The 72089-nt window shown below is 44.3% G+C and overlaps 2 protein-coding genes across 8 annotated transcripts in view; both read right to left on the bottom strand.

The window, feature by feature from the left end:
- The window catches only part of adamts5 (ADAM metallopeptidase with thrombospondin type 1 motif, 5 (aggrecanase-2)), a 37854-nt gene extending 37612 nt beyond the window's left edge, over positions 1-242 (bottom strand). For all 7 annotated transcript variants that reach the window (XM_083632667.1, XM_083632668.1, XM_083632665.1 and 4 more), the window contains exon 1: positions 1-242. This exon is cut by the window's left edge. In XM_083632667.1, the coding sequence (XP_083488793.1) occupies positions 1-4 (4 nt within the window). In that variant the 5' untranslated portion in view covers positions 5-242.
- Positions 243-14578: 14336 nt separating this feature from the next.
- On the bottom strand, positions 14579-49889 carry LOC310773700 (sodium- and chloride-dependent GABA transporter 2-like). The gene is made up of 14 exons (XM_083633631.1): positions 49725-49889; positions 42371-42505; positions 36448-36678; positions 34466-34556; positions 34151-34283; positions 31923-32057; positions 29318-29421; positions 25331-25455; positions 24369-24481; positions 23417-23554; positions 22653-22755; positions 19227-19327; positions 18075-18245; positions 14579-15152 (listed from the first exon to the last, which is right to left on the bottom strand). The coding sequence occupies exons 1-14, from the start codon at positions 49849-49851 to the stop codon at positions 15003-15005; spliced, it is 1857 nt and encodes a 618-aa protein (XP_083489757.1). The 5' UTR covers positions 49852-49889; the 3' UTR covers positions 14579-15002.
- Positions 49890-72089: the final 22200 nt, after the last annotated feature.

Here is a 72089-nt window from a genome sequence, read left to right on the forward strand (position 1 = left end):
CCATTGTTCATTCCAGCACGGGGAACATCCAGAGCTCCACGGCACTTAAAACAACCGCGGAGCAGTCGGAGAAGAGACAACTTGTTCGCCTGTACGCTCCGCCGAAAAGAAGAAGCGCATCCTCCCGGTGCCCAAACCTCCCATGAAAAGTAACGCACCAAACAAGCGAGTAAACAAAAGCATTGGAGGACAGGAAAAGAGCAGCGGAGAGACACACACAGAGAGAGAGAGAGAGAGAGAGAGAGAGAGATAGAGACAGACACACATACACACACAGAGAGAGAGAGAGAGAGAGAGAGAGAGAGGGAGAGAGAGAGAGAGGACAGAACAGAACAGAACAGAACAGAACAGAGGTGCAGGCTGGAGAGCAGAACAGTGGTGCAGGCTGGAGAGCAGTGAGCTGAACTTGGAGAACAAAAACACAAAGTTTGCTCTTAATAGGACCCGGAGAGAGAAAAAAGTCCTGCCCCCTTTGCGCTCAATCACCACTCCTCCACCCCCTCCCCTCTCTCTCTCTCTCTCTCTCCCTCCCTCTCTGTCTATGTCTCTCTCCCTCCCTCCCTCTCTCCCTCTCTCTCTCTCAAATCAGAGTAAAGTCAAGTGCTGCTGGAGGAGAGAAGAGAAGAGAAACCTGAATGCCTCAGCAAAGGAGAGGGAGCCCCCTATGCTGTGTGTGTGTGCGTGTGTGTGTGTGTGTGCGTGTGTGCGCGCACGCGCGCGCGCGCGTGTGTGTGTGTGTGTGTGTGTGTCTGTGTGCCACTATCCAAAAAGCATTAAAATAATCTGGACAGAGGAAAAAGTGAAGACCCCCTGTAAAAAATGCCCCCCTCTCCCCCATTGAAGTGTCTAGCCATTTTTAAACAGTAAGACACTAGACCGTATCCTCACACATAAGAGAACCACCTAACCAGAACCACCGCCTTGACAAAATAAAAAAAAAGACTTGCAACTCGACTTGGACTTTAACACCAATGACTCACTAAGTAATGTTACTGTCTACTGAGCGCCAGTTGGGAAAAAAATAAACCAAAGATAATTTTGTTTGCGTAGCCTAAAAAACTGCACAGTGGTCAACAACAACCAAAACGAATCGCAGTATGCAAAATGTGCAGGTCGAAAATTGACTTGTTTGGACTCCAAACTCAACGTTTAGGACTTGGGACTTGACTTAGGACTTGAGTGCAAAGACTTGAGACTTACGGTACTTGTGACTTGCAAAACAATGACTTGGTCTCACATCTGCTTGTAGGCTATAACCAAAAAAAGTTGTAGGGCGTCAGGGTAGTGTAGCAGTAGATTCCCTGCCTATCAACACGAGGGTCGCAGGTTCGCACCCCCGTGTTACCTTGGTCGAGCGTCCATACAGGCACGATTGGCTGGTGTCCACGGGTGGGAAGCCGGAATGAGGGTATGTGTCCTGGTCGCTGCACTAGCGCCTCCTCTGGTCGGTTGGGGCGCCTGTTCGGGGCGGAAGGTGAACTGGTGGGAATAGCGTGATCCCCCCCATGTGCTACATCCTGCCGGTGAAGCTCCCCGCCGTTAGGTGAAAAGAAACGGCTGGCAACTGCACATGTATCAGAGGAGGCATGGTGCTAGTCTACGGCTCTCCCCAGATCGGCAGAGGGGGTGAAGCAGCGACCGGGGAGCAGCAGCGGGAATTGGCCAAGTACAATTGGGGCGGAAATGGGGGGGGGTGGGGGGTCAGAAAAAATACAAATAAAAAATAAATAAAAAACCAAAAAAAGTTGTAGTCATCAACAACAAAACACGAGATGTTCCTAAACAGCCACTCCTGTCGCTCCCGGCGCCATCTATCTCAGCAGGGGAACCGTCTTTATTTAAACCATCTATCTCAGCAGGGGAAGTGTCTTTATTTAAACCGCGGTCCGTTATTTTTATACTTTGCCACTTTGCCTCCTTTAATAATGTAAAGCACAGGGGAAGTCCAACAGGGCCTGACTGGGGGGGACCGTCCCGTACAGAGAGGAATAGATAATTAATGGCCACTCCAGAATAAGAACACAGGGAGTTCACCATTCCTGCCTGAGACATTTTATGGTGTGTGTGTGTGTGTGTGTGTGTGTGTGTGTGTGTGTGTGTGTGTGTGTGTGTGTGATTGAGAGAGTGTACTTGTACATCTATCTTAGTGAGGACCAATTTGAGTTTTATACCTGGAAGTGAGGACATTTGAGGAAAGTGAGGACACTTTGGTCCGTCCTCTTTCTCACACACCTTCAAAGGGCTGTTTGAAGGTTAAGACTTAAGGGTTAGCTTAGAATTGGGTTGAGGTTAGGGTAAGGGTTAGGCATTTAGGTTAGGTTATTATGAATGTCCTCACTGAGATACGTAGCTTTACTGTATGTGTGTGTGTGTGTGTGTGTGTGTGTGTGTGTGTGTGTGTGTGTGTGTGTGTGCATGTGTGTGTGTGTGCGCGTGCGCATGCTCTGCAGGTGTGCAAGTATCTGGAGCTGTCTCGGGAACTGTCTTGATTATTTATTGTAGCTTGAGGGAAGTGTGTGTGGCGGTGCCAATGGGATGTCGTACTTGTGTGTGCTTGGAGCGATTTAGCCATGCATACCTCACTCTCTCTCACACACACACACACACACACACACACACACACACACACACTCTCTCTCTCTCTCTCTCCCTGGCAGGGCAGCCAACTAGACGATGGCTTTAGTGACTCTTAAGCCTTCCAGGATCCTGTTCATTCGCTCCTGCTGAGTCACCTAATAGCAATTTTTTCATGAAGTTTTTTTCCTCGGGTCCCCCCCCCCGTTTTCTACCTAGTTGTACTTGGCCAATTCCCCCTGCTGTCCCGGTTGTTGCTCCACCCCCTCTGCCGATCTGGGGGAGAGTTGTAGACTAGCACAATCATGCCTACATGTGCAGTCGCCAGCCACTTCTTTTCACCTGACAACGAGGAGTTCCACCGGCAGGACGTAGCACGTGGGAGGATCACGTTATTTCACCCAGTTCCCGTAGCCGGCGGTAAGACGGGGGCTCGAACCTGCGGCCCTCGTGTTGTTGGTAGGCAGGGACTCTAGCGCTGCACTAAGCGGATGCTAGCTACTACATAGGACTCCATAGCTAGTTGAAGAGAAGGGGTTTCACTGTGTGTTTGCCACTCCCCAATGGGTCCTTGAAAGCCATTGAAAACTTTTGAAAATAGACACAGGTCATTAAAAGTGCTTGAATTTCCATATATTTTGTGCAAGAATATAGAAATTTAAGTTCTTTTGATATATTCTTTTTTACTTAATGTGTAACACAGCTGAAAAGTGTTGACACATTCAAGCCTCTTTCTCTCTTTTGAATTGTCCGTAAGTTACAAACTTATAAAACCTGCTCGTGTAGTTCTCATTATAAAAATTCTCAGTGTTGTAACAGTCCTTTAATTTGATGCTTAAGAAGGTGTGGGAACCCTAGTTTCTGTGTGAAGAAGGAGGTCTCACCTTGTCGACACCCCCCCCCCCCCCACCCCACCCCACACACACACGCACGCACGCACATACACACACACACACACACACACACACACACACACACACAGACACACACACACACACACACACACACACACACACACACACACACATACACACATACACACATACACACATACACACACACACACACACACACACACACACACACACACACACACACTCCACCCCCCAAAAGGCAGAACTTGAGAGCTCAGAGCAGATATTCCATTTCGGCCCGTGGTGCGTCAAGCGGGTCAGAGCCTGTGTCGGCTCTCCAAAAGCACTATAACCCAAAGCTCCTGTACGTGGCCTGGCTGTCGCTGGACTGCAGCCGTGTGTGTGTGCGTGTGTGTGTATGAGTGTGTGTGAGTGTGTGTGTGTGTGTCTAAGTGTGTGTGGGCGGGAGCGTGGCCAAAACGGAACGCCATGTGCTGCCACCATAAGCCTCGGCATCCCCCCCCTCTCCAATCCCTCGCCACCGCCAACAGGAAGGAGATCCAATACCCATAATGCAAAGCACCAAGCCTCCAACCCCCCCTTCTCCTCTGTGGAATATGAACAAAGACATGTTACACGTGCGTGTTAGTAATACAGTGGTTCTCAATGTGGGGGGTCTCTTCACCATGATTTAATTTACAAGAAGATGACACAGTTAGAGAAGAGTTGACTGTTCTGATCGTAGTCTCTCCGTTGTCTCTGTACCTACAACACAGATCAGTCGTGGAATTCAAAATCACACCGATCTGACAAGAAACAATATTCCCAGATTTGGATTATGAGAGACAAAGTCTCATTAAACGGGGGTCTATGTAGACTAAATTGGAGGACATAATGAGGACACAATTTGAGAATCACTGTAGTAACACTATCTTTGCACTCACAGTGATATGAGAGTGTCCTCGTCTCCTGCAGTCTGCTGACGTGTCAGCGTCGATACAAACTCGCTCGCGCTCGCGCACACACGCGCGTGCACACACACACACACACACACACACACACACACACACACACACACACACGCACACACGCACGCCTATAGAAACGTCGAGGTGGTGACCAATGCGGAGTGGATCAGTGTCGAGGTGAACTGACAGTATGTCCGAAACACTCCGCTGTTACGCAACGGAGGTAAAGAGACCGTCCCCCTCCTCCCCCCACCCCCCTCCCGCCTCTCTGTCTTCTCTCCCCCGGGATGCTCTCCTTTTCACCCAACTGTCAAGTGTATGACCCGCCATAAAAGGCGCCCTAAAGACAGACCCGAACCACAGCTTATAGAGTGTGAGAGAGAGGATGTTTGCTCAGGACAGTGGGACGTCAGGCAGGACTTGCTGGGCTTACGTATGGGTGTGTGTGAGGTGGAATGGGGGACAGGATTTGGGGAGGAGAGACTGGTATTGGGTGCATGAAGTCTGTATAGGCCAGTAAATATGTGGGGGGGGACACATATAACATAACATATAACCAAGAACCTAACCAAGAACCTGCACCTAACCAAGAACAAATTGATACAGAAGGTTTTTCAATGGATTATTTTACCATTGGGCATGTTAGGCATACTAAAAGAAGAAAAAAAATCAGGTTTTGGTGTCTAAACCCTAGGTTTTAGGGCTCAAGGGATACAACTGAATGAGTGAAATTACCAGCCGTTAATTATTTATTGAAAAATCCAAGATGGCGTCCCAAAGAGGCGTCCCCAAATTCCGGTGAATGAGGTAAAAACCTTTAATAGATATCATCATGAAACGTCCCCAGTTGATTACTTACATTAAGACAATATTTTTTTTGTATTACAAGTTTTCTGAAAAGTGATGTTTAAATATGCAAATTTGCATAAAACTAACCCATTAGGCCAGTCAAAATATGAAAAGAGGGGTCATATTCAAGATGGTTGAATAGTAAAATGAGATAAAGCCGTTTTAAGCTACCGGCAGCCGCCATCTTTAAAACTATTTAGTATGTTATTTAACATGCCCAGTAGTACCAGAATCCATTGAAAAAAACGTATCAATTTGTTCTCAGTTAGGTGTTTTCCCCCCACAGATTTACTAGCCTAGTATGCAAAGATGACCCTAAATCCGTAGAAAGGTAACAGTGTGTGTGTGTGTGTGTGTGTGTGTGTGTGTGTGTGTGTGTGTGTGTGTGTGTGTGTGTGTGTGTGTGAGGAGACAGTAGTGTTTGAATGATGATTTGAACATTGAATAACCAGGGTGGGAATCCCGGCCTAGAGGGGTTTAAGGGGTTGGGTTTGTAGCGGTTTCAGTGGATCATATGACGGGAATGTGAATCCAGAGGGTTTTCCGAAAAGAATCCGCACACGTGTGACATAACTATTTCAGATTGTCGTCATAGGCATTGTGTGCATCTTTCAGTCCTTTTTTGTCACGAGTAAGTGCACGTTCACACCATACGCCAATCGCACGCTGAAGCCACGCTGAAGCCACGCCAAAGCCACGCTGAACTGATAGTTTCAGCTTCTGTTCTATTTTCCACGCGTGCAGCGCGCAGCAGCCGGCGTGCCAGGCATGAAGTGAATGCGGGTTGTGAGGGGAAGTTGTGAGGGCGGGGGGGGGGGGGGGGGGGGGGGCAGAGGAACAGCTTCGAGCCAGGCGCTGAGGAAAAGAGAGTGTTTCTGGTGTGAAGGGTTTAGCGTGGCACTCAGCATCACTTAGCAAGGATTTTTCTAAACATCTATGGGGAAAATGAATGGGGAATTCTCTGATGGACCCTGTCCCCTCCCTCCCATTGCTCCACCTCTGCTGATCTGGGGACAGTTGTAGAGTAGCACACGCTTCCTCGGATACATGTGCAGCCGCTTCTTTTCATCTGACAGCGAGGACTTTCACCGGCAGGATGTGGCGGCGCGTGGGATGATCAGGCGCCCCGACCGACCAGAGGAGGCGCGAGTGCAGTGACCAGGACACATACCCCCTAACCCGCCTTTCCACCTGCAGACATGGCCAATTGCGCCCGTATGGACACATGACCACCAAGCTGGGGGCTCAAACCTGCGACCCTCGTGTTGGTAGACAGGGAATCTACCGTTACACTACCCGGACGCCCTAGCGCTTCAACATTTTTGTCGCAATGCTTTACACATACAACAACAAAAACACACACACACACACACACACGCACGCCTTGGCTCACATCACTCTCTCTTTGAATCTCACACACTCAACCCATTGGATGGGTTTTAATCCCCTATCAACTGAAACAGTATGCCAAGGGAACCATATGGACATAAACCCCCCCCCCCCCCCCCCCCCCGTTATCCACCCCCTACACACTGGATAACACGTGTGAAGGCAGGGCTCATATTGCGCATCGGCAAAACAACGTGTGTGTGTGTGTGTGTGTGTGATTGCCCGCGTGACGAGACACGTGTGGCCCGGGAGAGAATCCAATACGGCTAATTGACACCCAAGCCTTTTACATAACCGCCAGCCTCTAAGTGGTGGTGTCAGAACTGCCCCAAGCCATGCATCTCTTTCTCTCTCTCTCTCTCTCTCCACATCCCTCCTTCTCTCTCCCTCCATCCACTACTCACTCACTCTCCCTCCTCCCTTCATTTCTTCTCTTTCCCTCTGCAGAATGCAGGTGTGTTTCCAGCATCCATCTGTTGCCATGGCGCTGTTGGAGAGAGCAGTGTCTCCTGGGTGACAGGCCTCGGCCACAGGTATTCTCTAAGGTGGAACGAGCACGCGCACGCCACACACACACACACACACACACACACACACACACACACACACACACACACACACACACACACACACACACACACACACACACACACACACACAACTTCTCACTCAATTTGTCCCTTTTGCCAGAAATGTCTTTCTCTCATGGAAGAAATCAACATCAACACAAGATATATGTATATGTAAAAAATAAAAAAATAAATATATATACTGTATATATATATATACTGTATATATATATATACTGTAAATACATATACTGTATATAAATACTGAAAAAAAAATATATATATATATATATATAATTTGCTAAATAAAGTCTCTTGTTAAACCTTACCGACTGGTCTCTCATGATTGAATATATATATATATAATATATATATATATATATATATATATATATATATATATATATATATATATATATATATATATATATATATCCCCCCCCCCATTTCGATAAAAAAAACATACAAAACAAGCCCATTTAAAAATAAAGAGCCATATCAAAATATAACAAAGGTACACAAAGGTGACAGCACTCTTGGACCCACTTACAGGGTTGCCACTCTTTTGTAATGATGGATTTCAAGCACTTTAAAGACAAATTATTGATTATATTATAGATTATAGATGATTATAGATGTTCACATATACCAGTCTCGTAAGTCCTCTAATGCAAATTTGTTTCCAGTCATGCTTACAAATCGGAATGAAACATTAACACTTAGCATAAACTCAAAGCAATCTTGAAATCCTCCACATTTCTGCTTCTAGCCTATATGTGGAGTGATACTGTAGACAGCAAGAAAGTGCATCAAGGTTGGCTCACGGAGCGCACAAGTTTCAAACTCAGGATTCCGGTAGGCGAAATTCAAGCACTTTTAAGGACCTCTTTACAAATCCAAGTACTTGCTAGTACTTTTGCCAACTACTTGCTAGATTTTTCTTTTTAAATTCAAGCACTTTGCAGAGCCGTGGCAACCTTGAGCTTAAAATAAATGAACGCCTGCCGATAAGTCGGTGCGTTTGTTTCAGCGTGCCTCACACACACCAGATGGGCGGGTTCTGCACTTCTGGAGTGACTGAATTAGACTAAATTAATCTCAGATGAGCGGTCGAAAGGATTTCAATTCTATTTTTGACTCAGATCTGCATGACAGTGCACAGAAAACAGCACCATCAACTTACCATAGAGAGCATATTAAACACATAACACTTACTCAGTATTCATCACCCTGGAGTCGTTGTAGTTTAAAAACTAAAACTAAACACAATTCACCCGCTAACAGCACATTCTATCCTGTAGAGTACAGTTTGGAATGGCCAGTTCAAAATCCCATTGAGATGCATTGAATGGACATCATGTTGTGTAAGCAAGGAGGACAGAGGTAGGTGTATTCAACCCCCCCCCCCCTTACAAACTCAAGAAAAAGTCTGAGCAATATATGATATGGAATGTTATGAATTTATTTTTGCCCTTTGAACAAACGGATTGGGGTGTTTTTCCTAAACTATGCTTTCTTTAATTTATAATTTCACAATTTTTTTGTATTCTCTTTCACTTCGCTAAAATATAATACTATGGATCTTACAAAAAAACACAACTATTAAATGTATTTTTGAAACATTTGCATCAAGACAATGTGCAAAAGGGAGGAACACTTTTTTTGTATCAAATGAAGGTTATGATATCTCTTAAATTACTTATTCCTAACGTATCACCCCAGAACTAAATCAACAACCTCTTATAATACAAACAGCATATTTTTAAGCAGTTGATGTGTTGCTATTACAGTGCTTTCAAACCACAATTTCTTATTCGAAAAATCTAAATCTCTTTACATTGCATAAAAAATGTCATTTCTTGACTTTCCATCTCTGATTTGCAGCCAGAAAACACATCTGAGGAGACATTATACCTAATGTGAACATTCATAGTTCTACTATACAAGTTACCATTCAACCATCTGACCCTGTGCTGCAAAGACCTGCAGTCAAAATTGGAGTGGCATTGGCATATTTTTTTGCAGTTCACTTTTCAAATGATTTTCACATTGAAAACCACATACTTTTGAGATTTGACCATGCATGCTGTCTCGTAGTCCAGAATGAAACTTCAATCATCAAAATTGGAGTTTTTCCCACTCATCAGCGGTAATACCGGTACTGTACGATTTAGTGGGAGCTGATAGACTTGCAAAAACGGTGAACAACAAAAACATGTAAAAAAAATAACTTTGTATTGATACTGCATAAAATAATTCACCATACTCTTGATTGCATGGATCCTAGCTTGATAGCTGTATTCCAGTACAGTGTATAGACACTTGCTTTCACTTTTGCAGTAAGTGCACTTGACAGCAACTAGAGAAGCACTAACACGGTTACAATGTGTCAGAAATGAAAGCAAAGCAAACTGATTTTCTGCCCTTTTCATTTATAGAAGCTTCTATCCAATAGAGAGCCGCAGGAATCAGTCCGGGTTTGTGAGAGGAAAAGTCTATGGGATTTAAAGGAGTATTTCGTTTTTTTTTAACCTGGAGCCCTCTCCTCACATTAATTATTATCTGACGACTCACCCAGTGTTCTCCGCAGTGTTTTTGTGCCTCCTACGCGTTGTTTGGAGATGGAGATCAATAGTGTCCATGCCAGTCCTAGAATTGAGCTCCGTCGGGGCCACATGGCAGCGTGCTGTTCCTCCATTTAAATAGACAGTTTTATTCCCGTTTTCGACCCATATCGTCATTATATATATATAAAGAAACATCAGACTGCCAATCTCCCCCGGGCTATTTCCAGCGGCATTTACAGGGATCCCATTTCCTCCTGTCGGGTCAGTGTCACCAACTCTCGTCAAGTCAGTCCACAGGCCAGGGTAGGAAAGTCTCGCGGGACTTGATGAGAGAGAATCTTAACAAACATGAATAACTTTTATGACTTTTGGAACATAAATGCGTTTTTTTTCAATGCGATTTTTTAAAATAGCTTCAAAAAGGCATACAAGTTTTTTTGTGATGAAATATTTTTCTTTTATTCGCTCTTGTCTTAGAACATGTAACAATATAATAAATAAAAACTAGAACGACCGCAACGTGGACTTATGCCTCCGCCATTAGTTCATTCTTGAGTCCAAATCGCCATTTGAGGCCAATTGGAAGAAATTCTGTCAAGGCGCTCCTATGATGTTGCGTTACAGAGCTTGGATATTGGGTGTGTGAGGTCACAGTGACCTTGAACTTTGACCACCAAAATGTAATTAGTTCATCCTTGGGTCCAAGTGGACGCTTGAGGCAAATTCGAAGAAATTCCATCAAGACATTCCTGAGATATCGCGTTAACAAGCTTGAAAATGGCATTCGAGAGGTCACAGTGACCTTGACCTTTGATAATCAAAATGGAATCAGTTCATCCTTGCGTCCAAGTCGATGTTTGAGCCAAATCAGAAGAAATTCTATCAAGCCGTTCTTGAGATATTGCGTTAACCAACTTGGGAATGGCGTTCGTGAGGTCACAGTGACCTTGAAGTTTGACCATCAAAATGTAATCAGTTCATCCTTGAGGCCAAGTTAATGTTTGAGGCAAATTTGATGAAACCGTCAAGGCATTTCTGAGATGTTGCACTAACAAGCTTGAAAATGGCGTTCGAGAGGTCACAGTGACCTTGGCCTTTGACCTTTGACCACCAAAATCTAATCAGTTCATCCTTGAGTCCAAGTCTATCGCGTTAACAAGCTGGAAAATGGCGTTTGAGAGGTCACAGTGAACTTGACCTTTGACCACCAAAATCTAATCAGATCATCCTTGAGTCTAAGTCGATGTTTGAGGCAAATTTTATGAAATTCCGTCAAGGCATTCGTGAGATATCGTGTTAACAAGCTGGAAAATGGCGTTTGAGAGGTCACAGTGACCTTGACCTTTGACCTTTGACCACCAAAATCTAATCAGATCATCCTTGAGTCTAAGTCGATGTTTGAGGCAAATTTGATGAAATTCCGTCACGGCGTTCCTCAGATATCGCGTTAACAAACATCGTACGGACGGACATACGTACGGACGGACAACCCGGATCCATAATGCCTCTGGCCTGGCTATCGCCGGCAGGGGCATAAAAACAGTATGAATAGACAATAATGTATACATTCAGTACGTCAAAGAAAAAGTTATTCACGTTTGTGAAGAGCATCATGCTGAACCCAAATTCGCGTTCCCATAAACCTTTGTTAACCACAGACCTTATTTTATGCATTTAAGTTAAATCCCCATTCTAAAACCCCATAGACTTTTCCACTGACGAACCAAATGGCGGCGATTTCTGGATAAAGCCTACAAAAATCTGTCATCCCAGCGTTACTCTATAGAGAAAAACGTATTACAGCAGATCCAAATCACCTTAATCACCCTGACCATGGCCATGTAGCCGAAAATGTTTGGCTGAATAAATAAAGCATGAAACTAAAAGAAAGTAGAAGATTGCGGAATTGTTATGAAAGTCTAAAGTCTGCAAACCACTGGGTTGGGTATCGGTTGGATTTGAGCGATCCTGATTCCGATTCAACGTATCGATTCTGGTTCTTAACGATTCTCAATTCCGATATTCGAGGGGCGGGGTCAAAACATGTCACATGTTTATTCGCCGGGGTGTGTGTGTTTGTGTGTGTATATATATATATATGAAATATGAATATGACAGAACATGATTATGACTTGTGTAATTATATATATATATAATAATAATTTGCTAAATAAAGTCTCTTGTTAAACCTTACCGACCGGTCTCTCATGATTGAATATATATATATATATATATATATATATACACACACACACACACACACACACAGTTATCCATGCTAACACATTAGCACACAGTTGTATATATCATTACACAAGTCATAATCAGTCATATTCATATTTCATATTTTCAGAACACTGTTTATGAACTTTTGTAAAGATGAACTGTTTATAATGTTGTATACAATTTTAAAATAATACTTTATGTAGCGTGTTATCAGCATGTTGGGTGAGAACTCAGATTTCAAGTATATTATTCTGCACAGAAGATTTGTTTCGGAATTAATAAGCAGAATTAATTCCTTTTCGATTCCTTTGGAGTTTTGATTCCTTTGGGATCAGAATTTGGAAGTGGTTCTCGAAGCCCAACCCTACTGGGTGTGCGTTCTTACTTAAAGAGCATGGTGCAGGTTTAAATATATAGACAGATATCTATCTATCTATCTATCTATCTATCTATCTATCTATCTATCTATCTATCTATCTATCTATCTCTATATAGAATTAGGACTTAAGATTCCCCCTCCCCCCCCAAACAAAAAACAAAACCCAAACAAACAAAATTAAAACATGCCCCCAGGGCAGAACTATGGAGAAAAAGGTGGCATTATAATGCACATGCTAAAATAAAAATAAAATCTGGGCAGATAACACCTCTGGAGTCAGATAATACCTCTGGAGTCAGCATGCCAAAAACACCCAGAATCAGCGTTGGCAGATGTACAATAATTCTCGTATTTGTATGATAATTTAGGACCAAAAACGATAATTTTGACCCTCTGGTATGATAATTCGACACTGCCCAGAATGCATTTCGGCATTGATGGGAGAAGAGAAAACTCTGCTCCGCCATTTCCCCCCCCAAAGGCAACTGTTTACTTTCTGTATAGTTTGGGCTCTATCTATGGTTATTATGGCACTTTATGAAGTTTTTAATAGTTTACTTAGTCAAATGTAACTAGTTGACCCCCAATATGCATCGGTTTTTCAAAAATAACGCCTTTTGGAGAACCACCCAGCCGACCGACCATCTCAGCTCATGTAACACGGCTCCAGAATGGTGTCAGGCAGATAAGTATATCGTCGCAGACAGACGCTCGGCGTACGGAGGTAATGATCCGAGGGAATGTTTATTGTTTATTAAAAATGTCACAGGTGTTATTGCTTGATTTGTGGGTTTTCATGCGTGCGTGCCAGTTGCTTTACAAAAAACAGTCTAGATGCAGCTATGTGTGGGGGGGAAACAAAAAACAAAAGAGAATCCTAATTGCTACATAAAGGTCCCACATATTAAGGCAAAGTGGTCTCTAACCTGCACCATGCTCTTTAAGTAAAACCTTGGTATCGGCTGTTACTTCAACGTTAGTACAGTAAAAAAGTGGTATTGCAAGAACAAAACCCTTGTGTTTTGTACAAACACCAACATGAGCAGTACCTGTTGTGGGCATAAAGGCGCTGACAGGGTTCTGCGCAACCTCGACTTGGAGCCTTGCCGCCGACTAGCGGCGACAGCGAGACTGTGCATACTTGAACGTAACTCGGCGCGTTGGCTGCGGTACACGTCCAAAACACTAGGTGGCTTGTGGTACACTCATGTCCATTACATAATCGTTATCGTGTCGTTTACCAAGAACTTGCGATCATGTCGGTGGGGGGACATTTTATTGTCCCTCCATTTCAAAACTCATTCCGGTGAGCCTGCAGAAGGCTTTTCTAGATGAGGGACAAGCACTGTTAAATGAGGAAATGGCATTTCCTCATTACTCACAACAAGTACGTCAGCGGATATGTGCGTGGCCCAAGGCAACGGCCAATCTCAGCTCTCGTGCTGGCCACGTCACGTCCGCGTTGACGCCGCCGAGTCACATTTCCGAGGAGCTGCACGCCCCCCTCCACCGAGCAGCGCCGATAGAACGGCCAAGCTGCGGCGACCCCTCGGCACAGGCGATTTCGCGTGAGCATAAAAGCAGTTTTAGGCATGTTATATGAATCATTGTAACTCTGTGATACGGCTATCAAAGTGGCTAATTAGGAGCCGCTAGGGGAGGGCACATACAAAAAGTTCAGATGAATCAATGTATAAAATGTACGTCTGACTCATAGAGTCATTTCAGATGATACCTAAGTCATTCAAACAGAATGAAAGATACTCAATGGAGAGACACCCACAGCTAAGCGGACATGCGAACACAATAGAATGTCTCCCACTTGCTGGTTCCCATTGAAACCATGTATTTTTAGATGTCACCTACTTTGCGTTTTAGTTGGTCATGCCAACAGGTATGTTGACTTTGTAATACTGCCATTATGAAATAACCATGTTGATTTCGTAATAGTATTATGAAATCAACATATCTGTTGGCATGATGATTTTGTAACACTGCTATTACGAAATCATCAAGCCAAAAGATATGATGATTTCGTAATAGCAGTATTATGAAATCAACATTCCGAGATCATCATATCTGTTGACACATGATGATTTCGTAATACTGCTATTATGAAATCATCATATCTGTTGATGATGATTTCGTAATACTGCTATTACAAAATCATATTTGTTGATACTGTCTATGATGATAGCAGTATACAGTGCCTAAGTAATGCTGTCTTATGGGTTCCCCATGGGGCCTAGGGAGTGAAATTCCCCATTCAAATAATAGTAGCACCTATCTAATTAATTAAAGTGTTTTTAATCTGTGTAAATATTATGAGGTATCTTGATGTGAAGAAGGATGTCTTGGTTCCACCATAATTAGAAATGGACAAAGACCATCCTCTTGCTAGAGGCACATTTAGGGAAAGTGGTCCTCAAATAAACTCATTCTGGCAGTAAACAATCAAGAGAACGACAGAGTGGGGGATGTTTAGGAGACGGTGGAGTGTGTGTGTCATTTCAGAAGAAAAATGACCGCAGGCCGCCGAAGTAGGGTTTGTGTGTCCAGGTCTTGAAGGAGAAATAACACCTGATTTGGCTGGGCAGTGTCTGTTGGGAAGGTGTGGTTGGCCGTAATCAGCTCTTATGGCCGTCGATGATGTCGGTGATGGGGTCCTTGTGGGTCAGGGGCAGGGCGGACTGGAAGGGGACAGCCGACCTGCGGCCGGGGGAGTAGCGACGGGCCAGCGATGAGTCCTGGGCCGGGCTGCACAGACGACGGAAGCGCTGTAGGGTCACACAGGTCACAGTGAGTCATGTAGGGTCACACAGGTCACAGTGAGTCATGTAGGGTCACACAGGTCACAGTGAGTCATGTAGGGTCACACAGGTCACAGTGAGTCATGTAGGGTCGCACAGGTCACAGTGAGTCATGTAGGGTCACACAGGTCACAGTGAGTCATGTAGGGTCACACAAGTCACAGTGAGTCATGTAGGGTCACACAGGTCACAGTGAGTCATGTAGGGTCACACAGGTCACAGTGAGTCATGTAGGGTCACACAGGTCACAGTGAGTCATGTAGGGTCACACAGGTCACAGTGAGTCATGTAGGGTCACACAGGTCACAGTGAGTCATGTAGGGTCACACAGGTCACAGTGAGTCATGTAGGGTCACACAGGTCACAGTGAGTCATGTAGGGTCACACAGGTCACAGAGTGAGTCATGTAGGGTCACACAGGTCACAGTGAGTCATGTAGGGTCACACAGGTCACAGTGAGGTCATGTAGGGTCACACAGGTCACAGTGAGTCATGTAGGGTCACACAGGTCACAGTGAGTCATGTAGGGTCACACAGGTCACAGAGTGAGTCATGTAGGGTCACACAGGTCATAGTGAGTGAGTCATGTAGGGTCACACAGGTCATAGTGAGTCATGTAGGGTCACACAGGTCACAGTGAGTCATGTAGGGTCACACAGGTCATAGTGAGTCATGTAGGGTCACATAGGTCACAGTGAGTCATGTAGGGTCACACAGGTCACAGTGAGTCATGTAGGGTCACACAGGTCATAGTGAGTCATGTAGGGTCACACAGGTCACAGTGAGTCATGTAGGGTCACACAGGTCACAGTGAGTCATGTAGGGTCACATAGGTCACAGTGAGTCATGTAGGGTCACACAGGTCACAGTGAGTCATGTAGGGTCACACAGGTCACAGTGAGTCATGTAGGGTCACACAGGTCACAGTGAGTCATGTAGGGTCACACAGGTCACAGTGAGTCATGTAGGGTCACACAGGTCACAGTGAGTCATGTAGGGTCACACAGGTCACAGAGTGAGTCATGTAGGGTCACACAGGTCACAGTGAGTCATGTAGGGTCACACAGGTCACAGAGTGAGTCATGTAGGGTCACACAGGTCATAGTGAGTGAGTCATGTAGGGTCACACAGGTCATAGTGAGTCATGTAGGGTCACACAGGTCACAGTGAGTCATGTAGGGTCACACAGGTCACAGTGAGTCATGTAGGGTCACACAGGTCACAGTGAGTCATGTAGGGTCACACAGGTCACAGTGAGTCATGTAGGGTCACACAGGTCACAGTGAGGTCATGTAGGGTCACACAGGTCACAGTGAGTCATGTAGGGTCACACAGGTCACAGTGAGTCATGTAGGGTCACACAGGTCACAGAGTGAGTCATGTAGGGTCACACAGGTCATAGTGAGTGAGTCATGTAGGGTCACACAGGTCATAGTGAGTCATGTAGGGTCACACAGGTCACAGTGAGTCATGTAGGGTCACATAGGTCACAGTGAGTCATGTAGGGTCACACAGGTCACAGTGAGTCATGTAGGGTCACACAGGTCATAGTGAGTCATGTAGGGTCACACAGGTCACAGTGAGTCATGTAGGGTCACACAGGTCACAGTGAGTCATGTAGGGTCACACAGGTCACAGTGAGTCATGTAGGGTCACACAGGTCACAGTGAGTCATGTAGGGTCACACAGGTCACAGTGAGTCATGTAGGGTCACACAGGTCACAGTGAGTCATGTAGGGTCACACAGGTCACAGTGAGTCATGTAGGGTCACACAGGTCACAGTGAGTCATGTAGGGTCACACAGGTCACAGTGAGTCATGTAGGGTCACACAGGTCACAGTGAGTCATGTAGGGTCACACAGGTCACAGTGAGTCATGTAGGGTCACACAGGTCACAGTGAGTCATGTAGGGTCACACAGGTCACAGTGAGTCATGTAGGGTCACACAGGTCACAGTGAGTCATGTAGGGTCACACAGGTCACAGTGAGTCATGTAGGGTCACACAGGTCACAGTGAGTCATGTAGGGTCACACAGGTCACAGTGAGTCATGTAGGGTCACACAGGTCACAGTGAGTCATGTAGGGTCACACAGGTCACAGTGAGTCATGTAGGGTCACACAGGTCACAGTGAGTCATGTAGGGTCACACAGGTCACAGTGAGTCATGTAGGGTCACACAGGTCACAGTGAGTCATGTAGGGTCACACAGGTCACAGTGAGTCATGTAGGGTCACACAGGTCACAGTGAGTCATGTAGGGTCACACAGGTCACAGTGAGTCATGTAGGGTCACACAGGTCACAGTGAGTCATGTAGGGTCACACAGGTCACAGTGAGTCATGTAGGGTCACACAGGTCACAGTGTGACCTGTGACAAAGTCAATACAAACCAGCGATTGAGCGTATATTCGACAGGGAGAAAAATTGCTGGGCATCCGAGCGACAGAGACAGAGCGATAGGGCGAAAATTTGCTCGTCGCCCGAGATGAAATATCCCAACTCGAGCGAAATTACGCTGGCAAAAGTCGCTTGCTGCTCAACGCTGACAAGGATCACACTGGCTTGGAACAAACCGCTGGTTTATTAGTGTGACAACAAATCGCATTGACAGGCTGACAGTTGACATGAAGTGAAGTCTGTACTACCGGTATAAATACGCAAGCTCGCGTTAGGAGCACGCTGATAGGCTTAGTTTGTAAACAACTATGGTGGCTCGTAGTGGACAAACAGCATGACATTGCGTTTTCATCCTGTCTAACGTTAGCCAGATGTCTGGCAATTCTTGTGCCTGTTGACGAGCGATTTAAACACAGCGACAGAGCGATTCCAAAGGGTTGAATCGAGCGACAGGGAGAAAAATAAATATCTCGGTGTGAACAAAGCTTAACCTGCGACAGGGTCCCCGGGGTGGTGCTCAGGGCGTAGACGGCCCAGATGGGGAGCAGGGAGACGGAGGACAGGGTGAGCAGCCAGCCCAGGGTGGTGGCCCAGCCCGGAGCCTCCAGCCCCTTCACCAGCTTCAGTGGAGACCAACGCACCAGAGAGAAGACAAAGGTGCCCTGCAGGAGAGAGGACAATCACACCTGGGTCAACTGGCATTTGAAAATAGGGAAATAATCCAATATAATAGTTTATGGCCTTTGAATATAATTATATCGTGATATAAGAATGATATTGAGTTAGAGTGATGAGTATACAAGTATTCAGTGTTCTTAATTTTTTTTTTTTTTTTTGGCAGAAGGGAGACATCATTTAAACCAGTGAAACTCTCCACTGAAGCCCAGGCTAATGTCATTCGTTTTTGGTTTAATGATAGTGGAAACTCTGGGATATAATAATTAATAAATTGATAAATCAGTCACCATGATCGCTCATAATGATACACTATTCTGTTGTCCAATTTAATGATAAAAAGCTGAAACTATTTAAAGTCTCTCAGAAAATGAGATCTGAAACAAATTAGGGAATAGTATTTGAACATTGCCTTTGAAAAGTGCGGTATAAAACTCAAAAGATTCTGGGGTCCAATAATTCATTTTCTATGGAGAGGCTCCAGACGTTAAATCTGCTGCCATCCGAAGTTCTGTGTCTTAAATCTGTGGTTTCCTGGCTTTGGGAGAAAGAAATGCTCCCAATTACTGATTGGACTATCTTGTAAAACCCTCAGGTGATGGAATGTCTATAAAACTATGCAAACTAGCAAGTTCTCCGGCAAGATCAAAGACAACATAAAAAAATGAATTCCTGAGCGACAGACAGACAGACAGACAGACAGACAGACAGACAGACAGACAGACAGACAGACAGACAGACAGACACACACACACACACACACACACACACAAATAGATACTGCAGACAGACCGACAGATAGAAAGAATTACAAAAGAAAGCATGTATAAGATGTAAAGCGAGGGAGACAGATCGATCAACATTTGTATGAAATCATCAACATGTCCTTTTCCATAATGCTATGCTATTCGGCAGCAACAGTGTCCGGCAGCAGTGTGGAGGCAGGTGGGCAGTGACGGGTCACTCACAGTGCACACAGCTGGGGTCAGGTATTTCCAGCACAGCTTGAAGACAGGCTGGGGGCTGTAGCCAATCATATCCCTGATGTTGGCACTGAATGGGTCTGGACCTGTGGGCAGAGAGAGGCTCGGCTCAGCTTTGTGTGGTTTCTCTTTGGTTGGGTTTGATTTGACATGGTTTGGTTTATGACTGTGTTATTGTTGGTTGTAGTGGCCAGCGTTGGCTGGAGTCGTTTTCTTTTGCCCAGTATCCAGCACTCTATTTCATGACTTGCAGCTCACGGAATGTTTTTTGTTGTGGCCGCCATCTTCTTGATGCCCAAATGCAGCACACAACTTTGTTTTTACAATGTAAGTCTATGGGAGGACTGTTCAAACCCAGGCCCTCTTTGATCATTTTTACTAGAGCCTGACCGATATGTTGGCCGATATCTTTTTATTTTGTATTTTTTAAGTTAAAGACAGCATGTCGTGTATATTTGATCTTTTTTCTTAACTCAAGTTATATTTTATATTTGTATTTCTAGTTATTTATAATTATTACATTCCCAGTTCAGTTTACTGTTTCATTGCATTGATGTCATTTTGGACAATAAAGTCTATTGATAAGCTGTAAAATATCCTCCCTACATTACATATCTCAAGTCATGTCAAGTCATATCTTTGTCAAGTGTTTGATATTTGAGGGATCATTGCAAAATAATTGTGTAATATAATGTGTATTATATAATATAAGAATATCGGCCGATATATCGATATCAGATTTTTTTAACTTCCTAATATCGGTATCGGCCTCCAAAATCCAGTATCGGTCGGGCTCTAATTTTTACTCCATTCAAACTTTAAAAACAGGTCACCACTTTTAGCATTTTATTACTCTTATTCATTTTTTTTTTAATACGTGTGTGTGTGTGTGTGGGGGGGGGGGGGCTTGCTTGGATCACGCCTATTACACGACCTTCATTTTGATGTCAACTCCACACCTGTAAAGTTTCGTGACTGCATCTTGCACGGTTTTGATGCTATTGCGTTCGCAAAATTTGGCTTTTCAATATAAAACTTGGTGAAATCAGTACTTTTTGAGCAGTTTCAGCACATTTTAACAATACAATGGTAATAATGATAACGTGATCATGTTGGTCACTATAATCATGATGTGACATTTTCATACCGTTTCATCTCTATCTGAGACAGTAGTGAACACTCACCAATACAGAGCAAACTGTCCCAGAACATATGAATAGTATATTTCACAGCTAAAATTCTGTGACATCCCCCTTTAATTTGTGAAACCAACTCAAAGCATGTGATAGGTTTCCTTCCAAAATACTGTATACATGTATAAAAAAAATGATACATGTAATCAAAAACATAGGTGGTTATTGTAATATTTGTAATACCTCTCAAATATTGTCAGTTTGTAGGCAAATAGTGTAACATAGCTCATAACTTCAGTAGTAATCTATAGTGAATTGAACTTGTAATAACTGAAGTGATTTGGTAAGAGTAGGTGTTCCTGTTCTCAGATGGTAGAAACCTCATCCTGGGATGAAACTCTGGAATTATGCTTGACGTTTGGACTGTCGCACGGAAATGAGAGACACGGAATCCTGACGAGAAAACGTGTGGAGCTTTTATATTGTGTGCGGGTTTCTGCTCGCGGAAGTGAGCGGGAGTCTTGAAAACTCCACTTTGTCCGCCCAGCCGCGTCCGCGTAGTTACAAAATCCGGGGTGTGCACGGCCAGGCGAAAACCGTCCGCACGGGAGCCTTGCGGAGGGGCGTGTCTGCTGATTTTACGTCACTTTTCCGATTTACACTCGCGGTCCTCGCCGATGCGGGAAGCATACTTCCAGCTTTTGAGGGCAGAGGAGTGTGAGGGTATGAGATACTACTTAAAAAAAAAGAGTTAAAATCCCACGGTCATAAAAAAAAAGTGGAGGTCGACAGGAGTCCTGACCGCTGCTTTACCCAGCCCACAAAAAAACCCTCTCCTCTATGCTGCTGCACGCAACTACCACTCGGAGACTCATAAAAATAGGTTTGGTATTCCATATGCATACAGACTTTCCTCTCCTACTCAACTTAACTTGCAATGGTACCACTCTGAGCAGCTTCACCACTATGGTTTTGACCTGGTAGATTTGTAACCAAGCCCTTGACAAAACTAGCTTGTGTCTGAGTATTGACCGCTTTTATTATTATATTAATAATCAGCATCAATGCAGTTGGATGCTTTGCTTGCGACATCAAAATCAGAGTCAAATTCCATTTCCCAGTAATTCTCAGCAATTGTTTTGCAATAGTTGTCAACTATTAAATTAATCGCCAACTATTTTGATAGTCAGTTTGATTTTATTTTTATTTTTTTTTAAGAAAGAAAAGTCAAAATGATCTGATTCCAGATTCTTAAATGTGAATATTTTCTGCTTTCTTTATCTATGACAGTAAACTGAATATCTTTGGCTTGTGGACAAAACAAGAGTTCTTGTCATCTTGGGCTTGGGAAACACTGATCAACATTTTCCACCATTTTAGAGACCAAACAACGAACTGATTAATCAAGAAAATAATCGGCAGATTAATCGACAATGGAAATAATCGTTAGTTCCAGCCCTAATCAGGTCAATTCAGATTCACATAAGTTAGATAAAAAACAAAAAACAAAAAACAAAATCTAAATACTTTCCCAATACTTTCCTGTGATTGACTGACTGTTTTGGCACTTATTGTGTCTTGTCTATGGGACGTCCCATCCATCTTCCACTTAAAGCATGATAAGTATTTTCGAATACTGTACAGATCTGGCTGGGATATAGGGGCTCCCTGGGGCCGCCTGGCTGAGACTGTGAGGCGACGGGGCCCATGGCTGATTTAGGGCCTGGGGGAGACAGACATGGGCCTGGCTAACAGCCAGTCTCCGCTCCATACAATGGTGGCTAGCTACAGCCACGCTAATATACTGTCTACAGGCTCCAAATGGAATGCAACAGGAGGGGAGGCAGTGGACTGTGTGACTCTTTCCCTATATAAAACTGATGGATAATAGCAATTATCCACTTAGTTATGCTATAAATAAATGTAATTCCTTTCGTCAATTTCTGCTTTGGCAGTGTGTGAAATCCCATCAACATTCCAAAAACACATAATTTACCTGATCTCTGTATGTTGTGATATCCACTGTATTTCGAACTATACCCACACACAACACACACACACACACACACACACACACACACACACACACACACACACACACACACACACACACACACACACACACACACACACACACACACACACACACACACACACCCTCTGCCTAAAACTGTCTTAGAGCAACAGAATAATTTAAGAATGAAAAGAATTTAACGTAGAGACAAAGAGGAAACAGAAGAGATGATAGAGAGAGTGTGAGGCGAGAGGAGAGTGGTACCGTAGACCCAGCCGATCGCCAGAGACTGGAAGATGGCGAGGAGCAGCAGACTGGCTCCACTGCAAGAGAAATGGTCGTAGATCTGGAACACGTACAGGCCGCCCTGAAGGGAGCGAGGGAGAGAGACACACAGAAAGACAGAGAATTCAATTTATTGATTTGTTATTATTATTATTATTATTATTATTATTATTATTATTATTATTATTATTATTTCCCCCTCGTTTTCTACCAATTCCCCTTGCCAAACTGTCCCGGTCGTTGCTCCACCCCCTCTGCTGACCTGGGGAGGGTGCCTCACATTCCTCCATGTGCAGGCGCCAGCCGATTCTTTTCACCTGACAGCGAGGGTTTCACCGGAGGGCTATTCCTCCCAGTTACCCTCCCCCCCGAAGACGACCCCTGACCGACCAGAGGAGGCACTAGTGCAGTGACCGGGACATGGCCAATTGTGCCTGTATTGATGCCCGACCAAGCCAGAGGTAACACGGAGGTTCGAACCTGCGACCCACGTGTTGGTAGGCAGGGAATCTCCCGCTGCACGACCCGGGTGCCTGGAATTTCATTATTTCCTAAAAACCAAACAGGCTAGAGGATCATGCACACTTCTCCCCCATCCCTATCCAGCACACAACCGCACGCACGCACGCGCACACACGCACACACACACACACACACACACGCACGCACACACACACACACACACACGTATCCATTCATCCATTTCCATCCATCCCTCCCTCCCTAGACTGAGTGTGACCTACCGGCGTGACCATGACGAGTCCGACCAGGAAGCAGACGACGCAGACAAACGCCAGCAGCAGCTCTCTGCGGTGACCTCGCCTGATCAGATGGGGGTACAGGTCACTCACCGACGTCATCAGCGCCTCCAGACTGACAAACTGGAAGACAGAGGGGATTGGAGGGTGTGTGTGTGGGCTGGGGTGAAGGTCAAAAGGTCAAAAGGAAATCGTACCGTGTCGTCGTACTGCGTCATCCTCTGTCAAAATCGTGTCAAATGTCAATGACCAAAGTGTGTGCACGTGTGGCAGCCTGGTTAAAACCCATCCTGATAATGTGACCTCACATTCGGTTTCGCTTTCCTAACAGTCTGGACTGCAGGCCGTCCACATGGATTTCAGTGGGCGGGAGTCCTTGCCTTGACAGACAACTCCTTCAGCCAATCAGCGTCGCCAAATCCAATCCAAGTCCACTCAGACGAACGGTGAAAATGTCTTTTCCGCGGAGAACCTCGGCTAGTGCATAGTCTTGTTCTTGTTTAATTGTTAATTGAGTGTATTTCTGCAATAACTGCAGTTACGGTTGTCTTTAATCTTTACTCTACTAACGTTAATGTGACCGCTCATTGCTTCGAGAGCGGCCACAATATTTTGCCAGCAGAATTCATAACCTTATTTTAAAAACCACTAAGAAATGTTTTAAAACAGCTACAACTGTAAGTGTGGCTTCATCCACCGCTGGTTAAAATTAGGTAAAGACACATAATAATACATCAATGCCATTAGAAGTGATCTATCAAAGTCAGTGTGTGACTGTGTGTGTGTGCGTGCGTGTGTGTGAGTGTGTGTGTGTGACTGTGTGTGTGTGTGTGTGTGTGTGTGTGTGCGTGCGTGTGTGCGCGTGTGTGCGTGCGTGCGTGTGTGTGTGTGTGCGTGCGTGTGTGTGCGTGTGTGCGCGTGTGTGTGTATGACCCACCTGTGTGTCCAGACCCAGCATGATGATCATGAGGAAGAAGCAGACAGCCCACAGCTGAGGCAGAGGCATCATGGCGACGGCCCGGGGATAGGCGATGAAGGCCAGGCCGGGCCCTGGGAGGAACACGATAAAGAAGAAGTATAAAGAATAATAGAGATACCTCTTAAACATTACACAAGTGGACTATACTGTATTATCATTTGGTGGCAGGTAAGAGTAAAATATCTGTTGATATAAACGGTAAACCCAAGTCATGACCTTTAAGCTTTAAAACACACAAAAACTAAGTGCTGTTGTTTGCCTGATGTAGGGCGGCATGCTGTATTTATTGAGCTACGCTGGACTCTTCCAATAGGATCCATTGAATGTAAAATATTGATATGCAATATTTCATTTGGAGAGACATTTGATTCATGATTACTATGACAAAATGCCACTTAATGCCACATAAGTTTGATACAAGTATAAAAGAACTGACTTTAATTTGAGTATCTATTTGTTTCTTATTGTTCTCTCTCCACACTCCTCTCTCCTCTCTCCACACTCCTCTCCTCTCTCTCCACACTCCTCTCTCTCCTCTCTCTCTCCACACTCATCTCTCTCCTCTCTCTGCTCTCCCTCTCCCTCCCTCCTTCTCTTCTCCTCTATGCTTGTTTTTATATGCTTTATATATGATTGTTCAATTCTGTTGATTATTGATTGTTCTTAGCTAGATTTACTGTAGCTAGACACATTCTCTGTAAAGTCCTCTGGGACATGCTCGTGAACTAGGGCTATAACAAATAAACTTGACTTGACATTTGAAAGAGCACAAGCCTGAAATACTGCGGCAAATTACTTGAATGAGCTTCTTTAGCGGTTAGCGATAGTTTTCGCTGTCACCTTGAGCCGTTTTCCTAAACAAGACCTCTTCACTTCTACTAAGGGAAAACACTGTTTCCATCTCCAGCCCCCGGGTTCACCTGACTGGGCCACTGCTTCTATGCCGACGCCTTGTTCCTCGGCCATGAAGCCGAGCACGGAGAAGATGGCAAAGCCTGCCAGGAAACTGGTGGCACTGTTCAGCAGGCACAGCAGGAAGCAGTCCCTGGAATCCATCATTAAGAGAGGACACGACTTCAAGGGACAATTAGGAGAAACAAGTTCAGCTATGCAACACAAACATGAGCCAAAACAATCTTAAAGGGGCCCTATTATTTTAATGTCATTTATTTTATTTTTTTATTCCGGGACTCCACTAGAGTAGCTTTGCATGATTCATAGTTCAAAACACTCCTTATTCATTTTGTACTGTCCCTTTATGCTGCCCTTGAGTTCAGCCTCTGTCCGTTTTAGCTCCTGTCCCATTAACTGAAAGCAGAAACTAACTACTGTGAAAAAGAGTGCAACACTAGTGTCAAACTAACGTTAATATCTCAAAAATGATACATTGCATCGCTTGTATTTTGATATTGTGAGCGAGAGCAAAAGTAGCTGAAGGGTTTGATATATGATTTATCTATGTAGTGTTAAAGTTGTGTGAACTGTCACAGTTTTAGTGTGTGAATTTAGTAAAGAGTGCAGCCTCTAAAGTCGTGGTTGGGTATGGTTTGAACAGTGCAGGGGGCTGGAGAAATTACCAATCACGTCACCTAGACCTCGTTCAACTCTCGTAACCTCTCGTTCAGACTGAGCAGTCAAAATCCTGCATTTCTTTCTAATAGGGATAACGTCCACATGCGTTTACCTCATTATTTGAAACTTTCACCATGTTTAGTGATGTCTTGGACTAATTTCAATCATCAAGACTACCTGCAGCCAACGCCTAGTTTCAGGTTATATCACCCCATTCATTGCTATGCACGCCCCTTTCATTCATGCCTCTCTCCCCGTCCATTCACAGTCACCCACGCTTCCCTCTCTGCCAATAGCCTATCAGCTCAAGCCATTCATTTCCCTCGCTTTTCCGCTGAGCCAATCACCTAAGCAGTTCAGCATATTAGAGGCCCTGTGTTTTACTATGTTGTTACTCTCCTATGTGCTGTCACTCTCAGTTGCTGTGATCTCCATCGCTGAAGCAGTTGTTTCACCCCACCTCCTCCCCTGACCACCACCAACGTCATGACTCCTGAAGAATTCCCTATAGCCTCTGTGCACAACTGAAAGGACGAACTTCCAGTTTTAGTCAAACCGGCGAGCCAGTTTCCGCTTTAGCCCGGTCGCTGTGTGTATCAAACTTATCTCTGACTATCTGGTTTTTCTACACTATTTCTGGAACTGATTACTGAATTTTTATGACGGACTTGGCGGAATCGATATTTGATTTGACCGCCGCCTGGACACGGACTTGAATTTTTACGGATTGCGGACTTGTATGAAGCTTAAGATGCTATTACGTTAGCTAAAGCTAACGTTAACGTTAGTTTAAAGCTAACAGTGTTGGAACCATAGGTTAGAACGAACATCTTCTCTACCACCGAATTGCTTCAAAAATGACAATTTTTACGAGATGTCTCCAAGATCTGCCTAAAATAAATGTAAACGATGTCCATCGTATCGTTAATGTCTGTTCCCCCGCTCTCATAAGCAAGCGAGAGAAGGGATTCAAGTTATACATATCGAGTTATCTCCACAACTACGAGGGTAAGTAGTGTTTAGATTCAAGCTGCCTTGCTGATGCTTTGCTTTTGTTAAGTTTGTTAACTTCATCCTAACGGCCGGTTCACACACACGCCTACGCCTATGCCTACGCCTATGCCTATGCCTACGCCTACGCATATAGGCATTGCTTCATGCACGCCTGGCGCCTATTTTCGTTCACACAGGACGCCACGCTCTGCGCTACGCTGAACACATGAGCAGCGTTTTTTTTTACACTTTTCAGATCTGATTTATAGCATGGGTGAGTCCTCTTTTTTATTGTAATGTGCAAGTGACGATGTCTGTCTATTTCTTGGCCCGCTGTAATTGTTATTTTCCCTCGGGTAATCATGTGACTATGAGTCATCAACACCATGAGTGATACATGCATTGAGACAGGGGGGGTATATATACATCTGACAGAAAAGATGTTAATAGAGGAACACATGAAGGACAGCTCTCCTACTATGCACTCGTTAATTCGCGCTCCACCCTCCCTTTTGGGCAAACTCGGTAGAAAATATGGCCCAAGTCCACCAGAAACAACAGCCAGCTTGACAGTTCAGCGCGCCTAGAGCTGAAAAATAGAACAGACGCCTAAACGATAAATGCAGCGCAGCGTAGGCACAGCGCGAGCGTGGCTTCAGCACAGCGTGGCAGCGGTATGTGTGAACGCTCTCGTCTGTTAACAAGGACGCCTAAATTTTAGGCGTTGCTTTAAGCGTCGCTCTAGGCGTGTGTGTGAACGTGGCGTAATACCTCATACCAACATGTCATACCTACTCAGAATTTTAACCCCTCAAATGCCAGTGTACAGTAAAAAGTACAGTAGGTTGGTGTTTTTTGGGAAGCAGTGGAAGCTCATCCTACTGTTATAGCGACTTGAAGCTGAGCAAAGTGGCACACAGCAGTGCTCATTAGAGCCACCCATACCTCTTTGTAACTTGTGCACATCTCGTACATTATATTTCTTATTCCTCACAGCACTCATCTTGTTATTGTCATTCGGAGTTCTCAGTGTTTTGCTAGCTTCTAGCTAAGGGTTCGTTAGCTAACGTTAGTTAGTTTAACCAGCTTAAACGTCATACAAGTCCGCAATCATTAAATTCGTGTCCGTGTCCAGGCAGCGGTCAAATCAAATATCCATTCAGCCAAGTCCGTAATCCAAATTCAGTAATCAGTTCCAGAAATAGTGTCGAAAAACCAGATAGTTAGAGATAAGTTTGATAAACACAGCGACTAGCACAGCGACCGGGCCGGTAAGGAGAGGAAGCCAATAAAGCGGAAACTGGCTCGCCGGGTTGGCAAGAAAACCGGAAGTTCGTCTAATCGCTTGTGCAACTAGACTATTGGGGGGATTCTCTATCCTATACATCACTGACGCCCTCCTCTCTCATCTCAGGAGGAGCGTCGTCATATCATGGAGTCATACGCCAAACTTAATTTGTCTATTTGTTTCATTAAAGATTACTGAACCTTCTTACTAGTCTCTCATGATTGAAATATGAACATCCTACATTGTAACAATATATATGACACATAATAGGTCCCCTTTAAGGCAATACTGCCTTTGTAAAACCTGGCCATGATTCAACAAATATTTTCCAAAATATTGTCTGGCTCTGGCCTGCAACATACAAAAACTAAGTACTGTTGTTTGCCTTATGTAGGGCAGCATACTGTATCTACTGTATTGAGCTACACTGGACTCTTACAATAGCATCCATTGAATGTAAATTATTGATATGCAATATTTCATTTGGAGATACATTTGATTCATGATTACTATGACAAAATGCCACTTAATGCCACATAAGTTTGATACAAGTATAAAAGAACTGACTTTAATTTGAGTATCTATTTGTTTCTTATTGTTCTCTCTCTCCACACTCCTCTCTCTCCTCTCTCTCCACACTCCTCTCTCTCTCATCACACACTCATCTACTCATCTGTTTCATGATTCAACAAATATTTTCCAAAATATTGGTCTGGCTCTGGCCTGCAACACACACGACACCGGGTCAATGCTGGGCCCAGTCTGTGTTTCTGTGTGGGTCTGTGGGTGTGCCAGTCTTAAAGAGTGTGGGAAACATGGTGGCCAGGGCTTTTCTTTAAGGTGGGGCTGTATCAGTGTGTTTTCTCTGTCCATTCCAGCCATTCCTTCTGGAAGCCATCGGACCTGCGGGAGCTTTCATCCATCTCAACGGATGCCGCTCATCTGATGTGGAGACTCAGGAAACGTTTTGCGGGTAAACGTGTGTGTGTGTGTGTGTGTGTGTGTGTGTGTGTGTGTGTGTGTGTGTGTGTGTGTTTGTGACAAAGTGTCTCACTTGTAGCAATCGTTGTTGTATTTGTTGTAGCTGCCCAGGGCTGTCAGGCTCCCCAAACAGATTCCATAAGAGAAAAAGACCTGAGTGCCTGCATCCATCCATACCTACAGTGGAGAGGAGAAGAGGAGAGGAGAGGAGGAGAAGTGGAGGAGAAGATTGGAGAGGAGGAGGAGTGGAGAAGAGGAGAGGGAATGAGCAGAGAGGAGAGGAGGAGTAGTGGAGGAGAGGAGTGGATAGGAGGAGAGAGGAGGAGAAGATTGGAGAGGAGGAGGAGTGGAGAAGAGGAGAGGGAATGAGCAGAGAGGAGAGGAGGAGTGGGGGAGAGGAGAGGAGGTGTAGCGTGCAGGAAAGGAGCGGAGAGGAGTGGAGTGGAGAGGAGTGTCAATAGCAGCTAGCCGCAGCTCCACAGTACAAAGCCTACAGGACATAATGAACTGTGTGTGTACTATCTGGGGCCTCTCACTGTCTTCTCCTCTGGTGGATGGAACTTGGGGTCAAAGGTTGATCAGATACTGCCAAGCTGTCTCTCTCAAAGACATATGGCTAGTCTACATCAAAGCCCAGTCTAACACTGATCCTCCACCCAGTACAGCATGCACACGTGGGACTAATAGTGTGTGCAAATCAGTCTTACCATACAAATCAGTGCCTGAACGTTTGCACAAGTGCACCAACAGCACTTGAGCGTTCGTTCAATGTGCTTTCCTGTGATTGATAACTTTGCTGACACTATCTGAATGTGCTGATGGGAGCTAACCCCACCCATCTGGTATGACAAGAATGTTAAAACAAACACTGACAATTATTTGCAAATAGTATTTGACCCGTGTCTGGGAGGAGGACACACGTCATCACGGAGCGTGTGAGGATAAAAAATGTACAGGCGTTAATGGAAAAGTTGCGAGACATGGTTTCAGATGTCCTCCGTTTAAAACGTCACGGGTTGTATTTTGTACCAAATCACACAAAAGCTGAAAGTGATATTAACAACTTATGGAGCTCGGCAGTGGCTGTCCTGCAGGGGGAAGGGGAGGGGGAGAGGGGGGGGGGGGGGGGAGGAGTGCAGGGTATATGCACGGATCCTGAAGTTCAATACCTTTTAAGATGCTTTTTTAACACCTTGTCAATATATTTTAAGACCTCGACGCCAGTTTTGTCACATCAGCGAAACACCTTTGACTTACATTTACATTATAACATCTCCTCATTTACCATACTGACTCATTGTTGTCATAATGGGGTTTTTACCTATAGTAAAATGTAAGAAAATAAATAGATCTATTATACCTTATCAACAGCCTAATTCCCATATAACTTCATTCAACAAAATATCAGACAAAGTAAAACAAACCAACTCAGTGACTAATTAAACTACAATTAGTGTAAGTATGGCAAGCGAGTGGATTCAGTTTGAAACTGGCTGCAGGAACTAAATTGTGCACTTTAGAAATGTATGCATTAATTAACTTGTGGCACTTGCTCACACAAATTATGAAATTGTGTGTAAAAATTTGGTCAAGAATGATCCAAAACGAGGGAATGTATCTTGTGCAGACAGTCAAATTAAGTGAATTGACGGCAGGATATTTATCTCGTGCACGGACAGTACCATCTTGTGCCCTCAATGTAGTAAACTGTGGCTTTGGAAATAGATGTTTTCTTCTTCCTGTGGTCACTACCAGGCTGCGTTACAACTAGAGCTACAACTTACAGTATGCTTTTGCAATGAGAGGTTGTTAAGAAACAACTTTGTTCCAGGTCTGTACTAGCGTGACAGGGTGGGCCATCTTACCTTCAGGGGTGAGCAACTGGCAGTTGCTCACTCAGTGTGGCCCCTGGGTCAATTTCCCCCCCAAAATACAAGGCGGACGTTTTTGGTTAGGTTAGACTACCCAAATCTGTGTTTTTATTTTGCTGTACATCCCAGAACATGGCGTTAAAGGCGTTAGCATTGTCCATCCACATACTGTTTAACGTTAGCATTTGAGCTAACGCTATTGTAACAAACTATAACCAGGATGCACATTGCACATGCAACATTGCTAATCTGATTATTATGACATATTTGGGTGATGTACCCCATCAAATTGCTGTAGCGGGCTGTTTTAAAGCTAGAGCAAAGTTTCTGGTATCAACTGAATGGAAGAATGATTCAATTTGAATATGAAAAATATCAATGTTGGTATAATAAACATTGATTACCAGTCATTTTCATCAAATTAGTAATTGGGAGTGATGGGGTTACAGTAGGCTACTGGTGGAAGCGCACGGTCACAATCTGGCCCTCTGGTAGCGAGGACATTCTTTTGTGGCCCGCTCTCCATCATCAAAGTTGCCCGTCCCTGATGGTTTCAACTCGACAACATACACATTCTAAATGGCCCCCAGCAATATATCAGCGTACTTCCTGTTGCAGTGTTTGCTAGCACAATAACTGACAGGACATAAGCTAGGTTTCAAACTGTTCCCTAGCAACACAATTCTGTGTCCATAGGCGCTGACTGGAAGCATTTATATTGGCTTCAATGGAGAGTTTTGATGTCGCCTGGTCAAAGGCATCTTAAGTGTAGGCTATGTGTGTGTGTGTGTGTGTGTGTTTGTGTACCTGTGGGTCCGCCAGTCGGGTGTGGTTGGGTCTGAGGTAGTAGATGATGCCTTTGCTCGCGCCAGGCAGTGTGGCACCACGCACCAGCAGCACAAACAGCATGACATATGGGAAGGTGGCTGTGAGGTACACCACCTACAATGTACACACAGCATCCAAGGATGTGGTGAGGAGGATGGCACCGAGACAGGAACAAGAACATTGGAATATTGAGAAACAGGAAAGGAATCTCCGCTACAAATGAATGGGTGTCGTCGTGTGCTGGAAAAAGGGCGAAAGACTAGAAGAGAGTGGCATTCTTAAAACATCCGAGCCGACGGTTGGCTCTTCACAAGGCTGGTACAGTATGCGAGAAGTCTTAATTATCACAGCTGCGTTCTGAGCATTCAATTTGACATGACACGTGACATTATTCAAACAGACAGAGACTGTCAACCGAAGACTGCAGTGACTCAAGCAGAGACGGATCAAAAGGCAGAACGTGTGGAGCAAACCAAGTGGATGAGGGGGTCAAACTTAATTTGGTCCATTCGGGTTGAAGTCACTTAGCTATAATCTGACTCGTGGCACGAAGCATGAATGGAAGCTCTCTATGGCTCAGGCAGGACAGGTGGGCTATTTAAGGAGAATTGCTTCTCGCTAATTGCTGCTACTAATTGAATGCGTCCCTCTGTTCTGGCTTCAAAAACACATCGATTAAAGTCGCTATTTCCTTGCACTTTCTGCCTGTCGAGACCGAGGGGACAGTTTCGTTTGGTTGCATTGAGGCCAATGTGGAAGTACCAAAATTCCCCATTCACTCCCATGTTAAAATGACTGACTTTACAGCATAAACATGTTTATTGTAAAAAAAAAAACGGTTTTTGTCTCTATACTTTAGCTCAGACCTGGGGCCAGTTGCACCAACTGGTCTTAACTATGCCTGGTCGTAACTCCTACGTCGGTCTTAGTTAAGACCAGTCTTTAGAGTGGATTTACGCCTGTTGCACCAACAGGGCTTACGTCTGGTCTTAACTACGCCGGTCGTAGCAATGCGCGTCCATGTGAATTGCCTGGGAATGCCCCCTGATTGGCCCAAAAATGTGCCTCACTGTGCCACTACGCTCACAGTCCACTACTGTATGTGCGTCACTACACCCTCCCTCCTCCCACCCTCCCTCCTCCTGTGGAAGCTCCGGGGGAAAATGGCGGCGATTGAGTGCCAGGCAGTCTGAATGAAATTGAATGTAACGTTCCCAATTCTATGTAAAAAACTAAAACTAAAACTAACTATTCTAAAAAACGACCCTCAATATTTGGGAAGGCTAAGCCACACAACTAGTTCGTTATAATCGCACGTCATGCTTCGAAGGCGACTTGCCCGACGATGAGGACGATGAGGACTCAATCACAGCAGGTCTCTGCTGATAGACTACCACGGAGATCTCTTACAGGCACAGGCACTTTACGCCTCCTCCTGACCAGGCATAATACTTACGACCGGTCTTAGTGAGAAAAAGGCTTACAACCGGTGCAACCGGTACAACTGGTGCAACCGGCGTAGCTGTTAGGTCGTAAAGTTACGACCGGCTTAGCTTAAGACCAGTCGTAAGACCAGTTGGTGCAACTGGCCCCTGGGCATTATTATTATACGGCCCGGGGGCCAGAAGCGGCCCTCATGATGGTTCTGCCTGGCCCGGAAGGTCTAAGGCAAACCACACCATTTTACTTAGAATAAGTGCACAGTATGTTTTCCATAATTTAATCTAGGCATGACATTTTCTTAGCCCCCCGGCGACAATCTGGGTTTCTCATGTGGCCCCCCAGAAAAATAATAGCCCACCATTGCATTAGCTAATTTCACCTTTCGTGACAACTGCACGGGGGTGAATTGTTATATAATTCACCCGTTTAGAGTAAAATAAATGATTACAAAAAAGAAAAGAAAAAGAAAATCACGCAGCTCGCCGTCACGGAGCAATTAGTAGGTGGCACTGCGGCTCTGGGAAACCCCCTCTCGTCCAAATATGGCTACAAATACGTCGCTTCTGGCAACAAAAAAACAACAAAAACAAACAAGATGGCAGCGGCGGAAAAATGCCAAACACAAGGCTTCAAAACAGGAGTCCAAAAACGAATGGGTGACGTGACACTCACTACGTCCATTTTTCTTTTCCGTCTTTTATGGTCGAGACAGAAACCATGACACAACCGGACATGGAGGGCAAGTCTGTGTGTTCTCCTCTCACCTTGCCAGTGGACTTGACTCCCTTCCAGACGCAGAAGTAACAGACGATCCAGATGATGGCCAGACACAGAGCCAGCCTCCAGTTGACTGGACCCAGCTTGTCTAGATTGTTGGACAGATGGAGCACCTCACGCCTGAAACGCACACACAACACAAACAACACACACACACAACACAACACACACACACACACACACACACACGCGCGCTTGTATGTTAATACCTCACATCGCCGCAGTACTCGCTTGCCAGCTGCAAGATCAATAACAAACACTGACTGAAAAGCACCAGCGAAAACCAAGGAAGCAACACTCACTCCCAGAACTCCATGACGGGGGAGGTGGCGTTCTCAGGCAGGCTGGTCCCATTGGCCGTCTGGTTCTGGGAGTCGAACAGGACACAAGCCGCTGGAGGACACAGACACACATACACGTGTACACACACACACACACACACACACACACACACACACACACACACACACACACGTACACACACACACACACACACACACACACACACGTGTACACACACACACACACACGTACACACACATGTACACAAACACACACACACACACACACACACACACACACACACACACAGACGCTGTTACCCCTCACACAGTAAAACAGTGGCCACAAAATCCGCTGTAACCCTTTGACATTTAACAATTCACTTCCTAATTATTTGTCGATCAAATTGTGAGCCATCAATTCTTGAAATCAAAGCAAACATCAACAATTTAAGAACAGATCAGATCCAAAGTAAACGTTCTAAATCTTTGTTTAAAGATATCAAAGACCATTATCATTGTTTCTTCTATTTTAATATTTTAATTGTCTATTGAAGTTGTCTTATCCTGTGTTGTAAAGTGTCTTTGAGCACTGAGAAAAGCGCTATATAAATGTAATATATTATTATTATTATCATTATTAGTGTTGGAGAAAAATATAAGTTCCATTGGCATTTCCTAATCAATAATCAATAAGCTATAATTGCATACACATAATTAATGCTATGAGTCATTAGTCATAAGACATCTCACAAATGCATATTTGCACTATGCAGAGACACATAACTAGCTTATCAAGCAGGAGATTTCTCCCCTTTGCTCTGGCCTTCAGAAACTCAGCATGACAATGGCCATGAGACAGGAACACTTGCTGATACAGACGGGCAGCCCTGTAGGCTCCAAGTCAAGTCATCACCCCTCCTCTCTGCCTTTCCTCTTCCTTTACAGTATAAAGCTTATGTCAAATTGTGACATGGCGGCTGAATATTTGGACTCTGTACATTGATCAGATGGTACATTGAGATTCAGTCTCTCCTATAACACAGTGTATAGGAGAATGTTATGGTAAATAAATATACTTTCATTAAGACATCTTCCTGGACTCCTGGTTTCAAATTCATTTTGGTTTAGGCTATCAGCTGTTATATATACATTTAGCGGATGTAGAATGGTTATAATTCCATTCTCTATCAATTAGTAATAATAATAAAAGTTTCGAGTGAGTAGGGGGACTGTTCTTCAAATGAAGGACACGTCTTCAAGCCTCCATCTTGCATCCGCCCTGCTGAGGCGTTCTTGAGCAACACTATAAATCCCTAGCAGCTCCAGGGCTGCTGCTATGTAGCTGACCTGTGACCTCTGAGGGGTCAGGTGTAGGGGGAGGGGGTGTGTGTGAGTGGAAAGAGCATTTCCCTACAGGGAGCAACTAAGCGTTCGTCATTAAAGGTGCTAAGTGTAGCATTTTCACATCATTATATATAATTACCAAGTTCAAGTTGAAACATCGTAAACCAGCAAAACCATTGCTGAGAACATTGGCAGCATTGACCGGCTTCTATGCTGCATTTGACGTGTATTTATGCTTGGTCGGCCATCCGCACAGGCACAATTGGCCGTGTCTGCGGGTGTGAAGCCGGTATGAGTCGGTATGAGTCCTGGTCACTGCACTAGCACCTCCTCTGATCAGTTGGGGCTCGTGTTCGGAGGGGAGGGGAACTTGGGGCAGGGGGATGGGGGGATTTGATCCTCCCTGCCAGCTACATCCTGCCAGTGACAGGCCTCGATGTCAGGTGAAAAGAAGCGGCTGGCGACTGCACATGTATTGGAGGAAGCATGTCTAGGTGGGGCTGGGGGCTGAAAAAACTTGATGAAAACAAAAGTATGTTTCTTAGCTGAGAAACGATAGAACTGCCGACACCTCTGGCATGAGAAAGAGGTTACCAATCAGCACCACCATGGTCTCATTTGTTAATTAGACCAAGGTAATGTATGATTAATTTAATTTGACAATGATATATTCAATTGAAATTTGAAAGGTCCTTTCTTGCTGATGAGATGAGATGAGATGAGAGGGTGGGATGTTGCGTACTGACCGGTGTTCCATGTGTTGTTGCAGTTAGCCCAGGGTAGCTCTGCCTGGAAGCTGTAGCCCAGGTAGAAGAGAGCCCAGGCCAGGATCACGATGTAGTACACACAGCCGTGCAGGATCATCACCTGGCTGGCATAGCCAAGACCTACACACACACACACGCACGCACGCACGCACGCGCGCGCGCACGCACGCACACACACACACACACACACACACACACACACACACACACACACACACACACACATATTCTATTATCAGACATAATGACACAGTTTTATGTCAGTTCCAAGTCACTTGACTTTCAGATGAAAGCATCCATTGACTGAGGAGCACGCCTTGCAGCCCACACAGATCTTCACACGGAGTGTCTCATGAGGGCTTATTGAGTGGCTGGACAAACGGCTGTTTATATCAGCAAACTGAATGTCTTGCCATCCTTTTATGAAATGCAGGTCTTTTCCTCATAACCATAACCAATGATCATGATCACCCATTTAAAACTACAGAAGCGCTTTTTCTTCTAACAACTCGACTAAGGTAGGAAAGATGATTTTCATCTAGTGTCTGACCAAAAAGCAGGCAGTGACCTAGTCTGCAGCAGCGCAGTGAGATCGAAGACTAAATGGCAAATTAAAAACCTGGGAACTAGAATGGGGTTTCTTTATTATTATTATTTTTCCCAGATTTGTTTATCCCCCATTAGTGCAAAATTTGTATTTATTTATCCTGGTTGCTGCTCCACCCTCTGACGATCTGGGGAGAGCCGAAAACTGGCTCCATGCTTCCTCCGAGACGTGGGAAGTAGCCAGCCGCTTCTTTTCACCTGACAGGGGAAGCTTCACCGGTAGGACATAGCACGTGGGAAGATCACGCTATTCCAACCAGTTCCCCTCCCTCCAAACAGACACCCCAAACGACCAGAGGAGGCACCACTTCAGCGTATGCATGTTTTGGTGAGGGGTTCCTATATGAAGGAAACCCCCTTCATATAGGAACCCCTATATGAAGAAGTGAGCTAGAATGGGGTTAACCTTGACTAATATCTCCATTGGGACTGGAAGAGACGTTGACCTAATTTGACAATTCTAAAGACTAACGTCCACCAGCTCCGGAACAGATGCGGTACGGCTCCGGTACGGCTGCGAATAGACCCACACTCACGTAATCTGCCAGATGTATGCGGGATCCGACAAAAATAGAACAGGGGCGTAATTTTTCCGTACCCCATGTATCACCCATCTATTAACTCATTCACCGCCAAAGACGTCTTTGACGTGTTATCAGAAATAGCCCTCCCCGCCAATGACGTGTTTGACGTGTTTTTGTTTTTATTACTGCAGCGCTTAGTTCAAACACTTCCCCAGCCTCTGACATAGTATCAGGTCCCTAGCATCTAAGACAACACGTGAACAAACACATACCGCAGCTGTTGTTTTGAAATTGAGCAAGAGGAAAAGCAGAAAACGGGTAACGCTTCCTTGTGCAGACAGGAGAAACGCCATTGAAACGCCGCTCGGCGCACTGCACGAGCTGGAGTCGCCTTCCTCTGTGCCAGCCGGGAGAAAACGGGAGAAAGTAATCCAGAGAGATGTGTTTGATCATCGGAGGAATGAGGAAATGATCGATCAGTTTGCGAGGGCGGTGAGGACGTGTTGAATAGCCGAGGGGAAAACGGGAACGATCAAATAGCAGGGAGGATATGACAGGGAGACATGGACGAGGACGGGTGGACCAGAACAAAACAAAATAAACACACAAACAGCACAAGGCAGAAGCGGCAGTCACAGCAGCCCGCTGTCTGTTCTCAAGAGCTATTCAGTTGGTTCATGAAATCGCTGGGCTGCGTGCCCTCCAGTGTTGCTCCTGGCCAATCCCAGCGCCACAGGGCGTGGTTATTGCTTATCCTATGTGGGGTTAGAAATCTAAAAGGGGGATCGTGTGTGTGTGTGTGTGTGTGTGTGTGTGTGTCTGTCTGTCTGTCTGTCTGTCTGTCTGTCGGTGTGTCTGTCTGTCTGTCTGTCTGTCTGTCTGTCTGTCTGTACACTCACTCACACCGAGTAAACTGTATTGTTGAATGTAAAAAAAAAAGCACTTCATGTGTATATATATATATATATATTTTTTTTTTTTTTTTTTTTGTCATTTGTGTCCTAACGAATAATATTTACATGTCTGATGTCAATACAGTTCAAAATAAAAGAATTGAGAGTGAGTTCTGCCTGAGATTGTGCCCTTTTACAAAAATTGCCTTTTCTGCTGTTTATTTTCTCAGGGAGACCTTTTGGGTGAAAACAGGGTGTATATAAATGGCTATAAGTAGAGTACAGAACATGCTAAAAGCTCACTTTTTTTTTTCTGGTGAACCCAGAGACGTACATCTTCATTTTGAGGTATTGCAAATCACTTTGGTGCTAATAGATAATTTACTGTGGGTCTTGAAAGATGACCAACAATTATGAAAATCTTTGGCCTGTGCTAAATATTGGCAGTCCTAAACTGGCCATGAATGAGTTAACATGGCCGATTGCCGATCCGGCAGTTTTACCAGATCCGTAACGCATCTGGTGTACATTGCCTGTAAGACCTCATCTGCAGCAGCGCAGTGAGATCAAGCAGGACTCTGATCAAAAACGAGGGCAGGATTTAGGCAAAATGTGCAGCATTGGACAGGAAGATTATATATCGGAATGATTCTATTTGAAAAGAATACGCATATGGATTCACCCACAAAATTGCGACTGGATTTTGCCCTTGCACTTGGCATAAGACATGGGCCCATGTTTCCTTTAATCTCAATATTTTACTGGTTTTGATTATTTTAATGTTCAGTAATGTATTCTGCTCGTTCTTTTACAGAAACCTCATCTTTTTCTCCTTGTAATGTCTTTTATTTCATGCTCTTGTATCTATTTCACGTATTTTTATCTTCTTTTATTTAAAGCACTTTGAATTGCCTCTGTGTACGAAATGTGCTATCCAAATAAACTTGGCTTGGCTTCTTGTCTGTGTAAGCTGCAGCATCAGTGGTTTTTAAAAGGCACCGCTGCGTGGAAGTGGAAGTCCCGGGCGGAAGATCTGCGCTGTACAGGATGCCTAAAAAAAAAGGTACGGCTGTCCCAGAGTCTATTTACGTGCCGGAATAGACTCTGGGTTTTCCCCGATTGCAGGTCAGTCTATTGACATGGCTTCATCTATGTCACTCCATTGTGGGGTGGCATCGACAGTGACTGCCACTAGTGAGTTGGGTTTCCATCCAAATGTATGAATTTTCTGAAAATCAACACACACAAAAAGGTGAAATGATGTGTGTTTACATCACTACGTTTATGCGTTGTTATGCGTTACCGATATGTGCCGTTGTCCTACAGCTCTCTGAAAAAGATCAATTTAATTTAAAGTCCCTGGAAACCAGAAATATTTCTTTATTATTTAGCATTTTGAGTTCATCACATCACAGGACCCTATGTTAATAAGCCACCAGCCAAATTTGAACGATGATGAACGTCGCAAAGTATATAAATTTAGGTTTGACAGTCGTGGCAAAACTCATGTGTGTCCCGTCTGCAGCAGGTTTTCCGAGAGAGAGAGCGCGAGACAGAGGGGGGGAGGGAAACGGAGAAAGAGATCGAGTGCTGTGTGTCGAACACAGCACTCGTGTGTGTGTGTGTGTGTGTGTGTGTGTGTGTGTGTGTGTTCGTTGCTCGGAGAGGGAGAGAGAGAGACTTGCTGCGATTGCACAGCGCAGCAAGTCTTTGTGTCTGTTTGTGTGTGTGTGTGTGTGTGTGTGTGTGTGTGTGTGTGTGTGTGTGTGTGAGAGAGAGTAACCTCGTGTGTCTCTCTGTGCTCTCTCTCTCACTAGTCCCGAGAGAGAGAGAGAGAGAGAGAGAGAGAGAGAGAGAAGCATAGCGCTTGGCACGACGGCACACAGAGTGGGAGGGAGACGGACAGCGAGGGAGCGCTGTCACTGGGGGCAAAGAACGGACAAAAGGAGGGTGGGTGCGGATTGCGCGCGTGTACAAAGGTTATATAGAGCTTATGACGTCATAAGCTCCTGCGTTTTAGCACCTTGCGCACTGCTGTCTTCAATGAGGAAGTACTTTGTAGAATCTTGTAGAAAAGTGTCGATTTTAAGGCTTTGGGTTGAAAGTAATGTATAATAATTTCGGAGGCACAAAATTACTAACATAAGACCCTAAATAACATAGTTAGAACGTTTTTGTGGATTTTGGTTTCCAGGGACTTTAAAGTTTCTTGATGATCCACAAAGCTACACCATAAAATGGATTGCCACCAGGTGCCGCTCTTCCGTTCGGCATACATATATATAATCCACCGAGCAGTTACTGTAAGGGAATCAAATGTCAATTCTAAAAGTGAGTCGCCTGTTAATCCAGCAGTCTTCTTTCGTTAAAACACACCGCCACACAGGGGGTCTAAACCTTCAAATTGTGCCTAAATATGTGCTGCTTATTTAGCTTAAGTCTTAGCTTAAACTTAAGTGTATTCAGTGTATGCCGACATGTAGAGCACATCGTACTGATTCAGAACAAGCCATCGTCATGTTTCACAGTCGGGGTGTTAACTTTTGCCAATAAGTAAGGCAACATGAACATGTTTTTTGAATGGAGTTTGTTGATCGAAAGGTTAACCCAGACGGACAACAGAATATTTGTTGCTTACTGTAATCTGTTTCCACTGCACTTAGTTGCATTGACCTTTTATTGATACGCCAACTTTTCCACCTCCCCCAAGCGTCAAAACTTTTTGTTGCGATATTTGAAAATTTTCTCTCGAATTTTCCAGCGTTTCCACTCAGGTTTTTAATGCACACCTTGAGAATTTGCATAAAAACAGGTGGTTGGAAACGAGCCACCTACTGTTTGGATTAATATCATTAACCCACAAATGAGTCATTCCATTCCCCCCTTTAAAATAAATATGGCCGGGCAGAGTGACAGATCAAAGTCCTCCTTCACGTCCTTGCTGTATGGGCGGTCTAGCTCGCTATCCAAAAGAAATACAAGTGTGGGGTGATGGGAGTATATCTTACAGGCCTACCGAAAGATCGCAGGCCCGGCGAGGGTTAGTTTAAACAGGAACTTGGGAGTTTGTGCGCGTACATGCTTCCTATTTTTGAATGAGCCTTTTCCTGCACACTTCAATCAATGCATTCCTGCCATGCGAACGTTTCATTGTCTCGACCGGCCTCCGCTCCCCGAAGGGTTTGGATTAGTCGGGATCTAGTGTACCACTCAAATAGCTTCACACAGCGTTGTCAATCACACCGGCTTCTGTTCCACGGGTGTAATTACGGATCAAGTTAATGTTTAACCACGATCCTTTGTTTGTATAGGAGGACACCAGGCGAAGGAGATATTCAGCCGGCGTCAAGTGTGTGTGTGTGTGTGTGTTTTTACTGGCACTCACCGGGGAGCGCGGTGAACGTGCTGCTCTTTAATTCATGCGCACACCCGGCTATGATCGTGCACGACCTACACGTGCACGTCGCTGGCCTGGCACTTCTACCCAAAGCTTCTGATTGCAGTCAAATTGTTGACATTGTTTTTGTCCTGATGTGGACGTGATTTCTGCAAACGCGTGTGGCCGTATGAGAAGGAAAAAGAAAACGGAAAAAGAGGGAGCGAGTCGCGAAGAGAGAGAGAAGAGAATGAGAGGGACAGAGGCTCAGTAAGACAGAGCAAGAGGGTGTTTGAGTAAGTCTTCCTCATTCAATTTCTAACTGTGGCTTGTGTGTGTGTGTGTGTGCGTATGTTTGTGTGTGTGTGTGTGTGTGTGTGTGTGTGTGTGTGTGTGTGTGTGTGTGTGAGTACCTCCAAACAGTGGGCAGATGGCCCTCCAGGCGCTGACCCCTCCCAGGCTGGTGTACTGACCCAGCGAGGTCTCCAAGAGGAACAGGGGAATGCCGCACAGCACCAGGAACAACAGGTAGGGCACAAAGAACACACCTGGACGTGCACACACACACACACACACACACACACACACACACACACATTAGAAAAGGTTGACGGAAATGGCAAAATTCAGACGCACCACACACACACAACAGGAATAGGCCATATATTCCTCCTGTGATATTAGCCGTAATATTTACTTATCACTGCCAGAAAGAAAGAAATACAGCCACCAGCAGATTACATGACATAATAATTATGACTTCTCTTATGCCAAGTGGAAAGCTCTCCCTCTCTCCATCTCACCCCCGGGCCCACACACAACGTACTTACTCACTTAACAGCTGTTAATGGACACGCACCTGATTCGAATTTTAAGATTGTCGACTTTTCAAATGTTTGCTTAGAATTAGAGCAAAACCTAAATGGAAACATGGCTACTGTTAGGGATAGGACATTTTGCTTGTGGAGTTGTGTTGTTGTTTTAGGTGTCCTGGAACTATTACCGCGTTCATGACAACTCGGACCGCCGGAGGTTTCAACACGGAACCTCCGCCCCTGACATATTTGCGTTCACGCTGCACTTCCCGCTCGGTGGGGAAAAACTCATTCAGCATGTTCAGTTAGCATTGTAACTACCTACTAGCTAACAATGCTAACCGAACATGCTGAATGCTGAATTTCACATATTGCTCTAATCAGAGAAAAACATAGATGACACAAACACATAGTAATGTTACATAACATTACAATTAAGACATCACATTTTGTATTAAAACATCAACAAACATCTTTATAATAATTCTGTGATTACCATTAACACGTTGACTGCACACGCGCACACTGCACGTTCGATTTTTTCTTTTTGACGGTGCTACGTGGATCAATGCCCCCCGCGTCTCCTATGGAGATATTGGAAGTATTGAATGTGTATAATCTATTTTACCGACCAGCTAGGTGGCGACGGTCCTCTCCCGACAGAGAGAAGTCAACCAAAAGCAGCCGCCTCCCGCGGCTGCTTCCTCCATTCTCAAGGAAATGGCTTGGCGATTTTACAGTCAGAAACGAACGAGCCTCATTCTCATACTGTAGGTGGGGGCGCTTTCGCGCTGCTGCGGTGGGGGGTTCCAGAAATGGTTTGGGTGGGCAGCATAAAGCCTAGAGTCGCACGGGGCTTCATCGGGGCTCTCAAACCCAAGAGACGAGTGAGACCTATCCACACTCGCTGCCAGGGAGGGAGGCTGCTCAAACTCGCTGCCAGGGAGGGAGGCTGCTCAAACTCGCTGCAGCAGCAGCAGCAGAACACTCGCTTGTGACAAACGCAGGCTGAAAGCCACTAGACACGCCTACGGAGGGAGGAGTTGAAGGAGAGGGCGTTCGGAACTATATTGTTTGGATGTCTGATCTCTCACTGATGCCAAAAATAAATGGTTAAAGTGACTGTTCTGCCTGTTTGATTGAATTTCACAAAACTGCGATTATCTCAGCTTTCACTCTCAGACGCTAAAACCATGCTGTACTCAACGGCTAATATCTACATAACTACTAACTCTACAAACTAACTCTTTTAGACAGAGAAAGCACACATTCTATTAGTACTTTTGTGAACTTTGTGTTGACAAACTCCAAGCAGAAAAGAATCCTCGGCTCTTGTAAAATGAGCCAGAATCCTCAAAAAAACGGCTTGGCAAAAGCTACCTACAGCAAAAAAAAAACGGCTGGCAGTCAATGTGTTAATGATACAAGTCGCCATTTTGATGTGGCTATGACGTCAACTCGGACAAAGCGGAGCTCTGAATGATACCCGATTTTCCGATCTGTAATTCCGACCTGGACCGTTCCACTTTTTACAGGTTGGAACTCATTTTTTCCGGCAGTCCGAGTTGTCATGAACAAGCGTATATGAATATATATATGAATGAGCGTATATGAATATATATATGAATGAGCGTAAATTAATATATATATGAACGAGCGTATATGAATATATATATGAATGAGCGTAAATCAATATATATATGAATGAGCGTAAATGAATATATATATGAATGAACATATATGAATATATATATGAATGAGCGTAAATGAATATATATATGAATGAGCATATATGAATATATATATGAATGAGCGTATATGAATATATATATGAATGAGCGTAAATGAATATATGTATGAACGTATATGAATATATATATGAACAAGCGTATATGAATATATATATGAATGAGCGTAAATTTATATATATATGAATGAGCGTATATGAATATATATATGAACGAGCGTAAATGAATATATATATGAATGAACGTATATGAATATATATATGAACAAGCGTATATGAATATATATATGAATGAGCGTAAATTAATATATATATGAATGAGCATATATGAATATATATATGAATGAGCGTATATGAATATATATATGAATGAGCGTATATGAATATATATATGAACGAGCGTATATTAATATATATATGAACGAGCATTATGAATATATATATGAACAAGTGTATATGAATATATATATATATATATATATATATATATATATATATATATATATATATATATATATATATATATGAATGAGCGTATATTAAAGTCCCTGGAAACCAGAAATATTTCTTTATTATTTAGCATTTTGAGTTCATCACATCACAGGATCCTATGTTAATAAGCCACCAGCCGAATTTGAACGATGATGAACGTCGCAAAGTATATAAATTTAGGTTTGACAGCCATGGCAAAACTCATGAGATTTCATTATTTTTTAGAGTGTATTTTCTCCCGCGGACTGTGTGGGCGTGTCCAGTCTACAGCAGGGAAATTTCTGTCTCTCGGAGAGCGCGAGAGAGAGGGGGGGAGGGAAACGGAGAAAGAGAGAAAGAGAGATGAGTGCACACACCGTGTGTGTGTGTGTGTGTGTGTGTGTGTGTGTGTGTGTGTGTTCGCGCGTTGCTCCGCGGCTCTGAGAGGAAGAGATCTCTGTCCGTTCTTTGCCCCCACAGCGTGTCTGTCTCCCACTCTGTGTGCTCTCTCTCTCTCTCTCTCTCTCTCTCTCTCTCTCTCTCTCTCTCTCTCGGGACTAGTGAGAGAGAGAGAGAGAGAGAGAGAGAGAACAGCATAGCGCTCGACACAGCCTGGTGACGCGAAGTTACTCACACACACACACACACACACACACACACACACAGTAGGGCGAGTTGCGCGCGTGTACAAAGGTTATATAGAGCTTATGACGTCATAAGCTCCTGCATTTTAGCACCTCACGCACTGCTCTCTTCAATGAGGAAGTACTTTGTAGAATCTTGTAGAAAAGTGTCGATTTTAAGGCTTTGGGTTGAAAGTAATGTATAATAATTTCTGAGGCAGACAGTTACTAACATAAGACCCTAAATAACATAGTTAGAACGTTTTTGTGGATTTTGGTTTCCAGGGACTTTAATATATATATGAATGAGCGTATATGAATATATATATGAATGAGCATATATGAATATATATATGAACGAGAGTATATTAATATATATATGAATGAGCGTATATGAATATATATATGAATGAACATATATGAATATATATATGAACGAGCGTATATTAATATATATATGAATGAACATATATGAATATATATATATGAACGAGCGTATATTAATATATATATGAATGAGTGTATATGCCATGCTGATTGGAACACCTAACTTGGAACACCTGACCAGGAAGGCTCTAAAAACCCCTCCTCCAACTCCACAAGCTCACTCTCTTTGGTTTGCAGCAGCAGGGTCTCCAGCCTCTACCGGCTCCTGTTCATTTATATACGTTTATGTTGCAAAAAAGGTAATAATGATTATTTCTACGCCTTAAACGGGTCTGACACCTCTATGTTTTTGCGCTTGAGCCGGGGGTTGTAACCAGTGGCGTGCTGGTGACATTTTGGGGGGCAGGTGGTCAAGTGGGAAAAAAGGGAACCCTCTCATAATTATTTATCATTTCAGTGCGTAGCAACGAGCTAGCGGCTAGCGCTTTCAAAGGAAGCGGCGCAGGCATTTGAGATCGGCAGATTCGACACGTACAGCAGCAGAGGCATACAGATTCGACACGGGGGAGGGGAAAGGAAATCCATATATGGTCGCAGCCGCAGTCAGAGCGGGTCGGAGCCAATAGCAGAGCTTGCAGGGAGCAGAATGCGATTTCCATCCGGCACCGACTGAAATGGCAGGCACCAATCAGAGAGCTAAGTCCACCAGGCTGCTTTAAGCCAGTCAGACTATCTTATTATAAACCCCCAAGACAAAATTATGTGAAGTCAATATTTTAGTGTTTGCACTGCATAACTATAATGCTTTGAGCCTTTCTGCTCACTTTCTCAGACCATTGTTGACATTTTGTCATTATCTCAACACACATACTACAGAAAAATATAAGACACAATGTACTAACTAAAAAAAAAACATTTTAGGTCACGTTTCGAAAAATGGGGACTAACATCGTCACACATGAATATGACTGGGCTCATTGAATCCACAAGAGTCTCAGCTTTCCACTCATACCCAATTTATGTAATTCCAAGAGTAGGTGAAAATAACACATTTATACTGCATGCAAAAAAACTGCATTTGTGTGTGTGTGTGTGTGTGTGTGTGTGTGTGTGTGTGTGTGTGCCAAAAACTGCATGGGATTAGCATAAAGTGGGCATGTCTGTAAAGGGAAGACTTGTGGGTACCCATAGAACTGATTCTCATTCAGATATCTTGAGGTGAGGGGGCCCCTTTGAAAATGACCATGCCAGTTTTTCATTCGGCAAAATGTAGCCTAAATTTGTAGCATTATTTAACCGCTTTCCCGACAAGCACGATAGGGTTGGTACCAATCAGAGCCGTATAGATAGAAGAGTCCCGACATCTCCATTCACTCCAATGGAGTGAACTCTCAAGAGTTCCAGGAAGTAAGGTCCTGGATTAAGCAGCACTGTCGAGTTGCAGCAAAATAGACAGTTTGTGTTGTACTCTGAAAGGGTTTTTCCCCCCTTGAATCAAATTGTACATTATCAGCTTTATTTTTAGCATGCAAAAGTAGCGCGAGACCCATTCCTGGCTGTTCATTGGCTAATGAGTCTCGCATTTTGGTCCTCCGCTGATGCCACTCTCTCTCTAGAGCAGTGGTTCTCAAATAGGGGTCCGCGGACCCCCAGGGGCACTTTGCCAGGGGGTCCGCAAAAAGTTTTCAGGTAATTTTTTTTTTTTTTTAATAAAAAAAAAAAATGTTACGTTACTTATTCCTTCTCAAACTACTTCCTACATGGTGCTAGTCTATCAAAATATCTTGGCTGTCATTGATTGTGTTGCATAGTGGTTTTCTGTACTGTTGACAAATTGTGATATTGTAAGTCGCTTTGGACAAAACAAAAGCATCTGCTAAATGACGTAATGTAAATGTAATGTAATAAAAAAAATACATGTATATTTTTTTTGTAAAATCTTCATAGTTCAACGAAAATAGTTTATGCTTTAAATCTAAAATGGTTCATTGATTACATTCTAATAACAACCCTATCAAATTAAAAGTCAAGCACGTTACCGTGGAAACAATTAAGCTTAGCCCAAAATCACAAATCAGAATGAGGGGGTCCCCGGTATATTTTCTATCTTGTAAGGGGTCCTTGGCTGAAAAACATTTGAGAACCTCTGCTCTAGAGGACACTAGTACCAATGGATGCTTTAGGTCTTCTTAGTTTCGTATGATAGCAGACACTTCACTCTAGCTAGCCCAGTGTTTCCCACAGGATTTTGAGAATTTGTGGTGGGGGACCGCAGACCCCCTAGGGGGGTGCGGGCGCATGCCCCCCCGCGAGATTTTTTTAAACATTTTAAAGTAAAATGCATGAATTTGGTGTACTTTGAGAAAGCTTAAGAGCAAAATTAAAAGGCTAGATCTATGAAGAACATGTCATCATTACTGTGCTGTGGGTTTACAATGACAAACTAAATTTCTCCCTATAGGTCAGGGATACTCAACTTGCTTTGCCACTTTCGTGAAATGATAGAAGGCGAGGGGCCAGTTAATAAACAAACAATATACATTTTTCTGTAGCGGATTGTAGGTTTTTGGGGTGTCAGCCGGAGTTTAGGCTGACAGTGTTGTGCACACCGGATAGTTAGTTAGGTTAAGTTAGTTAGGTTAAGTACATACATAAGTGCCTGGGTAGCGAGCAGATGGCGGTATTTGACAATTTAGCAGCTAAATCATAGATTATTGAAAGATATTCCATATTCCAGACTGAAATGCTATAACAGAAGTATTGGCCAGAATGACATGAACATTTATTGGACACTTATTCAGCGGATATCTTGCATGTTGCGTTCAGGTGCACTGTAAAAAAAAAAAAAAAAAAAATTGGGTCAACATCTTATTGTGGCGGTCAAAATATTATTGTGGCGGCCCACCACAAATTCCTTTATGTATGGGAAACACTGAGCTAGCCTCTGAAAAACAATAATATCGCCTACAGAAGTGTCTTGCAAAAAAGGCACGTATCAGTCAAAGGTCAAAAGGGCAGGTGTTTTGGCACCACCTGGGGTCTATCTGTGCACGTCCCTGGTTGTAACAAACACTATACTTGTGAAGACCTGCATTGATGACATTCATGCCCTCACCCCTAACCATAAAAGAACCCTTAGGGGATCATACATAGAGAGAGAGGGTGGGAAAAGATAAAACGACAAAGGCAGTTGACAGCTGCTAAGCACTAAGGGAAAGGGGATAGAGACTTTACAGAGAGAAGGTATTCAGTCTTTTCAATGGCTTTCTCTCTGCCTTGCCAGATGCTGTACCCCCTCTTAAGGTTGTCGATAGCATCAATAAGTATATTGATCGATGCTAAACATTTGAAACGGATACAATAATCATTTGGAACATTATCGATACCAGCAGTGTTTTCTCTTACTGGGGAAAAAGTTTTTTTTTTTTTTTTTTTCCCCCATCCCAATCATTGATGGCATCTGTTGCTTCAACAAGCTAAAAGTGTTCTGATGACCGATGACTAGAGCAGGGGTAATCTGCTGTGTATGTTTTTAATTAGTTTAACCGGGACTAGATTATGAAGAAGCGTGTCTGTCCTCCCATCTGTTTATTTTTCATGCCTCTTGATGTGTTGTCACCCCCACCTCCCCGTGATATCGAAAATGGTATTGAGTATATTATCGAGTATTTTCCAGGGTATCGGTAATGAAGTTATATAAATGATAGTATTGTGACAACCCTACCTCCCCCGTTCTTGTAGCAGAGGTAAGGGAACCTCCAGACGTTGCCCAGGCCGATGATCTGCCCCGCCACGGCCAGGAGGAACTCCGTCTTGCTGGCCCACTGGCCCCGGGCCTGCAGGCCCTCCATCCCAGCGTCGTCCCCGTTGGAGAGCTTTCCCTGCTGGGATCCGTTTAGCAGCATGGCCCCCTTCTCTGGAGCCAGTTGGTCACCCATGACTGGGTCCGGCAGACACACACACACACACACACACACACACAGACACTCACACACACAGACACACGTCTGGGCAAAGAAAAACAACAGAGAGAAGTTAGGAGGAGTAGTGAAACCAGGATGACACATGAAAAAGTGGAAGTTGTTGAACAGTTGTTGTCAGATAAGTCGCAAAGTCTCGCTTTCACTTGCGCACACCACGTGCTGCCACAAAGATACACGCAAAAAAATGGAAAAAAAAACACACAAAAAAACAACAACAATGGTACAGAAAGCCGTGCAGGGTTCTCACATGGTGGCAGGCAGGATCGACTGCAATACGTAGCGTTAGGGTGTCTTCTGTGACGGTTGGTTCGGCTGCTTCACTTAGCTCTGACGCTCCTCTCATTGTGGGTGTGTGTGCGTGGTGTGGGTGGGTGTGTGTGTGTCTTTTATCTGCATTCTGCAGCCTGACGGGCTGAATTCTCACACAGGAGGAGAAAAGCATGCACATCCGATGCCAAAGGCCAAATGAGAGCAGGTGCTGAGCCGAAGGTGACAGCGTCTGATGAAGAGCGGACGCTCCAAACGTCACTGCTAATAAATCAGTGTCAACAGAGCCCTGCAGTGTGCAGCAGTTTTTAGTCATTTTTTGCACAGCATTCTTACACTCGCAAGTTTTTGTGGGGTTTTTTCCAGATTTTTTATCCCCCATTAGTGCTCATTTAAATGTATTTATCCTGGTTGTTGCTCCACCCTCTGCCGATCTGGGGAGAGCCGAAACTGGCTCCATGCTTCCTCCGAGACATGGGCAGTAGCCAGCCGCTTCTTTTCACCTGACAGGGAGAAGCTTCACCGGTAGGACATAGCACGTGGGAGGATCACGCTATTCCAACGAGTTCCCCTCCCTCTGAACAGGCGCCCCGAATGACCAGAGGAGGCACCACTTCAGCGAATGGGGAGAACATGCAAACTCCACACAGAAAGGCCCTTTTGATGACCCCACCCGGGCGGTGGGCACTCGAGGACATGCGGACGGGCACGCACTCCTTCAGCGCTCACAGCATCCCAGGTGGGAATCGAACCCAGGACCTTCTAGCTGTGAGGCGACAGCGCTTACCACTGCACCACCGGGCCCACCTTCACTCGCAGGGTTTTCCCTACCATTATAAGGCTTAGGCACATCACCCAGGCCATTTTGGGGCACTACCCAAGCCAAATTAATGTAAAATCAAAGTTGGTCCCCAGTGGACTACTTGAGTAGCCTGGTAACCAGCCCCAATTAATCCTTCATTAGGGTCTGGATGGATGCAAGCCTATCTGCCACTGATTCGCTGATGTATTTTTCTGCCCCAACTGATTGGTTGCCGTCTGTGTCAATCATCCCAACTCTTTGACGAATCGCAGTAGCAAAGCAGGACAACGTCGACGATTCTGCATCAAAGAGTTTAAATTGATAAGAACTGAAGTCTAATAGGTTGTTCCGCTCAGTGGTTCCACTGCAACATCAAGGCAGGAGCGCCGTTGTCAAAAAAACACAGGCTTCCTCTCTTGCCTTCAATACTCTTTGTCTGCTACATCCGGTACCTACACTGTCGGGTCGGCACGATGGACGATGGCATCGACCATCGTCGATGGGCCGACCACCATCGACCTACATCGGACCATCGTGATTAATTATCTGTTCGAATTAAAATTCTGCAGATTCTATAATAAAAAAAATCAAATTCCACTCAACCGCGACCCGCGGGGGACGCACAGGCAGTATTAAACAAACACACCCTGTGTCCAGTACAGAGAAGCGGTTGAGCGTGGAAGAGGAGGGAGAGGGGAGGATAAGCAGAAGTCAGTTGTGTTGTTAAGACAAAGGATGGACGGAAGGATTTGTCAAGGACAAATCATTTCAAAATTATGGGCCAATAATTCACAGGAATGTTCACATAGACCAGTCTCGTGAGTCCTCTTATGCAAGTTTGTTTCCGGTCATGCTTTCACATCGGAATGAATCACGTGAGAAACTCGACCAAATCAGTATTTCTTAAAGGAACACTCCGCCCATTTTCAACCAGCTTTGTATCATAGAACATCAGTAGTATATCAGAAAACTGTAAACTGTTTTGAAGTCCGTCATTTAATTTGACAGTTATTGAGTGTTAAAGTGTGGACCAGTGACATCACTGGTCCACACTAACTCAAATTAATAACTCATTAACTCAAATCAACTCTCAATAACTGTCAAACTAGATGAATGATGAATAGTTTGACAGTTATTGAGAGTTGATTTGAGTTAATGAGTTATTAATTTGAGTTAGTGTGGACCAGTGATGTCACTGGTCCACACTTTAACACTCAATAACTGTCAAATTAAATGACAGACTTCAAAACCGTTTACAGTTTTCTGATATACTGATGTTCTAATGATACAAAGCTGGTTGAAAATGGGCGGAGTGTTCCTTTAAGTGCTATCAAAAAATTAGAACATAATAATGCTGTGTGTCCCCAACCAGAGACAGAGAGAAGGAAGGAGGGGCGACCTCTGACACAGCGCAACGTGTGATACTGTAGATACAGTGCACTCCTCTTATAGTGATCACCTCGGGACGGGTCAAATTGATCACTATATGCGGATGATCATTATAACCGTTTTTTTTCTTTTTCTTTATTTCTCATGCAGATTACCATCTAATTGACATTTGTATTATGTATTACATGAATACAGTACATATAAAGTAAACAAATTATTATTATTGTTATTGACTTTAAAAAGCCATACAGTAAGTTAGGACTCCAGATGTCTCGCGTAGACAGACAGAGACGCCGCCATCTCTCCAAAGGCAGAGATGCCGCAATCTCTCCATAATACAGACAGACATGCTGCTGTATCTCGTTGGCTCATTTTTGGCAGTTTGTAAGTAAAAAATAATAAAATTACTGTAGTTAAAAAAAAATCCATTGTTCTCAGGTGTAACAAGGCCCAAAATGATCTCTTGAAGCAAAGTATTGATCACTATAAGCAAATGCAAATTTTTTAAACAGCATGTGTATAGGAATTAGGAATGATTCGGGGCCAAGCTTTTTGATCACTATAAGCGCCGGTTGATCACTAGGACCATGATCACTACAAGCGGTTGATCACTAGAACCATGATCACTACAAGCGATTGATCACTAGAACCATGATCACTACAAGCGGTTGATCACTAGAACCATGATCACTACAAGCGGTTGATCACTATAACTGTGATCACTATAAGCAGATCCCACTGTATGAAGAAACTGTATCAAGCTTGGCCCAGCAATTGTGAGATGACGGAGTGCACGAGGTTCAAACTCAGATATTCCAGTCAGCTAAATTCAAGCACTTTTAAGGATCTCTTTATAAATACAAGCACTTTCAAGTACCTGATTTTTGTTTAGTTTCATTCAAGCATTTTCCAGGCCCGTCACAACCCTGCTCCATATATTAGAGATAGGCTATTGACTGATTAAGTTGCCATTTTAGGGACTTAGCGGATGCCTTAGTAGAGGAGGAAGATTTGAGAGGGACCTGATTCAGGAAACAGGAGGGAGAAGTAGGGATGTGAATAGCCTATTTCTGGGAGAGATGACATTTAAAAGTTACTATGACATTGCTGTAATGCTACTGCTACAGTGCATTGGTGAGTTTATGACCTTATACTTCATTTATGGTGTTTTATTTTGGACTCCTATGGTTTTCTGTGGTATTAGATGTTGACATATTTCTTAGATTTGTTGGTTTATGTGATATTGTATTCTGTAACTTACTTTAGGTTTACTACACTATCAATTCATTATGCAAATCATATTTTAAAATGCAACATGGCAGAATGATAGATCATTTATTAATGTAACCCGGGGTCCAGCTGTTGATTTTTGTTTATCCACTTCCTACTGGCAGGCATACAAAATAATCTCAAGCCTATTATTTATGTTGATCCCCATAGTACCTGCTGCCTTGCATAAGCATCAGCTAGCTGCCCAGTGCCCTTTCCAACTCGCTCTTTTCCATCCAATTCCATGTGGCCCACTGTGCCATGTGACTGTGGTCCTGAGAACGCTACAATGTATCTCAATGGTAACGACAGCACAGCACATGTCGCCAATACCCCCCAGGCAGGCAGGCAGGCAGGCAGGCAGTCATAACGTGAGGAGGACCGGAGCACCTCGTAAGAAAAAACGATGCTTGAAGCCAATTGATCGGTTCTAAATATTGTAGATATTAATGCGGAACTGAATGGTAGAGGCGTGGTTACATAATTATCACGAGTCACGACCCGTTATTATAAATAACACAATACCTCTATTTGTGAACGAAACTACATTTCATTTCAGTCGCGTGTCCGTGGGAATCTCGTAAATAAGGATACATGAGAGGGAATGCAAAATGACACAGCCTACCTCCGCGTTTCTTGCAGGACCGCTGTGCCTGCCTAAAACGTTACCCCCCTGCTCGCTTGGTTCAGATGGTTTGTTCCGGATCTGTTGGGGGCTTGTCTCTCCTCTCCGCACCTCGCTCCGCTCCGCACGCAGGCTGCTGCTCACCGGTCAGCGCGGCGCTTTGACATTGTTGGCCCGGCACTACATTTGGGGGATAGGGTTAATGACAGTGACAATGGAGAGGTGACAGGGACCTCACTGATGGGTGGCGTCTGACCTATGCGTCTGACTGAGTCGGTGCAGTGATGCTGCGAGGAAATGAAGTCACAACGGTGCTCCTGCAAAAAGCATGGTCGGGTGTTGTAGCAGGCTATACACTCGACTACTCTGTGAAAATAAATAAACTAATTATTGCCATTCTAATAGGTTCTGTAGCCTAGCACTTTTTATTTATTTATTTATTTGAGACATTCTATTTACCTTAATTTATTATTTCACATACAGTAGGACTTGGTGTGGGTGTAGAATTCAGTAATCTTAACTGAAAGTGGATGGGTTATCTTATCTTCCCAAATTAGTGATTGGGAGGTTCAAGATCCAAGTTTTTTATTGTCACTCAAGTACAAGTGTGACATGCTTATGCTGTGGGCTCCGTTACAGACAATGTGAAATATAGGCTATATGCTATATATATTTTCTGCAGTAGGTAAATAGGTACCCTACACTGGGTGGCAAGTCAGGCTGATTGTCTATTAGTTAAATAGGGCAAACAATGTAAGGCAGTTGAGGCAAACAGTGAGAGGTAACACAGTAAACTGGCTTGTGGATAGGGTTAGTCAAAGGTTAACTAACTAAAGTTGAACCTCTAGGCTACTTCAAAACACTGAGTAAATGTGAAGAGTCAGCTGTAGGCTATAATGCACAGACATTTTGGGTGGCAGATGCAGCTCAAGTGAAAAAAGGGCACCCCTCTTATCATTATTTATTTAAAAAAAACTGACTTATGGCTCATTTCCACCACATTTTACTGCCCTGCACAGCTCGTCACCAGTCTGCTCTACTCGTTTCGGCCCGATGGATGTTCTGCTTCAACCGCCGATCATCTGCCCCCGCCCACAGCTGGTCGTCATAGCGACCGCTTATCTGTCCTCCACCTAATAGCCGAAGTAGGCTATAACATAACGTTACAATTAAATCCATCCACAGAACTTTTAAACTGTTTATGAAATACTGGTGCCTCTAAATGACCTACAGTGTACATGGACAAATGTGACAATCGACCAGGAGAATGGATATCACTTTGTACTTAGTCAAACTCACATGCGCTGCGCGTGGACGGGAGAGGCGCAACAGAGTGAAGCCTGTACCCCGGCGGCCTCTCACCAGGCAAGACCGCGGCTTCACCAAAGACCCGCCTGCGGCCTAGCGGAGCGCTGCACTCTACTACAGGAGCTTCCTGAGCAGTGGACTTTTTTCTCTCTCAGACAATTGAAACCACCGCCACGATTTTATTTCACCAGAGGCGAAGGCAGCAACACAAAAGACTGATGGAAATATTCATAGCTTTCAAGGGGCGTTACGTGCTGCCGGGAACGGCCACCTGGCGGTCAAAAAAAAACTTGTTCATTCCGTTGCCTGCGAGTCGACTCACGCTGTTTGTTCAGCCAAAGTGCCGCATAGCCTACCTGTTGTGCTATCGGTTGCACTAAACATGCACTAAACCGACGAGGAGACACGCCTGGCTTGTGTTTTACAGAATCCCGTCGGAGAAAGAAAGGAGAAGATTGTGGATTTGTGCGACGTGGTTCAGTCGCTGGGGGCAACATTTTTTTGCTTTTTTTTCTACCATCAAAGTACACACGTCTTTGCTCTTTGCGGCCAACATTTCATCAAAGGTAAGCTCAAGTAACGTTAACGGGGTATTAATCATTATTGTAACGTTACTTGAGCTTACCTTTGATGAAATGTTGGCCGCAAAGAGCAAAGACATGTGTACTTTGATGGTAGAAAAAAAAGCAATTTTTTCCCCCCTGCCCAGCGACTGAACCACGTCGCACAAATCCACAACCTTCTCCTTTCTTTCTCCGACGGGATTCTGTAAAACACAAGCCAGGCGTGTCTCCTCGTCGGTTTAGTGCAACCGATAGCACAACAGGTAGGCTATACGGCACTTTGGCTGAACAAACAGCGTGAGTCGATTCGCAGGCAACGGAATCAACACGTTTTTTTTTTACCGCCAGGTGGGCGTTCCCGGCAGCACGTAACGCCCCTTGAAAGCTATGAATACATAACAGAAGAGAAGGTAAGCCCACTAAACTGGTATGCAGCATTGCATTGACAGTCAGTAGATAGACAGAGTAAACACGATTCTGCCTGACCAATCAGTCGTCAACAATGTTTTCACGTCACCGTATGGTACCGGGTTCACAGAATAGAACGAGTCGAGTCTAGAATAGAATCGAGTCGAGCGGAGCGGGACCGCGCTACTACCTGCGGTGGAAATGGGCCAATAGGCCCGGATTAACACAGTGTGGTGTCCCCGGGAGACCAAGCTTGAAGTCCCTCCTTCCAATTCATATGTTTAAAAAAACGAAAAAAAAACGGGCAATAGCCTAAAGACCACAGATTGCATGAACTTATTGCTAAAGTACAGGCTCAACACACATACTACAGAAAAATGTAAGACAATGTATTAACTAAAAAAAGTTGCTAATTTTATGAGGTCAAGTTTCGAAAAATGCTCTGACTACAATGACATGCCTACTATACATTCAGGTGAAATCTCGTCATGGGGGGGGGGGCATGGGGGAAACCACCTGTCACAACAAGTCTTTCTGTCGTTTTCCCGCACGGCTTTAAACAGAATTGTGACATTGCGTTCCCACACTCCTGTATCTATGGGGACTAGCATCACACATGAATACAATCGGGCTCATTGAATCCACAAGAGTCTCAGCTTTCCAGTCCAGTCATACCCAATTTATGTAATTCCAAGACTGTTTAGGGACCCCAGTGTAGACTATAGAATAGGTGAAAATAACACATTTAAACTGCATTCAAAAACGGCATGGTTTTTGCACACAAAAAACTGCATGGGATTAGCATAAAGTGGACATGTCTGTAAAGGGAAGACTCGTGGGTACTACCCATAGAACCCATTCTCATTCAGATATCTTCAGGTGAGAGGTCAAGGGACCCCTTTGAAAATGACCATGCCAGTTATTTTCACTCGGCAAACTTTGGAGTGTTATTCAGCCCTCTTCCCGACAAGCTAGCATGACATGGTTGGTACCAATGGATGCCCCCACACATGATCTGCGGTAAAACAGCTCTGCGCCTGCTGTCTCCTTGTTTTCCTATGGGGGGGAGCGGTGCCTCGCAACTATGCAGCAGTGCCACACTTGGCGTCGCGTGAATTTGCCCCTTTGTGCTCAAAGTTCAAATTGTTTAAACTTTGATCTATTTACCGCTGACCTTTCTCCGCTCTACCTTGTGGTGAGAGAAGAGAAGATCGCTTATCATGTGGAGGCAGCTTTAGGTCGCCTAGAGCTACCTCACTCTAGCTTTAAAGTTGAGCTGAAACGGCATTTCGAGGGTGTTTAACGTATTCCCGAGTGAAACGCTGACTGTAGGCGGGACCAGAGCGGGACCATAGACTGTGAGGAATTTGATTGGACAACAGGTCACTAGAGAGGTGGGACATAACGTTTTGAGGAGTTTGATTGGACCGTTGAAAAGTAGGTGGGTCATAACAAACCAAAACAAATATGTCTGACAGCGATGAGTTGGATGCTAGCCTCGCTAGCCTCCATTCAGTTGTGGAGGACGATGTTATTCTCCCTTCATCTCTCCTGTTACCGAGCAGGAAGGCGTAACCTCGCGTCACCAGGCTCTTCTCGGCGAGAAAGAGCCTGGCTTCCGTTCACAATTGATTTTGTCACCCTACCTGGTTCCGGCCTAGAGCCCGCCCTAGACAGGAAGGGCAGCGTTTCTAGCTCGTCAACTTTTACGTTAACTTGACAATTTGACACAAGTATCAGAACGGCAAACAACAAAACAAAAGATGGACGTACCGAACAAAGTTTTTGAAGAAGTTCTTTTAGAAACATTGCGGATTCACAATCTCACATCTTTTAAGCCAATACAGAAGCTTTGAATCAGACAATTAATCGAGGAAAGAGACGTCAAGCTAACGGCAACAAAGACATTTTTTGGCGCCCTGCCTTCCGGTGTTCATTCTGGTTCCGTGGTTTACGCCCCATCACAAAAAGCGGGGTGAAAGGTGCCCAGACTAGGAAGGCGTACCCCTCGAGCTGCCGGAGGTGGAGGAAGACGAGGGAGAGGACGACTATTTTTGTCCTGGGAGTGAGACCGTACATGTTTTAGTTGCTGGAGAATGACAGTTGCAGATTGATTGACAGCTGCCAGATGTCATGATATTATTGGTTGAAATTGGTTAGTAGCCTTACATGATGACATAAGCACACTGTAGATTTTGTTTTGCATGAAGAAAACATGGTTGAATTTTAATATAAAAATCCAAAGAAAGTTGATTTTTGTGATTTTTTTTTACCCTGGTAAACCATCTGGTCTTGTGAAGTTACATTTTGTTTGGTTCTGTGGGACCGTCTGGTCTCGTTTTCAGAAATTACAAAGTCCACGGGCCAATCATGGACCTGCCTCGTTGTTGACATCATAACCGGCCAATCAGGGACGCTGCTGGCCAAACAGTAATGGCTGCTTCCATGGCTCTGCGGCTCCCGGAACAACGAGCAGTAACGTTCATAGAGTTTACACAGCCGTGAGCACAGTTATTGCAGGAATAGACCCAATAACAACAATTAAGAACACGAGTATGTATGCACCAGTGGAGTTTCCCCCGCGGAAAAGACATTTTCGCCGTTTCTCCGAGTGGATTTGGACTTGACTGGATCCGGCGCTAATTGGCTGAAGGACTGGATTTGGCTACGTTGATTGGCTGAAGGAGTTGTCTGTCAAGGCAAGTACTCCCACCCACTGAAATTACTGTGGACTGATTGGAGTCCAGACTGATGTAGAGTGAATCATAAATCATAAATGAGATCATAAATCAGTTTTAATAACCACAATTTCTTTTTGGCATACATTGTTAAATAGGTGCACTCTATGGCTAGGGATGTGATCTAAAATAGTTAAAAAGTCCTTTTTCATTTCAGCTCGACTTTAAAGATGAGTCCGCTGCAGCCTCTGAATCACAATAATTTCGGCCGCGGACATGTATTGCAAAAAGGGCACTTATCAGTCAGAGACTAAAAGGCCACTTGGGCGCCACCTGGAGATCTGTGCATCTTTAAGATTTGGCCTCAAGCCCTGGGAGGGTATTTGCAGAAATTGCGAAACGTTGTAGCCAATCAGCGACCCGCGGCACCGCCTCGTAGTTGACATCGTAACCAGCCAATCAGGAATGCCGCTAGTTCGTTCGTCGAGTTTAAACAGCCATACAATGCAGTTATTGCAGAAATAGCCTTGATAACAACAATTAAACAAGTACAGGACTATGCAACAGCGGACTTTCTGTTTTTGCCATTCTCCCGAGTGGATTTGGGTTTGACTGGATCCAAGGCTGATTGGCTGAAGGACTACCGCCTGGGCACCATGCAGTCTATCTGTGCTCCCTTAACTCATTCACCGCCAGTTTAGGACTGCCAATATTTAGCACAGGCCAAAGATTTTCATAATTGTTGGTCATCTTTCAAGACCCACAGTAAATTATCTATTAGCACCAGAGTGATTTGCAATACCTCAAAATGAAGATGTACGTCTCTGGGTTCACCAGGGAAAAAAAAGTGAGCTTTTAGCATGTTCTGTACTCTACTTATAGCCATTTATATACACCCTGTTTTCCCCCAAAATGTCTCTCTGAGAAAAGAAATTGCAGAAAATGGCATTTATGTATTTATGCACACAATCTCATGCAGAACTCGCTCTCAATTCTTTTATTTTGAACTGTATTGACATCAGACATGTAAATATTATTCATTAGGACACAAATGACAAAAAAATAAATATATATATATATATATACACATGAAGTGCTTTTTTTTTACATTCAACAATACAGTTTACTCGGTGTGAGTGAGTGTGCAGACAGACAGACAGACAGACAGACAGACAGACAGACAGACAGACAGACAGACAGACACACCGACAGACAGACAGACAGACAGACAGACAGACAGACAGACAGACAGACAGACAGACACACACACACACACACACACACACACACACACACACACACACGATCCCCCTTTTAGATTTCTAACCCCACATATGATAAGCAATAACCACGCCCTGTGGCGCTGGGATTGGCCAGGAGCAACACTGGAGGGCACGCAGCCCAGCGATTACATGAACCAACTGAGCTCTTGAGAAAGGACAGCGGGCTGCTCTGACTCCCGCTTCTGCCTTGTGCCTTGCTGTTGTGTGTTTATTTTGCACCCTTCCTCGTCCATGTCTCCCTGTCATATCCCCTGCTATCTGATCGTTCCCGTTTTCCCCTCGGCTATTCAACACGTCCTCACCGCCCTCGCAAACTGATCGATCATTTCCTCATTCCTCCGATGATCAAACACATCTCTTGATTACTTTCTCCCGGCTGGCACAGAGGAAGGCGACTCCAGCTCGTGCAGCGCGCCGAGGCGCGTTTCAATGGCGTTTCTCCTGTCTGCACAAGGAAGCGTTACCAGTTTTCTGCTTTTCCTCCTGCTCAATTTCAAAACAACAGCTGCGGTATGTGTTTGTTCACGTGTTGTCTTAGATGATAGGGACCTGATACCATGTGACAGGCTGGGGAAGTGTTTAAACTACGCCCTGCAGTAATAAAAACAAAAACACGTCAAACACGTCATTGGCGGGGAGGGCTATTTCTGATAACACGTCAAAGACGTCATTGGCGGTGAATGAGTTAAGATTTGAGGCACTTTATGCTGATCTTAGCTGTTCTCATTTACTATCTTAACCAGCATCAGACCATTTATGCCCAGCTAAGACCAGAAAAGGTTGGCAAATGAGTCATTGCTGGTGGTCAGTCATTTGAAATGAGGAGGCCATTTACACCTGGCGCTAACATGATTTGATTTGATTTATTTATTTAGACGGGACAATGCAAAATTGATGAACACAATAAGCATGGAACAGATAAAAACATCTGGAACATAATAAAAGTGTAAAAATCGCCGGATTTAGCACAAAGCTAGTTTCCATCCGTTGTCCACGAAACATAAAACACAAAAACATAAAAACAGAATATATAAAACAACAAAACATAGGCATCAAAGTGCTTTACACCCGTAAAACAAGTATACATGTGCAAAACAGCAAAAAACAAGCAGCAGTAATACACTCAAAAAACACAACAGTATAACATCTACAGAGAGATTCATTAAAAAAAAGAAAAGAAAATAAAGTTCAGAAGTTGACGTTATTACCTGTGGCCACAAGACTTTTCAGCCATTCCTTCAGTGAACCCTTAAAAGTGGCAAGTGTGGGGCTTTCCCTTATGGGGACTGGCAGACTGTTCCACGTTTGGCTGCCTTTAACTGAGAGGACGTTCTGACCAAATGTGGTCAGTCTGCGCTGGACCTTACAGTCACCTCTAGTTTCAGACCTGGAAATGGATTTTTGTCAACATACGTTTTCTGTGATCAGATTGCAATCAGATTGTGTTTTATCACTTGAAATGCCAGGTGTAAACACCCCCAAAACGCTTTGAAGAAGGATTGCGGCGAAACCACCTCCGGAGGTGGTCAGAGATGCATTGTGTACACATTGAACACAAGTGTAAATGCAATGTGTCCTCTCAATCTGGATACAGCAACTTTATGCGGATTGAGAGGACAACCATTTCTGCAATCAGATTGCAATCAGATTGCAGAAAACGCATGTTAACGCCAGGTGTAAATGGAATCAGGCTGAAGTGATAAAATACAATCTGATTGCAATCTGATGGCAGAAAACGCATGTTAACGCCAGGTGTAAATGGCCTCAGTCATTTCTGACTCAGTCATGACTCAGTCAATTTCCATCAAAATCGACCTGGGACCATCAAACAGCTTCAGCTGGTCTTGGCTGTTTTGTTCAACAGGGTAGGCCCTAAGATAGCTTCTAGATACAGTAACTATAGTGTGCAAATCAGTACAAGACTGTGAAACTAATATGCTGGCATTACCTGAACAAAATCGTTCAGATGGGGTTACAGTTCCCAAAAAAAAAAAAAAAGATGCGGCTGAGTCATATCTTTAGAAACGCAATCAGCTGCCTAACTGTTGCCCAAGACCAGACATCCAATTTGGGTGCCAGTGCATTACATCACCTGATGTACAGATCCCCATATTGTAGATAGGCTATTACACTGAGTATAAGCAGATATGACTAATAAATCATCTACCAGTCTGCAACTCATGTGGCTTTAGTTTTTGTTAGTTGATCCATGTAGGTCTGTGGTTCTCCAGGTGGGGTCCGGGGACCCCCAGGGGGTCCTTGAGGGGGTTCCAGGGGGCCCCCAACAAAAAGGGTAATCATTCATTTTCACTAGAATTCCAACCATAAGTAACACAATGACAGAATGTATGACTATTTTGGTTATAGGTTTCATACACTTTATGTAATCAAACATCTAAAAGTGTGACAACCCTCCCACTCTCCTGGCACTGTCCTGCAGGAGCCTGGTGTTGGAGTCATTAAGCTGATTAGGTGCACCTGACACCTGACAGCGCAAACATTGAGCTTTAAGAAGACATGTTCAGTCTCTCTCCCTCCTCACCGATGCACGTTCGTTTGTTTAATGTAGTTTGGGTTGTCTTGTTATTTTCCCTTATTTTATTTAGGGATCGAGTCATACACCTAAGTAAGCACCGGGCCCAGGTGCACCCAATCAGCCTAACGACCCCAACAGCAGGCAAGACAGGGCCAGTAGGGTTGTCACACAAGTTAAAATCTTATCAGATGGGGGAGCCGGGGACAGAATCTTATCAAACGGGGGTCCATGGTCTAATTTGTGTCAGTTTAGGGGTCCTTAATGTGATGTGAAACTTCAGGATGGGAGACAGTAGAAAAATCCTACTAGTCAACTTCAGCTCCCCATCATGGACTGTTGTGTAGGCTACATGGTCTAGGCGTCTCAAGCAGTTAGTCCACCACAGGCAGTTCCCAGCCAGTTTAACAGCCTGTGTCATTCAGCTGAGCCTTTATGGCCATAGTAAAAAGCCAGGCTCCCACTCGCACTCTGCTCCAAGGACTTCATTCACAAAATTGCATTCCAGCGCAGAGACAGATTAGATTACACTAGTAGAAGCATAAATCACATATAAAACTGTGGAGAATGTTGTACTCTGTGTGTTTATCGCTGGTCCTGGTACATGTAGACAAGGACACGCGCGCACGCACACACACACACACACACACACACACACACACACACACACACACACACACACACACACACACGCACACGCACACACAAACACCAGATATATGGTGTTATATTATACTGCACTTTTTTGTGGCACTATCTGGCAAACATTTTACTAAATGAGGTGATTAGGTGGTAGTGATTAGTGTGTGTGGAGGAGGAGGGGAGGGGGGGGGAGGGGTGGGGGTGGGGGGGGGGGGGGGGGGGCAGGGGGTAAATTGCTATAAGCATGGCCACTTATTCTTTGTTTGCTTATAGGCGACAATCCACCCTAAAACAGAATTTACATTATTTCAGAAACCGTATGAAAATTTCATATCCATTTATTTCATATCGTATTTATCGCCGTACTGTTAAAACGGTATGACAATTTCATATCAATTTCATGTGTGCTGAAAATGTTCAAAAAGTAGGCCTGTATACTCACTCAAATCATTTCAACAAGTTTTATATTAAAAACTCAGAGAGCCAGCTGCTAACTTTGTTTGATGATGGACAGCACGCAGTAATCAAACAGGGTTTTAATGATCATTAAAATGTGAAACGCTAATACATAAGCGCCAGGAATTTGATCAGTTGATCATTTAACCATCAAAGTTTCGTTCAAGCTTCATATAGTTCTCTGATTTTTGGTTGTGGGAGAGAGTTGTCCATTACACATTGTCCATTACACATTGTTCACATGACACTAATGAAACTGGCAATGATTATGTGATTTTTAATGATGATGTTATTTTTTGCTGGGGAAAGCCAATGGGGCAGAGAGGGGTCAAGAGTCAGGAAGTAGTCAAAAGTTTTGCGATCATAATGCACACATTCCTCAACAGCATCTTAGACGTGTGCATTCAGGGGCGCACGCACGACACCACACATACACACACACACACTCACACACACACACACACACACACACACACAAACACACACACACACACACAGCGTGCACGCGCTCGCACACACACACACACACACACAGCGCACGCATACGCACACACAAACACACACACAGCGCACACACACACACACAGCGCGCACACACACACACACACACACACACACACACACACCCCTGCAGACTCCGCTTTGCTTCTCAGGGGGCAAATCAAAATGGCAGTGTTAAGGCTCCCTCTATACAGCGCCCATTGTTCTGTCCTGACAGACCTGTAGTCTCTGTAAATTGGGTGCCATGCTGTGTAAGTCAGACCAGGCGTAGCCATGCGCCACTGCTGGATGCTTTATGGCCACTTTATGGTGTCTGGCATCCAGGGCAGTGGGTCACACAGGTATACAGTGGCAGCCATTGTGGAAATCCACTGCGTCTATCTGCTCTATAGGGGTTTTCGGAATCTTTCCTTTTGGCGGTGAAGGACATGCTTGCAGCAAGCTTCTGTCAAAGAAAAAAGATGTGGTCTAAAAAGGCCTTTGATGGTGACATTGCTCTGTGCACTTCCTGTGACTGATCAGCACACCCAGACTAAAGTCTCTCAAACACACTGATTCAGCACACGCAGGAAATACATGGGACTGCTCAATACACACACACACACACAGACATAGGCGATTCTAGGCTTTCCAAACAGGGGTTGCACCACCGAGAAGGTAATAGGACTCCGACTGGGGGGTATCTAAGGGGGGCTGTGCTCCGCCTAGACAAAGACATTTTGTATATTTTAAAGTAAAATGCATTAATCTGGTGCACTCTGAGAGCAAAATGAAGAGGCTAGTAGATATGATATAACTTGTCGCAGAACATCAATTTTGGTTTATTTGGTAAAAGTGGAACTGTAGCCTATTCCTTCTGGTTTTCTTCATTGTTCATGATTTTGTGGAAAGTATTCACTAAAGAGTCTATAGTGAATGCTGCTATTATTGTGTTTACACACACACACACACACACACACACACACACACACACACACACACACACACACACACACACACACACACACACACACACACACACACACAGCACTGTCCCCATCAAACTAACATTAGAGGTGATTTCTATGCAACAAGCTCACACCGAGCATCACAGATTGGCAGTGTTGTTGTTGAGAGGAGGCGATGAGTTACTATCTGGATCCACAGGGTGATTGTCATTGAAAAACACACCCGTCCGTCCGATCAACCTAAATCACAAATATATGATACACTAACTGATAGAGAATGGAATTCCACCATTCCTCATCCGCTAAATGTATATATAACAGCTGATAGCCTAAACCAAAATGAATTTGAAACCAGGAGTCCAGGAAGATGTCTTAATGAAAGTATATTTATTTACCATAAAATTCTCTGCAATATGTATTGTCAGAGGGCTGAATCTCAATGTACACATTCCGATACGTTATACAGAGTCAAATATTCAGCCAATGGCTGACAGTTTATGCTTTATACTCAGAGAGAGAGGAGGAAAGGCAGAGAGGAGGGGGGATGAAATGTGTGTGCGCTGCTCCAGTCTGACAGAGAGAGTTATCAGTTGTTATGGAACTTGACGCACTGACCAAGGTCTCAGCAAAAGAAGAGAAGTCCTCAATGCCATGGGTGAATCTATATGTGTGAGATGTCATGTCATTGTAACTCACTGTAGCATAATTATGTGTATGCAAATATAGCTTATAGATTAGGAAATGCCAATGGAACTTATATTTTTCTCCAACACTAACAAACTAGGTTAGTGTTTTATTTTACTATGCATCCTGGAACTTGGCACTAATCCAAATCAGTGCATAAATCAACATAAATCAATAGTAAATGCTACACAAATTATAAAGGCATTTGTAAATATTGTAAACACACATGCGCTACTGTATGTTTTCAGCTCAAACAGGCCTACATAAACAAATACAACAACCCCAGCATGCGAGCTTTCAAACTATGTCAGTCTAATTTGAATTCAAACTAGCTAAAAGCAAAGATCAGAGTTGTGATTAAAGGGTTTGGTGGGCCCCGGAGATTTTTCATATTTCAAAGTGCGGGCCCCCGGCATTCTTACGTTTGGGAAGCCCTGCTGTTTTGGAGCCAAATAATAAAATAATAATAAAATGATAGAAATGGAAATTAGCATAATAGGTCCCCTTAGACCAGAAATTCAAGCCAATTCCTGGCGCTTTATAGTCTGGTGTCTCAACGTTCAGGTCAAACACACTAAAAGAAACCTAAGCGCCTGCGCCTCGCCCCTGCTGACCGGTTTCGACCCCTTGGAAATGTTCTTCAAATTCTGATGTGGTCAACTTAGGGCCTGCAACTTCCTCACCCGCTCTTAACTCCTACTTCCCATGCCCTAAATAGGTAAACATTCCTGTGGCGTGGGCCCTTCCTCTGCGACCTCTGTGAGAAACATACCTTGTAAAAGAGGAATCCTTTCGGCGATTTATCCACATAGCGTATAGGGTTCCCCTGCGGTTTGAGGTAGGCAGATTAATGATATATTCGTTATGACTAGATCTACAGTGCTGATATAGTCTTTCCTGGAGATTTGATGGGAATGTGTTGAGGAGGCAAACCCTTACACCTGGGACATACATGGGATATGGTGTAATTCTGGACCCAATTTCCCGCCTTTCCCGCCCCCTTCCTGATCTCTCCCCATTCTGTCTCTCCACTTTTTTTTCTTCTTTCCTGTTCCCGTTCAATCCACCGATCCACAGAGTTTGGCGGACGCATCCGTCTCGCACACAACAAACCCTAAGTTTATTAGGTACACGTCGTCCACCCACACCCACATCTTCTCTCCAGACCTAAATCCACTTTTATGGGCTGTTTAAGGAACCAACACATGGTTTTGAGAGCCTAGGAGCATTCTGACAATCTTGTATTGACTACACAAAACCAACTGCTATGAAATGATCAGCTAGGATTATGTCTAGAGGTACCACTTAACAATAAGGGTACAATAATTAACGGTTAGTTAATGCTTAATAAGCATAACCAACTAACCTACCCTAAACCCTAGTCTCTAACCAGACTCAAATATCATGTTGAATCGCTGGACTCCGCATGTATGCAGTAACGCATAGTGTATCAGTGTAAGAACTCTCATGGGTCTGGCGTTGAGACTACCATAAACCCTAACCACGAACGAACCCCAAACAGTTAAATAATATATAAATTAATACCTCAGTTATCATGAACACCAACACATTAGTAAATGACTAATAGACATTGGACACAACTGTTAATTAAGGGTTCGTCAATGCTTATTAATCATTAACTAACCCTTAATTATACCCTTATTGTAAAGTGTCTCGACAAAATTAGAAGACTTTGCTTCTCTGTATCAGTTAAATAGCCTAAAGGTGAGAGCAGTGTAAGTTGAGCCTGTGGGTAAGAAGAGCCACCCATTGTTTCCAGGCAACAACACACAGAATTATTCATGCCGTCATTAATTTTAACCTGAACCTGTGATACAGGAGGACACATTCATCAAGTGGTAAGAGTGCCATCCAGGTAAAAAAAAAAACACAAAAAACACACACACTGTTGTCAGGTGATTTGACTCTTTACTGTAAGTGGCAAATGGCTTACCCCAGTCCCATTACATTGACATTAAATTAAAATATCGTTATTTTAAATACATATATGTGGACAAGTGGTTCACTTTTCTAACCGGGGAAGTCATTTTAATCATTGCCAAGGGAATATATAGAAGGTAGACAGAATGACAGTGAGCATATACTGAGAAAATCCCAAATCTCACAGAAATATGCAAAATGACCACGACCTCTTAACACTGCATTACGTGGTGGTGGCACGGAATGTGTTAAAATGATGTGCCGGGACCACGACATGGACTGCTGGACTATCTCGCGGCGATCTTGAACGTAACAAGTATGTCAGTGTCGCTCTAGGGAGAAAGGGTGGGAGTGGCGGACCTGTAGCGTCCCCGACCTCCAACTTCCTTGTCACGAGAGAGCTGGTTCGAGCCCCAACGTGTCCAGTTTGTAACCCCGTTGTAACCGTTTTTAACCCCAACCCTAACCCTAACCCCAACCAAGTTGCTTTTGTTGCTTAAAACCCAACCAAGTTGTTTTACTTGCCTATAAGCTTAACCAGGAAGTCGAACCATGGCTGCTGCGACACGTTGCCGGGCCGAATCGGGCCAGTAGCGGTGAGTCGCTTCGCCCCAGCTCGGCTCGGTAACCAGGAAGTAGCGGTGGCTCTGGCAATTCGTTACCGGCCTCCAAGGCGGGGGGAAGGGAGGCGGTTACTAACAGCAACCAGGAAGAGTTGAGGAAAAGTTATGTTGACATCATGTGATAGAAGAAGACATGGGACCTTCTCACAGGACAGTGGAGAGACAGATTGTCTGCCCCTGCACACTGGAAATAAGTCCCTTGTGAAAGGACTCTGTCAAGGACAACAATAAAGGTTTTAAGTTGTGTAACATTACTAGTAAAATGTGTTCAAATGTTATACAACTCGACACCTTTATTGTTGTCCTTGACAACTATAGCACATCTTGCCCTGTTCTTTTTTCCTCAATTTCTCATAAACTGGGCTAAGTTGTTCCAAAAGAACAAGTAAGGGTTAATGCACGACGAGGTGTCCATTTTTCTAGTCGTGACTCGGTGGTTGGTTTGCGTAAAGGGCAAAAGCATATTCTTAACTTAATATTAGCTAGTGAACTATAACTGGCCAGCTGCTTGCACTGCGTGTCACTGAGGTAAATAACACTAGGAGGACGGGGCCCAAGAGTGGAGGGGCCGGGCGGGGGTTGGGAAGGTACGGATGCCGATCTGGCCATTTTTGAGTCGCGCTTTGCAAATACAGAACAAAATCCGGGCACGCTTTGCAGGGGCATTAAAAGCCCCCCGTCATCTCAATTCCAAGGGCAAGTTTAGATTTTTTACGGGCATTTTGCCCCGAGCCCACGCTAATTTCCTACCCTGATTTTGAATAACTATAGAAATAGCCAATCTTCTCGCAGATGATGTCATTTGCTGATGTATGTAATAGAGAGTATTGACTTGAGACTGTACCGGTTACAAATTCCATGTAGCATCTTTAAATATAATGCTGTCTGGAATAAATTCATTTATTTTGCAATAGTAGCACAAGGTGCCAAAAAGTAGCACTTTTGATCCCATTCTCCCCTATCCTTTAAACAACCATCCGCCATATCTGGTTTCTGCAAACAGCAGATACATTACAAACTGCTTACTGACACGGCCTTTTAATGATGGCGCTGATATGTTTGATCGTGTGTGTGTGTGTGTGTGTGTATGTGAATATGTGCGTGTGTGTCTGTGTGTGTATGTGAATATGTGCGTGTGTGTGTGTGTGTGTGTGTGTGTGTATATGTCTGTGTGTGTATGTGAATATGTGTCTGTGTGTGTATGTGAATATGTGTCTGTGTGTGTATGTGAATATGTGCGTGTGTGTCTGTGTGTGTATGTGAATATGTGCGTGTGTGTGTGTGTGTGTGTGTGTATGTGTCTGTGTGTGTATGTGAATATGCGTCTGTGTGTGTATGTGAATATGTGTCTGTGTGTGTGTGTGTGTGTGTGTGTGTGTGTGTGTGTCTGTGTGTGTATGTGAATATGTGTGTGTGTGTGTGTGTATGTGTCTGTGTGTGTATGTGAATATGTGTCTGTGTGTGTATGTGAATATGTGTCTGTGTGTGTATGTGAATATGTGCGTGTGTGTGTATGTGAATATGTGTCTGTGTGTGTATGTGAATATGTGTCTGTGTGTGTATGTGAATTATGTGTCTGTGTGAGTTTACGCAAAAGCCTTCAAGGGGTGACACTTTAATAAGACGACTGAATGGAAATAGTGATCCTGCCAGATCATTTTACAGCGAAGATGGAATGTGTACAGACACTCTGCCAAACACTATCAAGCAGAGGAACAACTTCCATCACTCTCTCCACTCGACCCGTCCGTCCGTCCGTCCGTCCGTTGCCTGTAATGAACAAGCCTCACAGGCAAACCTAGGCATGCTAAACGAACCCAGATTCCTGTTGTTCACTGATCCCGAAGCCTGGGGCCAAACGATCACACCATGGGATTCGTACAAATGCTGGTAGTAGTAGGATTTATTTTTCCCAAAATGCGGATGACTGAAATTTCTTATTAACGTTATTTCCTCCATTATATGCACATGCAACAATGTTACACATCTGTCAAGGCCCATGACAGATCCACATTCCATTGCCAGTGTCATTGACAGGAACCCTGCAGCAGTGTCTTGTAACAAAGAAAAAATGTTTCCTGTAATCCAAAAGATACCGGTACACAGATACCGATGCTAACTACTTAAATGCAGTGGGAAGCCATAGTGCAGTGCCCAAGGACCAACTGCTATGCCTAACATGTGCTGTATGTCTAATATGTACTGTATGTCTTTTCAATATAGAGTTAGCTTTGTGCTGTTACAATATAAACAAAAGGGTAAACAGCTGGTCCCCTTCCCTTCACGCTATCTTCGACAATATCAAATAGTTTGTCCCCGTAATGCCCAACCTAGTCTCGCCTGCCAGACTCTCTCCCTGCAGCGGGAGAGAGTCTGGCTAGTAACAGCAGCACTGTGGACTAGCGGGGAAAAAGGCTCTGTAATATCTTTACAGCCATCCACCGAAAGTACCATGCAGGCTGCAGGCTTCATTGCATAAAATCCACATCAATCGTTTTCAGCGTGTCGCAAGGAGCTAGCGGCTAGCGCTGCTGTTGTTATTGTTTCAAAGGCAGCGGCGCAGGCATTTGAGATCGGCAGATTCGACATGTACAAAAAATATACCTGGCAGGTGATTGGATCAACGATCTGTCTATCACCGTTTATCACGGGCTAAATTCAACCACTTGGCATCGTCTCCTCCTTCCTCGGACGCTGATTGGTCCGCACCACTGGTGGTAAGATGGATACATGGCAAGATGGATTTCACACCTGATAGTGATCTCGCGAATTCAGCTGCCCTGCAAGGTTACCGACCACCCCCCCTTTCTCTTTAGAGGTGGTTTAGTCCTCATAAGGAGGGAAGTGAGGCTCGAAGCCAAGTCAAGTCCAGTGCTAAGCGGAGTCCCCCAGACCTTCACACTCCCAGTGGAGGTTCCCCCCCAGACCTTCACACTCCCAGTGGAGGTTCCCCCCCAGACCTTCACACGCCCAGTGGAGGTTCCCCCCCAGACCTTCACACTCCCAGTGGAGGTTGGCCCCCCAGACCTTCACACTCCCAGTGGAGGTTGGGCCCCCAGATGTTCACCTCCCAGTGGAGGTTGGCCCCCCAGACCTTCACCTCCCAGTGGAGGTTGGCCCCCCAGACGTTCACCTCCCAGTGGAGGTTGGCCCCCCATACCTTCACACTCCCAGTGGAGGTTGCCCC

The sequence above is a fragment of the Poromitra crassiceps genome (assembly GCF_964638095.1).
Source record: "Poromitra crassiceps genome assembly, chromosome: 3".
NCBI lineage: Eukaryota > Metazoa > Chordata > Actinopteri > Beryciformes > Melamphaidae > Poromitra > Poromitra crassiceps.

What these genes read in the sequence shown, in the direction of transcription:
- LOC310773700 (XM_083633631.1), bottom strand. Translation starts at nt 49,851, where the DNA reads ATGGAGGGCCTGCAGGCCCGGGGCCAGTGGGCCAGCAAGACGGAGTTC. An exon ending in CCCGTCATGGAGTTCTGGGA is followed by an intron (nt 34,284 to 34,465) that starts GTGAGTGTTGCT and finishes TGTGCGTTTCAG; the next exon opens with GCGTGAGGTGCTCCATCTGT. An exon ending in CCCGACTGGCGGACCCACAG is followed by an intron (nt 29,422 to 31,922) that starts GTACACAAACAC and finishes TCTCCACTGTAG; the next exon opens with GTATGGATGGATGCAGGCAC.